Source organism: Arachis stenosperma, chromosome 4 (genome assembly GCF_014773155.1).
Source record: "Arachis stenosperma cultivar V10309 chromosome 4, arast.V10309.gnm1.PFL2, whole genome shotgun sequence".
In the NCBI taxonomy this organism is placed as follows: Eukaryota; Viridiplantae; Streptophyta; class Magnoliopsida; order Fabales; family Fabaceae; genus Arachis; species Arachis stenosperma.
Window position 1 is genome coordinate 13,042,207 of NC_080380.1, and position 71,832 is coordinate 13,114,038.

The 71,832-nt window shown below is 37.2% G+C and overlaps 7 protein-coding genes across 7 annotated transcripts in view; 4 read left to right on the forward strand and 3 right to left on the reverse strand.

The window, feature by feature from the left end:
- The first annotated feature begins 5,485 nt into the window (after positions 1-5,485).
- LOC130974383 (berberine bridge enzyme-like 8) lies at positions 5,486-21,096 on the forward strand. Its single transcript, XM_057899250.1, has 3 exons — positions 5,486-5,963; positions 19,687-19,839; positions 20,016-21,096. The coding sequence occupies exons 1-3, from the start codon at positions 5,486-5,488 to the stop codon at positions 21,020-21,022; spliced, it is 1,638 nt and encodes a 545-aa protein (XP_057755233.1). The 3' UTR covers positions 21,023-21,096.
- Positions 21,097-21,246: 150 nt separating this feature from the next.
- Positions 21,247-23,202, forward strand: LOC130974382 (berberine bridge enzyme-like 8). The gene is made up of 2 exons (XM_057899248.1): positions 21,247-21,920; positions 22,039-23,202. The coding sequence occupies exons 1-2, from the start codon at positions 21,251-21,253 to the stop codon at positions 23,157-23,159; spliced, it is 1,791 nt and encodes a 596-aa protein (XP_057755231.1). The 5' UTR covers positions 21,247-21,250; the 3' UTR covers positions 23,160-23,202.
- A 997-nt stretch (positions 23,203-24,199) lies between these two features.
- LOC130976830 (uncharacterized) lies at positions 24,200-26,921 on the reverse strand. The gene is made up of 3 exons (XM_057901761.1): positions 26,275-26,921; positions 26,097-26,169; positions 24,200-24,375 (listed from the first exon to the last, which is right to left on the reverse strand). The coding sequence occupies exons 1-2, from the start codon at positions 26,636-26,638 to the stop codon at positions 26,141-26,143; spliced, it is 393 nt and encodes a 130-aa protein (XP_057757744.1). The 5' UTR covers positions 26,639-26,921; the 3' UTR covers positions 24,200-24,375; positions 26,097-26,140.
- A 4,138-nt stretch (positions 26,922-31,059) lies between these two features.
- Positions 31,060-33,450, reverse strand: LOC130974640 (uncharacterized). Its single transcript, XM_057899502.1, has one exon. It carries the CDS (start codon positions 33,448-33,450, stop codon positions 31,060-31,062), a length of 2,391 nt encoding a protein of 796 aa, XP_057755485.1.
- Positions 33,451-54,398: 20,948 nt separating this feature from the next.
- Positions 54,399-55,919, reverse strand: LOC130974641 (uncharacterized). The gene is made up of 2 exons (XM_057899503.1): positions 54,696-55,919; positions 54,399-54,404 (listed from the first exon to the last, which is right to left on the reverse strand). Exons 1-2 carry the CDS (start codon positions 55,917-55,919, stop codon positions 54,399-54,401), a joined length of 1,230 nt encoding a protein of 409 aa, XP_057755486.1.
- Positions 55,920-61,186: 5,267 nt separating this feature from the next.
- LOC130974642 (protein FAR1-RELATED SEQUENCE 5-like) lies at positions 61,187-64,151 on the forward strand. Its single transcript, XM_057899504.1, has 9 exons — positions 61,187-61,539; positions 61,636-61,666; positions 61,757-62,036; positions 62,258-63,219; positions 63,316-63,398; positions 63,484-63,525; positions 63,648-63,704; positions 63,868-63,924; positions 64,058-64,151. The coding sequence occupies exons 1-9, from the start codon at positions 61,187-61,189 to the stop codon at positions 64,149-64,151; spliced, it is 1,959 nt and encodes a 652-aa protein (XP_057755487.1).
- A 6,065-nt stretch (positions 64,152-70,216) lies between these two features.
- The window catches only part of LOC130977066 (stilbene synthase 3-like), a 1,959-nt gene continuing 343 nt past the window's right edge, over positions 70,217-71,832 (forward strand). Inside the window, exons 1-2 of the mRNA XM_057902065.1 lie at positions 70,217-70,488; positions 70,977-71,832. The exon at positions 70,977-71,832 is cut by the window's right edge and continues 343 nt beyond it. Coding sequence (XP_057758048.1) covers positions 70,308-70,488; positions 70,977-71,832 — 1,037 coding nt within the window. The 5' untranslated portion in view covers positions 70,217-70,307. The remainder of the gene's footprint in view (positions 70,489-70,976) is intronic.

Consider the following 71,832-nt stretch of genomic DNA (forward strand, 5'->3'; position numbering starts at 1 on the left):
TATTAAAGTTGGACCAGTTAAAAATAAATATGCATGAGATCATTTTTGCATGTAATTTATGAAGTTTCTCATCTAAATTTAATCTGTGTCGTTGAGTATATTAGTATGGTGATTATCGTGGTTTCATTGTGATACTAATGTGATAAAATATGTGGTAATTCCATAACTAATATATGAGATGGACCAAATTGTGAAAATAATAAGAAAAATAACATTCAGATGCGCGTATAAAGTTTATTAGATGTTATTATCTCAGAATATATATATATATATATATATATATATATATATATATATATATATATATATATATATATATATAGTGGGAGATTGTTAGTAAATTGTTATTTTCTAATCCATTTATGAACAATATATATATATATATATATATATATATATATATATATATATATATATATTAATTATAATCACAAATTATGTTATTTCACATTAAATAATTTTTATAACGGTGATCTCATTTATTGTTATAAATTCTAATGAAATAAGTTATTATTACCTTTGATTTGGAATTAAATAAGAATAAAATTAGAGATACTATTATATTTAAGTTTTAGGGTTTAATCATTTAATGAGTACCATACTCAAATATAAATAGTGATTTCAGAATTTTGGTCCCTAGTATATTAAAACAGTCTCCATAGCTCTTTTTCTATTAAAGACTTGTGATTCAGTCCTACTAGAGATATAGAAGACTTTGATTGAAAAAGATCAAAGAACTAAACTCTTTCAATCATGCTCACGAATTAAGATAACTTCCACATTCAAGTATTTATTTTTTAATGATTTAACGTAGATGATATTAAGGTTAAAAAATTCTAAAAATTTTCAATGCAATATTATATACTCACTCAATTGACATTTGACAATAAATTAAATAAAAATTTTGTCAGCTTAGGTTGGTTAAGTAATCAACTCACTCGTTCGCTTAAATAAGTATCGGGAGTTTGAATCTCATCTTGTATATACAGCAATCCATTAGACAACAACAAACTCCTTAAATAAAACTCAAATTTACAATAGATTAATTTTTAACCTATCGAATTAGAAGATATCGTAAACAACAACAAATTTTTTTTAAAGCATTCTCTGCACTACTGTTGCAATTTTACGTTATTACATTCCTTCGTTTCAAGTTTCAACACCTTCATATAAGAAAATTAAACCATTCCTTAATTATAACAATAATAGAATTAAACACACCACTTGAATATCTGAGCAAGAAGAATGAAAATTATATACAGAAAGTCCTGGGATTAATATTTTTTTAATTAATTTTGATCAACATTTAACCATCATAAATAATTAAATATCAAATTATTTTTAATAAATAAATTATATTAATTTATATATGTAAATTCTATTAAATATAAATATAAATTGAGTTAATAGTCAAAATAATCTCTAAAAAATACCTCAATCTCTATTTTCGTTTCCAAAAGAATAAATTAATCGGATTCATCTCCAAAAAGTAACCAACTTAGTCACGTTCGTCCTTCCGTTATTTTCTTTACTAACGCTGCTCACAGAAAATGACGTGGTTACATTTTTTTTGTTTGGTTAAAGCCTGAAACTAAGCAAGCCCAAACCCGAAAAAACGAACCCTAATCACTACCAACCCGATTTTCTACTAAAACTCCCTCACTGATTGTCTTCTCCTACTCCTTCATGATAGAATACTGTGCGAATCCTCCATGGCAATGGCTCTGCCGCCACTGCTTCGGTTACGGTTGGTTCTGTCGCCGCCGATGACTCTACTTTCGTTGCCTCCACCTATGCCTCTATTCCCGCTACTGACGCCTCTGCTCGCGCTGTTGCTGTTGACGCCTCTGTTACCTCCGCTGACTCCGCTTCTGCCTCCGATGACGCCGGTATGACCTCCGAAGTTGGCCCCCCATCTCCGCTTAACTTCTGTTGTCGCACTCACACAGTAGCTATGCTTCGAGCTCCTCCATGCGAAGAAGGAAGAACGATGAGGCAAGTGTCTTGTGAAATACCCCAGATAGAGATGACACTATTGTCCTGGCCGAAGACGACGAATTCGAATTGAAGCTACCTAATGGGGTGGTGTGAGCCAATTCGAGAAGCCAGATTTATTATTACTGCTTGTCTTGTTCTCTTCTGGTTCTACCTAACCCCACTTTTTCATCCATATATCCACTTCCCATTGATAAATCAAGAGAAGAGAGGGACAACTTCCCAATTGATGAAACATAATTTTTGTTGTTGGCATCATTAATTTCACGATCCATTGCTGTGTTTGACCAAGCATCCATGAAAACCTTTGGTTTATCAGATTGGAAAATTTTCATAAGAATCAGAACAGGGTTAATGGAAGTTTGAGAGACGCTTGTTGTGTTGTTGATCTAAGCACATTCCAAATTCCAGAACGGACACACTAACGATGCTCTTGATTACTCTAATGGTTGCAGATGATATAGTGATCTTTTTTGTCTTCGTGATGGTAAGTCATGGGTTAGGAAAACAGAGAGTGAGAGTGAGAGTGAAGAAGAATCTCAGACTGTTCTAAGGGTAAAACAATGTCATTTAGTAAGCTGTGCTATCACTTCACGTTTTCAGGTTAGCAAACTGTTACGGTAGTGTCAAGAAACTAATGGAAGGATGAACGTGACCAAGTTGGTTATCTTTTGGAGATGAATTCGATTAATTTATTCTTTCGGGGACGAAATGGAAATAGAGGTATCTTTCAGGGACTGTTTTAACTATTAACTCAATATAAATTATATTAATTTATGTGTATAAATTTTAATAAATATAAGTATAAATTATGTATTTTATGTGTAAAATTAAAATTTTTGTAAATATAAATACAAATTATTACTAACTAAATATTAGTATAATATAATATTTTTTGTTTTCAACGGTATTTTTTAGCTCGGTAGGTTAAGAACTAATCCATCACAGTACTGAGATCTATTTAAGAGTTTACCAGTAATTAATAAATTGAGATTTAAATTCAGACAGTTATTTAAGCGAACTAGTAAATTAATCACTAGACCAATTTAGTTTAATTATATAATATAATATTTATTGATCCTATAATACTACTAAATTATATATAAAACCATAAATTAATAAGTTTTAAGAATGTGGTAGAATTATTTATAATAATATATTTATTATATTTTAACACTAATAAATAAATAAATAAATAACAACTTATGGCTTCCACCTGCAAATTTTGATAAAAAAAATGTTCGAATTAAATTAGCCCACGTTTGTTCGAATTAAATTAGCCCACGTTTCTTGAATACTTTTTTGTGTACCATATTTTCAGCACATGTATACTAAATGTTGAAAGTTGCAAGTTAAGTTGCTGGGTTCGTCTTGATTCGAATTTAACTTTATATAATAATTTTACCAAAAAAAAAAAACTTTATATAATAATTGGATCTAGTTTTAAAATTCTTATTCGATTTTAAACCCAATAAAATTATACTATTTTTAAGTCATACTAAAACTGAATTTTAATGGAGATGAACTCCAGATCTTAATAAATTTTATGTCAAAAAATTATAATGTATTTATTTATAAAAACAAAATTTGTTACAGAAAAGTTGATAATCATACTTAAATTAGTCCATAAATTCTAATTTTATATTTTTTTAATCTATTTCTTAATTCAGTAAATGTGATAAAAAATAAAATAATAAATTTATAATTAATATAACATAATATTAAAATTAATTTAAAAAATATATATCTTTTTTAGTTTTTTTAAAATACACATAAGTCAGATGAAATTGAATTTATCTTAATATAAATTCGACTCTAAATAATGACCGAGATTATTTTTAAAATTCTTACACAATCTTAAATCTAATAAAATCATATCAAATTAACCCCAAATATTCAGGTCCGAATCAGATTTTCGAATCAAATTGAATCATGTACACCCGTATGCAACCATAGATGAGTAAAGAAGATCTTTTTAACAACGGATCCATTTTATAAGGTGATGATTCACCTTGGCTGTTATCAATGTTCTTTACACACGACACGACAACAGCATTTAAGAATAGAATAATATCATACATTTAAATTTTATAAATTAAATTTAATTAAATTAAATAATAAAATTTAAAATAATACTAATTAAATTTAATCAAATTAAATAATAAAATTTAAAATAATATTAATCATAACTAATTTTTATTATATTAAATTAATTTAATTAAATTTAATTAACAAAAAAAATTTAGATATATAACTTTATTTTTAATAATAAACAGTATGATAGTAAGATAAGAAAAAATTTGACAGTATCTAACATATTAGTGTCTAAATTATTTAAAAAATAAGAGAAGTCACGGTGAATCCTATTTTTTATTTATGTATAAAATAATTAAAAAATTAAGTACCATAACAAACAGCTAAGATAAAATGAAAAACGTTTAAGTGTACTATAAAATGAGGTATTTTAATAAATTTAGCCATTAATTTCAAGAGTAAATTATCAAAAATGTCTAATAATTTTATCGCTAAAAAATGCATTTGAATTTTGTTATCGACAAAAATACCATCAAATAATTTAAAAGCGTGACAAAAATATTCACCATTAAATATATATTTCTCAAAAAATATTTTAAAGATTGAATTTTAATGCGATTTTTTGCAAGTATAATTAAAAAGATAAGATATTATTATTGTTAAAAATTGGTGATTTCTCGCTAAGTATATATTTTTTGTGATTTTTAAAATGTATTGTTGGTTTTTGACCTAAAAAATCACAAAAAAATATATGCTTAGCGAAAACACCAAATTTTAAGAATAAAAATATCTCATTTTTTTAATCATACTTACAAAAAATTGCATCAAAATTTAATCTCTAAAATATTTTTTAAAAATACATATTTAATATTAGATTTTTTTGTCGCGTTTTAAAATTATTTAAAAGTATTTTTGTCGATAACAAAATTCGAATATATTTTTGTCAATAACAAATTAAAATTATTCAAGTATATTTTGTGTGGTTTATCACAAATTTCAATCATAAAATTAATTTATAATCGAGGTAGATGGTTAATACTTAAATTAAAATTATTAAATCACATGATTTCATGCTCCACTTGAAATATATCTAATAAGATATATTGCTGAGTATTTTTTAAAAATATTTTAAATTATATATTTTATAAATATTTTTTTATTATTTTTATGATTTGAATATAAATTTTTTTAGTTAAATTATGAGTCATTTTCTATTTTAAATTTTTAATTAATTTATTTTGACAAACCATTTTCTACTTGATTTGTACATCTAGCCTTCAATAAGGGAAAATTTGTCGGTGCTTTTAAATTTGATGTCCAATTTACCGAACTTGTTTCTTATAATAATTATTAAATATTAATTTTATTTTTTTAATAGATTAAGCAACTATATATAGACACCATAATAAGTACTTGATAATAATTGTCGTGCCAAATAAGAACGAAGAGAAGAAAAATGGAACTGCTCACAGCAACTATTTTATTGCTTCTTTCATCATCACTTCCGTTTTCTTTTTCTTCTGCTCACAAAACTTTCATTCACTGCCTTGTAAACCATTCTTCTTCTTTTTCGTCTTCTTCTCACCCCATAACAGAATCAATCTTCACACCGAACAATCCATCATTCTCTTATGTGTTGCAATCGAACATTAGGAACCTTCGTTTCAACACCTCCACGATAAGGAAACCATTCCTTATAATCACTGCATTGCATGCATCTCACGTGCAAGCAGCCGTTGTTTGCGCTCAGAGGCACCAGATGCTTATGAAGATTCGTAGCGGCGGCCATGATTATGAAGGAGTGTCTTACGTGGCAGAGAGCCCATTCTTCATTCTTGACATGTTCAACCTCAGATCCATTCACGTTGATATTGAAACTGAAACAGCTTGGGTCCAATCTGGTGCAACACTTGGTGAACTCTACTACACAATTGGTGAGAAACAATTATGCAATTTATTTTACTTTTCAAATAATTAACTAAGTATTAAACTATTTATGTGTATATACAGATGTTTTTGAGGCCATTTGTTAAAAATAAAAATAAAATTTAACACTGGAAAAATAGACTTGGACATTGTCTACTATTAAGCCTAAGAAAACTCTCAATCGAGAGGGTTGTGTTAGATATTAAAATAACAAATTCTAGAGGTCTAACAAATTTATAAATCAAAAGTATTTATATATTAGTTTTCACAATAAAATCATTATAATGTTACTCATAAAAATAGTAAATTACATGTGCGTGCAACATGCTTTGTTTATATAATAATGATAACATTTATTCAATATACTTTTGTAATAAAATAGTAAATCATTACTCTTTTGTCACTTTCATGAATAACAGCGTCAAAATTTATTAATGTAATAGTATACGCATAGTAATTTTAATTAAAAATTAATATGATAACAACGTCAATATAACATTATTCAATATACTTTTGTCATTATAATGTTACTCATAAAAATAGTAAATTACATGTGCGTGGAAGATGCTTTGGTTATATAATAATAAATAACATTATTCAATACACTTTTGTCATTATAATGTTACTCATAAAAATAGTAAATTACATGTGCGTGCAAGATGCTTTGGTTATATAATAATAATAACATTATTCAATATACTTTTGTGATATTTTCTTACCGATATCTATTAATAAATGATCAAATTAATCTCGAAAAGATTTATCATTTTTTAAATTAGTTTTTGAAAATTTTTTTAAATTAAATTTGTTTCTCAAAAATTTTAAGTTAGTTTTATTAGTTTTTTTGTATTAACAGCATTAAAATTTGTTGATGTAACACGTTAAATGATACCATAATATACGCATAGTAGTCCTAATTAGCGGCTAACATAATAAGTTTATGAAAGGGTAAACCACAAAAAATGTACTCGAATAATTTTTTTGTTGATAAAAATGCACTTGAATTTTGTTATCAATAAAAAAGGCCCTCAAATAATTTTAAAAATGTGACGAAAATGCCCAATATTAAATATGTATTCTCAAAAAATATTTTAGAAATTAAATTTTGATGTGATTTTTTTGTAAGTATAATTAGACAAATAAAATATTTTTATTCTTAAAGTTTGGAGATTTTTTGCTAAATATATATTTTGTGATTTTTTGTCAACAACTAATAATATTTTTAAAAAATAAAATAAAAATATAGAGATCAAAATTTTTTTTGTATGTATTTTTAAATAGTTATGTAAATATTTCTATAAAATTTTGGATTAAATGTATAAATAGTTTGTTAAATATAAAAGTCGTTTGTCACTTACAAAAATAATATTTTTTGGGCATTTTTGTCACGCTATTAAATTACTTGAGGGTATTTTTGTCGACATTAAAATTTGGGTGTATTTTTGCCCGTGATAAAATTATTCGAGTGTATTTTTGGTAGTTTATTCTTTGTGAAATTAGATCAAATCAACTCCAAATTAAGGGACTTTAATATCTCAAGCTAAGTTCTACCCTCAATTAGGTTTTGATTTGATCTAATTTCATAAACTTATCATAATAATAGTTAATTAAGACTCTTATATATGTGTTGTAGTATTACTTACTGTACCACATTAACAAATGTTGGTTCCGTCAACAAAAAAAATAACAAAAGGACTGTTTCGGTGGGTAACCGGAAATTAATTGAACGGACGGCGTTGGCTGGCCCAAACGTGTGAAGGAGGAAGTTTCCACCAGAGAATGCAACTCGGGAGACTCCGTCCGACTTGTGTTCGCGAGTGAATGGGGGGTGGTACCTGCAAAGACACTCCGATGCCAAAGTTAGCAAGGGTGTGAGCAGGTCTAGAGAGTATTGGGCTTAGAGATACCTAAGGAGTGTCAGTGTACTTATAGTGGTGAGCCAATAACCACCGTTGGAGTAGTGCCGTATCTTTAGGATGTTAACCGTCCCATTATCTTAGGGAGGTTAAGATATGGCTTTATGAAGCGGTTAGAGAGATTTTAGGGGCGGTTACTCATTTGAATGAGTGCTTATCTGCCAGCTAATCTCATGTCCGACTTCTTCAGAGCAAGTCGTGGTGAACACCGACTTCTTATGTGAAGGTCGGTGCTTAGCAAGGCTTAATCTATTGGATTAGGCCTTTTAGTTGGACCTGGGCCCTGAACATTGGGCCAGGGTATGAACAGTGCCCCTACTTGAGCCCAAGATCTTTTTAAGGCTTGGGTTCAAGTATTTAACTTGGGTTCGTAGCCGACTTTCACGGGTTTTGAAACCGACGTGATTTTCGCGACCTTTTGTTTCTGACGGTTACGTCAATTCAAGCGTCGTGTCCATTGGGGAAGCGTCTAGGGATTGAGGGCTTTGGTAACGGTGCAATCTCATTAATGACCGCTCCGCTTTTATCATTATGCCCCTTAGTATGTTTATAAATACTTTCCCTCTCTTTCTTTTTTCCGTTTCTGCAATCTTTCGAACTTCTTCTCTCCTTGTTCGTGCTGTATTCTTGTGCTTGAAGATTTCTGCTTTTCCCAACCTTCATTTCTCAGATAAAGGTTAGTGTTCACTTCATGTCATGCCTTACGTTTGCATGCTTTTGGTTTTTGTGGGTGGATAGGTTGGTCTGTAGATTTTTGGTTTCGCATCTCTCCCCTTTAGGGACCGTGTTTTTTTATTTTCTTTTTTTTTTCTTTTTGTAGGTTTCTGTCACCTTTCATTATATAAAGAAAAATGGCCTCTGTAGATGTTCTTTCTCAGTGGGTTGATGTCACTATCCTTGGGGAGGAGCCGTTGGTTGATGCGGAGTTTATTACTCACCTTCGCACCCATCACCGGCTCTGTACTTCGGATGAGGATGAGCCTAAATATGAGTTGCTTGTTCCCGGTTCAGAGGACCGAGTCTGTCATGGGAGAGCCAACGAAACGGCTCCCCATTTCTTCTTTATGTATGAGTGCATGATCACCCGTCTGGGCGTCTTTCTGCCCTTTTCATATTTTGAGATGTCGGTTTTGCAGCATTGTCGGGTTGCCCCTACCCAGCTTCACCCCAACTCCTGGGGTTTCTTGAAAATTTATCAATTTATTAGCCATGCTCTGGATTTCCCGACTTCTCTGAAAATCTTTTTTCATCTTTTTCATATGACCAAGCCTTTTAGTGGGCTGAATAATAAACAACAATGGGTTTCCTTCCGAGCCATACAAGGTCGGAGGATTTTTACCCTTTTTGATGAATCTTTTCATGACTTTAAAAATTTCTTTTTCAAAGTGCAAGCTGTAGAGGGTCATCACCCCTTTTTTCTGGATGATAATTCTTTTCCTTGCTTTCCTTTATACTGGCTGGAGGCCTCCCCTTGTGAGAAATACGGTCTGGATGACCTGGATGAGGTAGAGGCTGCCGTCGTGGGGTTCCTCCGAGAAGTGTGGGGGAGGGCCCCATATTTGGATACTAAAAAATTTCTCCAAGGGTCTCCGACCTTTGTCCAATCACAGCTAGGTAGTTTTTTCTGGTCTGCTAAATTTCTGACTTGTTGACTGATCATTCCGACTTGTTTGATTCTTTAACTATTGTTTTCTTTTTTCAGAAATGGCAAAGACAAACGCTCAAGAATCTTTTCAGAGGGTCCAGGAGGCTAAAGCTAAGTCTCGCGCTCAGTCTGGTGGCGCCAGGGTTATCTCTCCTCCTCCTCCACCTCGCAATATTGGGACTCTTTCCAAGCCTATTGTAATTTCTTCTTCAGCTCCCTCTCAGTCGCTCCCCGTCGTCCGACCTTCCCCTGATCCAAAGAAGCGCAAGACTTTAGAGTCTGGTGCTTCTGAGGTTAAGGCGGATGCCATTGAGTTTGTCCGAAAGAATATCTATCCCAATGTTCGTATAGGCATGGATGATATGTCTGTTCGGGGTCATCTTATCACCATGGTCGAGGAGAGTCTCAAGGCGGCGGGGGTTTGCGGTAAGCTCTTGGATATCTTTGAGAAGGCTCCCCTCAGCTCTTTAGGGACGACCTCGAAGGTCGAGGAGCTAGAGGGGAGGCTTCGCTCATATCAGGAGCATGAGGGAGAGTTGAAGAAAGAAATTGCCAAGCTGAGGGAGGAGAGAGATACCTTTCGGGAGAAGGGGAAGGCTTTGCAGGCCCAGTACAACATGGAGGTGGAGCTGAGGAAAACGGCGCAGGCCAGTTATCAAAGCTTATTCAAGGACCTTGTGTCTGTGAAGAACGATCTGCTGAACTCTCAGAAGGCATATGATGAGTTGGAGGACTCAATTGCTGATGGCGCCGAGGAGTCTTGGAGGATTTTCTTGGAGCAAGTCAGGGTCATTGCTCCTGACTTGGATCTTTCTCCTTTACATCCTGACAAAGTTGTTATTGATGGTGCCATCGTGGATCCTCCTGCCCCCGTAGTTGTTTCCGAGTCAGAATTGAAGACTCGTGGGCAGAGGATTATTGAGTCCCCTCCACGATCTAAGGACGCTCCGAGTTCTTCAGATGTTCCTCCGATCCCTTCATCTCCCATGGATGCTTCTGGTGCTCCTCCCGATTCTGGTGGTGGTGACCCGTCTGCTGTGAAAAAATGATCTTTGGCTATTTGGGGGTCCGGCCTGTGGGCCCCCCATTTTTAAACTCTTTATTTATTTTGTTCTTGGTTGTGTAGTTTGAACAATTTCTTTTGGCCTTTCAAGGCCGTTAACAAAATATTTTGGCGAGTGCCCTTTTTGAATAAGGGTTTAGATTAACAAAATAAATACCCTTTTTTGGATAAGGGTTTAAGTTACCTTGTGCGTGTATGCTTTTCTAATTTTCTGAATTCCCCTTGACTTTTTCTTGAAAACCTTTCTTTTTGGCTTGTTTGTTTTTCGGAGCTTTTTGTTTAAGGATTTTCGGATCATCCTTTAAACTTCTTCCTAGGTTTTTCTATCTCTTTTTGTTTTCCCTCATACTCAACTTTTGTTTTAGCGAGTTCCTGTGACTTAGGTTATTTTTGCGATGCATTTTTCTTCTACTCGGTTCTACACTCCGATTTATGGATCGTAGTGTTCCCGAGCTTTCCTACTCGGAATATTGTTCCGACTTAAGAGTCGGATTTGTTTCCGAGTTTTTACGATCGACTCATATAACCTCTTTACACCGACTTGTACCTCGTCGTTTTATCCTGACGACCATCTAGGTTGGTTCATGGGATTTTTACGCTTTGTCGAGCTTAAGTCGGCGCGTTTCGTAGAAAGACTTAGAAAAATAAAGAAGGATATTATAAGAGATATTATGAATGAAAAAGATCTTTATTACTTGGGGAGGTACCTTCTTTTGCTACTAAGGGTCTTGATAGCCTATTTTCCCTTAGTCTCTACTATGATGCCTCGTTAAAAACCCTTCTCCAGAAAAAACCCTTTTGGGAAAAAATCATGAAGTTGGGAAAAGAGTACATCAGGGAGTAGAGTTCGCTTTTAACTGTAGTACCTTTTCATATTACAAGCATGCCACGACCTTGGTAGCTCAGTGCCGTTCAGGTCGGTTACTTTATAATAACCTTTTCCTAAAACTTCATTGACTTTGTATGGTCCTTTCCAATTTGCGGCGAGCTTTCCTTCTCCCGATTTGTTGACTCCAATGTCATTTCTGATTAAGACCAAATCATCTGTAGCAAATGTTCTTCGAATGACTTTTTTGTTGTACCTTGTAGTCATTCTTTGCTTCAGCGCAGCTTCTCTTATCTGGGCATCTTCTCGGACTTCGGGGAGCAAGTCGAGCTCTTCTTTGTGTCCCTGTACATTTCCGACCTCGTCATGGAGAATTACCCTTGGGCTTTGCTCATTGATTTCTATTGGAATCATGGCTTCCACGCCGTAGACTAGTCGGAAAGGTGTTTCTCCCGTGGCGGATTGGGGTGTTGTCCTGTAGGCCCATAGCACTTGAGGGAGCTCTTCAGCCCAAGCTCCTTTTGCTTCTTGCAATCTCTTCTTTAGTCCTGCCAGTATGACTTTGTTAGCTGCCTCAGCTTGCCCATTGGCTTGTGGGTGCTCTACTGAGGTAAACTGATGCTTGATTTTCATACTGGCTACTAAGCTTCTGAAGGTAGCATCGGTGAATTGGGTTCCATTATCCGTGGTGATGGAGTAAGGTATCCCATATCTTGTGATGATATTTTTGTAGAGGAATTTCCGACTTCTTTGAGCGGTGATGGTGGCCAGCGGTTCTGCTTCTATCCATTTCGTGAAGTAATCTATTCCCACGATCAAGTATTTGACTTGTCCTGGTGCTTGGGGAAAAGGACCTAACAAATCCATTCCCCATTTTGCAAAGGGCCATGGAGAAGTGATACTAATGAGCTCTTCTGGTGGAGCCACGTGGAAATTTGCATGCCTCTGACACGGTTGACATTTTTTCACAAATTCTGTGGCATCTTTCTGCAAGGTCGGCCAGTAGAATCCAGCTCGGATTACCTTTCTGGCTAGTGACCTTGCTCCGAGATGATTTTCGCAGATCCCGCTATGTACTTCCTCCAACACCTCAGTGGTTCTTGAGGTCGGTACGCATTTTAACAATGGTGTCGATATCCCTCTTCGGTAAAGGACATTTCTCACCAAGGTGTAATGCTGTGCTTCCCTTCGGATTTTTTTGGCTTCTTTTTCCTCCTTAGGGAGGATGTCGAATTTCAAGTATTCGACTAAGGGATTCATCCATCCGAGGTTTAAACCGACTACTTCAAGTACCTCTTGCTTATCTTTTATTACTGAGGGTTCCTGGAGGGTTTCTTGGATCAGGCTTCTATTGTTCCCTCTTGGTTTGGTACTTGCTAACTTGGATAGGGCATCTGCTCTACTGTTTAGATCCCGAGTTATGTGTTTGACCTCGGTTTCTGCAAAGCGTCTAAGGTGTTCCAAAGTTTTTTCCAAGTACCTCTTCATGTTTGGGTCCTTTGCCTGATACTCTCCACTTATTTGGGAGGTCACCACTTGCGAGTCGCTGTATATCATCACCTTTGTAGCACCGACTTCTTCTGCTAATTTTAACCCAGCAATCAAGGCTTCATATTCTGCCTGATTATATGAGGCTGGGAATTCAAATTTTAGAGAAACCTCAATCTGGGTTCCTCTTTCATCTACCAATATTATGCCTGCGCCGCTTCCCGTTTTGTTGGAGGATCCGTCTACATAGAGTTTCCATGTAGTCGGCTTTTCCTCTTGGTCTCCTGCGTATTCTGCTACGAAGTCGGCGAGGCATTGAGCTTTAATTGCTGTCCGAGTTTCATATTTTAGATCGAATTCGGAGAGCTCTATTGCCCATTGAACCATTCTCCCTGCAACATCCGTTTTTTGGAGGATTTGCTTTATGGGTTGGTTTGTGCGGACTCTTATTGTATGAGCCTGAAAGTAAGGTCGTAGCCTTCGTGAGGCTATCACTAAGGAGTAGGCAAACTTTTCAAGTTTGTGGTACCTTAGTTCAGGGCCTTGTAAGACCTTACTGATAAAGTAGACTGGGTGCTGTCCGACCTCGTCTTCTTTTATCAGGGCTGACGAGACAGTCCTGTTTGCTACGGATAAGTACAAAACGAGGTCTTTCCCTGGTACTGGTCGGGTTAAGATAGGAGGTTGGCTTAAAAATTTTTTGAACTCCTGGAATGCCTCCTCGCATTCAGGAGTCCATTCGAACTGGCATCCCTTTCTTAATAAGGAGAATAATGGAAGGGATTTTAGTGCCGATCCTGCCAAGAACCTGGAGAGGGCTGCAAGTCGGCCATTGAGCTGCTGGACTTCTCTCAAACAAGTCGGACTTTTCATTTCTAGGATAGCTCTGCATTTATCGGGATTGGCCTCAATCCCTCTTTGCGTTAGCATAAATCCTAGAAATTTTCCTGCCTCCACCGCGAAGGCGCATTTTGCCGGATTTAGTCTCATCCCATGCAGCATTATGGTGTCAAAGACTTGTGAGAGGTCGGATAAGAGGTCGACTTCTTTCTTGGTTTTTACTAGCATGTCGTCGACGTATACTTCCATCAGGGTCCCCAGGTGAGAGGAAAACACTTTATTCATCAACCTTTGATATGTGGCTCCTGCATTCTTTAATCCGAATGGCATGACCACGTAGCAATAGTTAGCTCGGGGCGTGATGAATGATGCTTTCTCCTGGTCGGGTTCATACATCGGGATTTGATTATATCCCGAGTAGGCGTCCATGAATGACAAGTATTGGTACCCCGAGCTGGAGTCCACTAGGGTATCAATACTTGGTAGGGGATAAGGGTCCTTAGGACATGCCTTATTTAGGTCGGTATAGTCGACGCACATTCTCCATTTACCATTCTGTTTTTTGACTAGCACTACATTGGCTAGCCATGTTGGGTACTTGACCTCTCTAATAAAGCCGGCTTCCAGGAGCGCCTGTACTTGCTCTTCTACTATTAGGGCTCGTTCTGGGCCGAGCTTACGTCTTCTTTGCTGTACAGGTCGGGATCCTGGATAAACCGAGAGTTTGTGGGACATGAGCTCGGGGTCAATCCCGGGCATGTCGGAGGCCTTCCAAGCGAAGAGGTCGGAGTTATCTCTTAGAAGCTTAGTCAACCCTCGTTTTAGAGTTTCCCCTAGGTTGGCTCCTATATGAGTGTTTTTCCCTTCCTCTTCACCAACCTGTATCTCCTCGGTTTTTCCTCCCGGTTGTGGTCGCAGCTCTTCTCTGGCCTTTGCCCCGCCGAGCTCTACTGTGTTAACTTCTCTGCCTCTTCCCCTTAGGTTTAGGCTTTCATTGTAGCACTTCCTTGCTAGCTTTTGATCTCCCCTTACCGTTGCTATTCCCGCTGAGGTCGGGAATTTCATGCAGAGGTGAGGGGTAGATACCACTGCTCCGAGCCGATTTAGGGTAGTTCTGCCGATTAAGGCATTGTATGCTGACCCCACATCGATGACTATGAAGTCTATACTCAGAGTTTTTGATTTTTCCCCTTTTCCAAAAGTAGTGTGAAGGGGTAAAAATCCCAGTGGTTTTATCGGCGTGTCCCCTAATCCATATAGGGTGTCGGGGTAGGCTCTTAATTCTTTCTCATCTAACCCTAGCTTGTCGAAAGCAGGCTTGAAGAGAATGTCCGCCGAGCTTCCCTGGTCTACTAGGGTTCTGTGGAGATGGGCATTTGCTAGGATCATAGTTATTACCACTGGATCATCGTGTCCAGGGATTATTCCTTGCCCATCTTCTTTTGTGAATGAAATGGTGGGAAGGTCGGGTGACTCTTCCCCGACCTGGTAGACTCTTTTGAGATGTCTTTTGCGAGAAGATTTGGTGAGTCTCCCTCCCGCAAATCCTCCTGAGATCATATGGATATGTCTCTCTGGGGTCTGCGGTGGTGGGTCTCTTCTATCCATATCATCTCGCTTTCTCTTTCCATGACCGTCCGACCTTTCTATGAGATATCTATCAAGCCGACCTTCTCTAGCCAGCTTTTCTATCACATTCTTGAGGTCGTAACAGTCGTTAGTGGAGTGACCATATATTTTATGGTACTCGCAGTAGTCGCTGCGGCTCCCCCCTTTTTTATTTTTAATGGATCTAGGGGGTGGCAGCCTTTCAGTGTTGCAAATCTCTCTGTATACATCCACTATAGAAACTTTCAGGGGAGTATAAGAGTGATATTTTCTTGGCCTTTCGAGACTGAGCTCTTCTCTTTTCTTGGTTTCCCTTTCTCTCTCTTTTGCTGAGGGAGGGGGCCCAGGTCGTCCGCTCAGGTCTCTTAACTTGGCATTTTCTTCCATATTGATGTACTTTTCAGCTCTCTCTTGTACATCACTTAGAGAAACGGGGTGCCTTTTAGATATGGACTGTGAGAAGGGACCTTCTCTGAGCCCATTGACTAGCCCCATTATGACTGCCTCTGTGGGCAAGTTTTGGATCTCCAAACATGCTTTGTTGAACCTTTCCATATAGGCTCGCAAAGACTCTCCGATCTCCTGTTTTATTCCCAGGAGGCTCGGCGCATGTTTTACCTTGTCTTTCTGAATTGAGAACCTCATCAAAAATTTCCTTGAGAGGTCTTCAAAGCTGGTGATCGATCTTGGGGGAAGGCTGTCGAACCACTTCATCGTTGCTTTTGATAAAGTGGTCGGGAAGGCCTTGCATCGCGTAGCGTCGGAAGCATCAGCTAGGTACATCCGACTTTTGAAGTTGCTTAGGTGATGCTTTGGATCCGTGGTTCCGTCGTAGAGGTCCATATCCGGGCTTTTGAAGTTTCTCGGAACTTTTGCCCTCATTATGTCCTCGCTGAAAGGATCCTCTTCACCCAAGAGCGACTCTTCTTGTTCGTCGCGGGAGTTGTGATTCTTGAGGGAGGATTCCAGCTTTGAGAGTTTTCTTTCTAACTCTTTTCGCCGTTCCATCTCCTCTTTTAGGTGCCTCTCCATTTCCTTTTGTCGCTCCCGCTCTTGTTCTAATTGCTTCAGGCGGCTGTGGACTAACCCCATTAGTTCAGTTATGTGGGATGGTCCGCCTTTTTCTGATTCTCGCTCGTCTGAGGGGTTTGCCTTCGGGTTTTTTACCCCGGAGGTGCCCTCTCTCTGCTGATCGTTAACCTCTTGGTGGAGGGTTAAGTCCATATTGTTATTACCTGCGTCTAGATTCTCTTGTTCGGAATCTGTTTCCGCATGGCCTTCTTCGTGGGATCTGTCCGCCATCAATGGATGATCTCTCGGGTCTCCAGCAACGGCGCCAATGTTACGGTGGGTAACCGGAGATTAATTGAACGGACGGCGTTGGCTGGCCCAAACGTGTGAAGGAGGAAGTTTCCACCAGAGAATGCAACTCGGGAGACTCCGTCCGACTTGTGTTCGCGAGTGAATGGGGGGTGGTACCTGCAAAGACACTCCGATGCCAAAGTTAGCAAGGGTGTGAGCAGGTCTAGAGAGTATTGGGCTTAGAGATACCTGAGGAGTGTCAGTGTACTTATAGTAGTGAGCCAATAACCACCGTTGGAGTAGTGCCGTATCTTTAGGATGTTAACCGTCCCATTATCTTAGGGAGGTTAAGATATGGCTTTATGAAGCGGTTAGAGAGATTTTAGGGGCGGTTACTCATTTGAATGAGTGCTTATCTGCCAGCTAATCTCATGTCCGACTTCTTCAGAGCAAGTCGTGGTGAACACCGACTTCTTATGTGAAGGTCGGTGCTTAGCAAGGCTTAATCTATTGGATTAGGCCTTTTAGTTGGACCTGGGCCCTGAACATTGGGCCAGGGTATGAACAAGGACTAAAGCAAATATTTAAAATCTGTAAATGATGAATTTGATTAAAAAAAATTTTGAGAACTAATTTAAAGAACGAAGGACGAATTTAACAATTTTCTCAATATCTTATTTTTTTTTCTTTTAATATACAATTATCATTATTTATTTGCCATAGAGAAACCACATTAATTTTTTTCAATATATATTGTCTGTACTCTATACTCTATACTAATATTTTACGAGTTAATACTCAAAATAACTCCTGCAATTTGACTCCGATTCAATTTAGCACTTAAGGTTTCAATTAATTCTAATTGTACCTTGAAATTTTGACTCACGTCTCAATTTGACCCTTTCGTCGTTTTCCATCACCGGAGAGCTAACCTGACAAATTTAGTTGACACTTGGCACTATCAGAACGACGTGGTTTAACTCTTGGCACCCAAATTATTTAGAAACGACATCGTTTGACATGAGAAAGGGGTTAATGCAAAAATCTAAATGTTAACTACTTGAAAATGAAACCCCCAACTAACCCTCCTTCTTCCTCTTCCTCCCCTCGTATACGTACCCTCAGAGAAGAATCATTGGTGTCACTATAACTAAAGTTTGAAACTTTTCTTACTTGTTTTGCCCCCATTGTAAAGACTAATTGCCTTCTCATCTCTTTAAAAACAGGTTAGTAACAAAATTGTTGCTCTCAACATACGATGCTCTGTTTTTTGTAAAATGTTGTATAAAGTTTGTTCATTTTTTTCGCTCTATTTCATCAATGAAACTTTGGGAGACTTTGCTTGATTACGGTTGTTGATGGTGGTAGAGTTTTTGTATGCTAAGGTTTAATTTTTTATATGTATATAGTGGTGAACATCTAAATTCTATAATTTTTTGTAACGCAATTATTGATTCTTCATATTCCATTTTAAAATGACAAGCTTACTCTTTCGTATCCTATTTTAATTGAGAATTGATTCTATTATTTGTTGTAAAATATTAGCTTTTAATTTGACATTTTAGCTGTGTAGCTCTGGTTAGTTTGTTTATTTGTAATTGATTTTTCATTGAAAAACTATGTAATTTTAATGGTAGAGTCATGCTGTGTGTCATTCAATACGTTCTTGTTACTTTTTGATCATTTTAAATTTAATAGACACAATAATCTATGTGGTGAAATTTATGAGATGTGGTATAGAACAATCGAACAATTTTTGTATATCTTTAAAAAATTGCATTGATCTTTGAAATTGCATTGATCTATGAAAATTAGGGGTGGCAATGGGTAGGGTAGGGTAGGGTTTGAACTCAACCCTAACCCTACCCGCGGGTTGAGTTTTTAACCAACACTCAACCCTACCCTACCCGCAGGTTGAGAAATACCCAACCCTAACCCTACCCGCAGTCAACCCGCGGGTATCCGACCTTACCCGTGGGTTGACAAAAAAAAAACATTATAATGACACAAGCATTTTATAAATAACACAAGTATCTCATACACAACATAATCATCAAATAACACAAGTTACCCCATGAGCATTCAAATAACACAAGTATTCAAATAACACAAATTGAGAAATACGTTTTATAAAAATAAATGAGTAAAATTTACAAATTTATAAATTTGGTTTAGTGGCTAGAAACTTTTTGCACATGCGAAAAGTCTGAGATTGAGAGACAGAGACTAAGAGACAAAAATTGAAATAAATCTCAGTATTCTGTTTGGTCCAAAATGGAAAATAGAAATTGAAACAAGAATGAAATTCTAATTTAATTTACACAAAGGATAAAATTGGAATTAATTAATTGAAATGAGGGTATTTTAGATATAAAATGTTATTAAAGTTTCAGTCTCCATCTCTAAAAATTTTAGTCTCCTGTGTTCCTACTTTTTTGAGGTATTGAAATACTGAAATTTTGGAGACAGAGATAGAAATTTTAGTACCAGTCTCTGAACCAACAAATATGATACTAAGTCTCAGTCACTGTCTCAGTACCTCAAAACAAACGCTACCGTAGTGATTGGTTTCTAATATTTGATGAATTGTTGACTAGTTTGTAACTGTTTATCATACACGGTTAAATATTTTTTGGATCCAATTGATTGATATTATTTAGTTATCTTCGAGAGACTCTTGCGATTTGGAAAAATTGGGGCTGCTAGATTTTATTTGAAATTTTTAGGGATTAAATTTATGCCTTCAAACATTTTGCCACGTCATCTAACTGCTTTGCTGCTAGGTGTCAACTAAAATTGCCAGGTCAGCTTTCCGGTGACGGAAAACGACAGAAAAGCTAACTTGAGGCACGATTCAAAATTTTAGGGTATAATTAGAATCAATTGAGATTTTGGGGGCTAAATTGAATCGGAGGTCAAATTTTAGGGGCCATTTTGAGTATTAAGTCAATATTTTACTTACTTTCTTTTTAGAAAAAATTAAATTGTGGTTATTTATGTACCATAAGTTGTGAGATATTTTATACGGATGCAACACTTACAGGCGAGAAAAGTAAAACCCATGGCTTTCCAGCTGGAGTTTGTCCCACTGTTGGCGTTGGAGGACACTTAGGTGGGGGAGGCTATGGCAACATGTTGAGAAAGTTTGGTCTTGCTGTGGACCATGTTATTGATGCACAAGTAGTTGATGTTCAAGGTACTCTTGTCCTTTCAAATGTCAATAGCTTTACTAAACCAAGTAAAAGTTGTCTTACACTTATAAAATATATGTAGATTTTATTCATGATATATTGATATGTATAAAATTTGTAATGTTGTATTTAGCTTTATTCTAATTTATCACTTAATCTACTAATTTGAATCTAAATGCAGGTAGATTGCTTGATAGAGAATCCATGGGTGAAGATCTCTTTTGGGCTATTAGAGGTGGTGGTGGTGCTAGCTTTTGTGTTGTCATTGCCTACAAAATCAAGCTTGTTAGAGTTCCAGAAATAGTGACGGTTTTTCATGTTAAAAAAACACTAGAGCAAAATGCCACAGATATAATTTATACATGGCAACATGTTGCACCAAACATTGACAATAACCTCTTCATTAGGCTTATCATGGATGTTGTAAATAGCACACAAAATGTAACAAAGACAGTGAGGGCTAACTTCTTGTCCTTATTCCTTGGTGATTCCAAAAGCCTTGTCTCTCTTATGAATGTGAATTTCCCTCAATTGGGTTTGAAGCAACAAGATTGCATTGAAACAACTTGGCTTCAATCCACAGTGATTTATTGGAGTGATATCAACCCTTCAACTCCTCTTGAGGTTTTGCTTCATAGAGACCTTCCATCTGATTACTTTAAAATGAAATCAGATTATGTAAACAAACCAATTTCCAAAGTGGGTTTAGAAGGGATTTGGAAGAAGATGATTGAATTGAAGGATACTAAACTATATTTCACTCCTTATGGTGGAAGAATGAATGAGATTCCATCAAATGCAACACCTTTTCCTTATAGGGGTGGGACCCTGTGGATGGTTGAATACATAGCAAATTGGTTTGAGCCAGGGAAGGATGTTGCTGATTACTACATGAATTTGGCAAGGAAACTTCATAAGCATATGACTCCTTTTGTGTCCATGAATCCAAGAGGGGCTTACTACAATTACAAGGATTTTGATTTGGGCATTAACCATTATGGTAAGAGGAGCTATGTTGAAGGCAGGGTTTATGGTTATCAGTATTTCAATGATAATTTTAATAGGTTGGTTCAAATTAAGACCATGGTTGATCCTGCCAACTTCTTTAGGAACGAACAGAGCATCCCTGTTGTCCCATATGAGATGATTTTGGATAATGGTGGTTACTCAAGAATAATGATCAATTAATTTGTAGTTTTTTAATTGGTTTGTTTGGGGGAAAGATTGTGGAAATATAAGATTGGCTCTTGCCATAAAGTGCCAAAAAACTAATGTAAATAATTGATTGGTTCAAAGCATTTCAAATGTTTCAATGTTTCGGGTGTTATATGAATCCACGTGATAAACGTTCATAGCTTATCAAATAATCTCAAAACTTCGATATAAGATTTATTACAACCTAAAGTACAAAACAAAATGGAACCAATCTTTTCTCCAAAACCAATGCTATGGTTTCTTTCTACTCTTGTGCTCCATTCATCACTTCCTTGCTCTTCTGCTACATATTCAGCATCAGAGTTCAACACTACTTTCATTCACTGCCTTATAAACACTACTTCTGATTCTTCTTCTTCTCACCCCATAACAGAATCAATCTTCACACCAAACAATGCTTCGTTCTCTTCAGTGTTGCAATCCTACATTAGAAACCTTCGTTTCAACACCTCCACAACAAAGAAACCACTCCTTATAATCACTGCTTTGCATGTATCCCATGTACGAGCATCCATCCTTTGTGCTCAGAAACACAACATGCTGATGAAGATTCGTAGCGGAGGCCATGATTACGAGGGTGTTTCTTATGTGACTCATAACCATGTTCCATTCTTCATCTTGGACATGTTCAATCTGAGATCCATTGAGATTGACATAGAAACTGAAACAGCTTGGGTCCAGGTTGGTGCAACACTTGGTGAGCTCTACTATAATATTGCTCATGAGAGTAAAATTCATGGCTTCCCAGCAGGGGTGGGTCCCAACGTTGGTGTTGGAGGACACCTAAGTGGTGGTGGCTATGGCAATATGATGAGAAAATATGGCCTTTCAGTGGACAATGTTCTTGATGCACAAATACTTGATGTTCAAGGTACTCATGAAAATTAAACTCTAAATAATTTTGTTAGTTTAAACTTTAAATAAAGTAAATAGTATATATTTAAAAAACCACATAGATTTATATACTGTCTGAAAAATTCTTGATGCAGGTAGATTGCTTGATAGAGATTCCATGGGTGAAGATCTCTTTTGGGCTATTAGAGGTGGTGGTGGTGCTAGCTTTGGTGTTGTCCTTTCCTACAAAATCAAGCTTGTTAGAGTTCCGGAGACAGTTACCGTTTTCCAAGTTCCAAGGACCTTGGAGCAAAATGCAACAGAACTAGTTTATAATTGGCAATATTTTGCACCAAATACTGATCCTAATCTTTTCATTAGGCTGATTTTGGAAGTTGAAAATGGTGCTGAAACTTTGACAAAGACAATAAGGGCTACCTTTGTAGCAATGTTCCTTGGTGACTCAAAAAGCCTTGTGTCTCTCATGAATGAGACATTTCCTCAAATGGGTTTAAGGCAACAAGATTGTATTGAAACATCATGGCTCAAATCTGTGTTGTTTTGGGACAACATGGACATTTCCACAACTCCAGTTGAGATCTTGCTTGAAAGAACTCCACAGTATACACTCAAACACCTCAAGAGGAAATCTGATTATGTTCGAAAACCGATTTCGAAAGCGGGTTGGGAAGGGATTTGGAAGAAGATGATTGAGTTGGAGAATGGTGCAATGTACTTCAACCCTTATGGTGGAAGAATGGCTGAGATCCCTTCAAATGCAACACCTATACCTCATAGAGCTGGGAATCTTTGGAAGATTCAGTACCATGCAAATTGGAATCAAAAAGGAAAAGAGGTTGAAGATCAGTACATAAACATGATTAGGGAACTTCATAGGTACATGGCTGCTTTTGTGTCCAAGAATCCTAGACAAGCTTATTTCAATTACAAGGATCTTGATTTGGGTATAAACTACCATGGTAAAAACAGTTACTATCAAGGTAGGGTTTATGGTTATGAGTATTTTAAGGATAATTTCAATAGGTTGGTTCAAATTAAGACTAAGGTTGATCCCAACAATTTCTTTAGGAATGAACAGAGCGTCCCTGTGATCAGTTACATGGGAAGTGTTAGAATGGAGAGTGAAAAATCATTACCTTATACTTTGTTATTTTTGTTAGTATTAAGCTTGGTTTTTGAAAGTAAGAATTATATATTTAGATCCATTTCTTGTTGTCTGAATTCATTAGTCAAGTTCTGTACCAAAAATAATTAATCCATTGGTTGTGTGATGTGAAATTGAGTATGAATTTATGATTGTGGGGCACATTCGTTTTATGTACATCAATATTGAGTTGAAAAAAAGAAACATTTGAGTTGTCTTGGTGTGACCTTAAGGTTACCGGTCAAGTCGAAATCAATTATTGATATAATTATTAACTATTGTTTATCTAACACTTTCCAATTATTATTTAAAAAAGTCGAGAGGACAGAAATTTGAAAACATTTCAAGTGTACCGGAAAGCACTGGTGCACCAGTTGTTTTAACCGTTGATTTTAATTAATATATATTATATATATTTTTTATAATTCAGATTGACGGTTAAAACAACTGGTGCATCGATACTCTCGGTGCACTTGAAATGTTTCTCAAAAATTTATTAAATTCTGACCAGGATGTAACTAGTAAAAAAAGTGAATAATTCTACATTATTTGATGAAAATTCACATCATTAAAAACATCATTAATAACTACTTAATAGTTACAAATAACAAAATTTGATGACCTCTTAACACTTTTCTTATTATTTATCTGTTTAAGTTACTTATGTTACATTTTTTGAGTGCCATTTTTTAATGCGAAATGCTTATACACCAATTGCCCTTTTAATATTGGGATGAAAAAGTGTTTCTCTTATTTATTTTTGTGTATGTGGTGATGTGTTTTTACCTTTTAACCAATGATAACATAGTTATTTACCTTTTACTCGTTGTAAGTATAACATTCACACTGTCGGCTTAATAGTTAAATTAATTTCGGAAAGATAAAATATTTTTTAAATTTATTCTTAAATTTTTTTTTAATTCAATTGATCCTTCAAAGACAGTAAATTAATCATATTTATCGTTCAGATGTAACACCCTCACTACCAGAATGTCACGTTTCCGGCTGCGCCATTCTGATAGCAAAAAGTATTACGACTACTTTACATACTAAACATTAAAATAGGAGCCTGTGACTTCACATCGTATCGCTGATTTCTTTGAAAACCGAAAATAAATTTTTTATCTTAAAAATAAACAAGCAAACATAGATTCATATATAAGACTTCTTACATAATATATTTTAATATAATATATATAAATCATACAACTCTTATCCCTCTTGCAAAAATTGTAATAACAAAGACGAGGGAAGAAAATAATCTAATTAATACAACATATAGAACTAAACGGAGTTTAACTCTTCTTAATGCTTTTTCATCCGATTCCTGAAAAGGTAAAGCTGTAGGGGGTGAGAACCTAACCACACGGTCTCACTACGAAGTTTCAAAGTTGTCATAAGAAGATATTTCAATAAGAAAACTGCTTTCAAATTCAGTGATTATCTTTGCCTTATGAATCCTTTTAAAATCCAATAGCTAATCGTTCAAACCTTTTCAAAGAAACAATGTTCAATATTTTCAGAAATTCAAGGTCTTTCTTTTCTCATAAACAAATCTCAATCAGAAACCAACCACGCAATCAAACCACACAATCATTAATTTAGCACCAAAGTCCATTCTCAAATGTAGCACGTCAGGACAAACACAGGCAAGACAGACAAGTAAAACACAAGTAGGAAGCAGAGTTCAAGTAGCAGTTAGGAACAGTTTAGCAATTAAGCAAACCAAAACAAGTTCAAACCCAAGCAAAGCATACAAATGCATATGATGCATGCCTGTCCTATGGCTGATGAGGCTCATCTGTCGGTTATCCAGCCAACCCGACAAGTCTGAATTGTCCTTAGACTGTCCCCCGACGTGCATCCCCAAGAGTCTATGCATAGCTTTTTCTCAAATAATCAATATTGCTCAATGGGGGTAATATTCTCGGGAATTTATATAGTGCCCGATCACACTTACGTCGTAGGGTCAACAGAGTATCGAGTTTTCAACCTGGTACACATGGTGGCAAGCCACGGTACTTAATCCAGGGAACCTCGTATCTCAGATATTTCAAATTCATAAGCCACATATCTCAACATTCTCAACATCATAATCATTCATCAATCCAAACCTCATTTCCAAATTCATTCAAAAACTATATTTCAAAGAAAATCCTCATCAATCCTCTTTCCATTCCGTTCATTAACAATCTCAATTCCAAAACATAATTCTTTCTTTGATAAATAGATTATTCTTAAAACATATAATGTTTAAAAACAAATATTTAGTTAATTACATCAAATAAAACTTCCAATTTTATAAAATTTCGACAACATCTCCTTTAAAACTCGGACTTTGCCACCCTGTTCGGGTCCCATCCAAACATTTCTCAAACCTTTTCCAAACCTCAATCATTTTCCAAGATTCAGCTAGTTCCAATATCAAACTATTTTCAAATCGAATCAGTGCCCATAATAAATCTCTTTTTAAAATCAAACCAGCTCAAATACTAAATCATTTATAAAGTCACTAACACAAAATTAAATCATTTCCAAAGTTAATCCAGTTTCATATTCCAAATCATTCCCAGAGCCAATTCCTTTACATTATCAAAAATAGCTTCAAAACCAAGAAAAGCCATTTTCATAATAATCAACTAAATAACCTTTCAAACTAATTTCTTTTCAGCAATCACAAACTACTCAAGCAATCAAGCAATCAGTCATTCAGTCCAGCAAACAACCACATTTAGAAGACAATCATAATCACAAACATATGTTCTCTCACATTAATATCTAGTTATCACAACTCTGTAATATAAATTATATTTTAAGAAAAACCCCTACCTCATTTACGACTTAGCTACGCGATAAACTGAGTTTTTCTCTCGGCCCACAACGCGGCAGTCTCATCCTCAACTCTAAACTACTTTTGCAGCAACCACAGCTGCTTTAATCGTAATAAGAAATAACCGAAACTCAATCATATAGCAAATAGTATCGCAAAACCTCAGCCACATATAACATAACAGCAATTAAAAGAGTTTCAGAACAAGAGCGACTTACTGTGCCAACAAGAACTAAGTACAGCACAGCCACAGCTCCAGCGGTTAACTCCGGCAAGCTCCAACAGCGGCGACTTCAACCAGCAGCGAAAAAACTCAAACATATATGACTTAAGCGACGACTCTTACGGTAACAAGGATTTCAATGGACAAGAATCTGAAACAAGGCTAAAACTTACCAAGAAAATGGCGGCTCCGACACTCGGGAGAACAAAACCCAACATAAACGAACCAGAGCCGGAACCCAAACTGGAGTGGGATGGGGTTTGGCAGCTGCAGGGGCGTCCTCTGGCGGCTGCAGCCGCGGTTTTCCAGCGCCAGCAGCGGCGGCGAGGAGCTCCGGCAACGCAGCAGCCGCGCGAGCAGAACGACGGCGAGCCCATCAACACGGCGGCGATGGCAGCTCCGCGGTGGTTTCCTTCGCTCGCGTTCTCCTGTTCGCGACTTAAACGGCGGCGGATCTAAAGATGATAACACGCGGTGGTTGCAGCGGCGTGTAGTTCTGGCGGCGATAGAGGCCCGAATGGCGGCGACGGGCTTCATCACCGACAGCGGCAGCGACTGGCGCAAGGATGGCGGCGCTACGACGACGACGTGAACGCGGACCGCAGTGGCAGCGGCTTCTTCCTCTCAACTCACCTTTCTTCCTCTTCTCCCTCTCCGCTTCTCTTTCTCTCGCCACTCGCTTTCCCTTTCTTCCTTTCTCAGTTCCCCACTTCTCGAGCTCCCCGCTGCCTTCCTTATTTCTCTTTCTTTCCTTATTTCCCCTTTCTTCCGTAGGTTAGGTTTAAGAAACAAGAAAGAAAGTGAATAACCGTAGGGTTAAGTTTGGGGGGTTCGGGTTTGATTTAATTAAAGTTAGGATTAAGGTAGTTTAGGTAATTTTAATAAAATTAGCGGTATAGAGTATTAATTAAAAATTTAATTTAATTCTTTAAAATAATTTGAGAATGTTATTTGATTATTAATTTATTAATTAATTTTTAATCAAATATTTTAATTTAAAATTAAATTTAATATAATTAATTTTTTTTATAAAATTAGAGTATTAAATTCTAGAATTTCTATTATTTAACTAAAGTGTATAAAATTTTTATTCTTTTATAACGGTTAAGCTGCTTAATTTAAATATAAAAAATTACTCAATAATTATAATATTAAGTCAAATTTTTAATTTAATTGTCAAAACTTGATTTAATTACTTTTAATAAAATAATTTCTAAAAATAAAGTCTTTAATGAATAAATAAATTGAAATTAACTTATGATAATATTTTTTTGAAAATTATGGGTCTTACATCAGTCACTTCATTAATAATTTTCTTCAAAGATTGATGTTGTAAAACGTTAATTGATAACATATATAATATATTATATGTCTAATTGGATATTGACCAAATATGTTTATGAAAATTTATTAATTTAGTCATTTTTTTCGATTACAAAAGTTATATTCCTAATATGACCTAATGACTAAATCGATAGATTTTCATAAACATATTTAGTCAATGTCTAATTAAACATGTTATGTGTCATGTATGCTATTGGTTAACATTTCACATCATCAATCGTTAACGAAAATTGTGAGTAGAGTAACTGAAAGATAGATATGATTAATTCGTAATCTTTGAAGGACTAATTTGATTGAAAAAAATTTTCGGAAACAAATTTAAAAAATATCTTATCTTTTATGATTAATTTGACTATTAATCCATAATTTGTCTAAAAATCACTGGCTCGGATAAACACTTAAATAACAATACACTATAACTTTAAAATAATTTTCTCTCAATAATAACATAATAATATATTAAGAAGAAGAATAACCTACTCTATACTAATAATAATATATATCTATTTTCTATTAATTTTCCAAATAGAAAAAAAAAGTGAAAATTCTCAATCTAGATTCATATTCCTCATACTTGAATAATACTACTATTACATATAATGTCTATTTATAGACTTGAATATACCAATTTTAGCATAGTATTAGCATGTTAACACCTTATTTTACTACTTGATAAGCATGCCAATATATGATAACATAATTGTGATATATTTTAGTCACAAACTTTGGTTATTCTTTTTAAAATTTAACCAATTTTAAATTATGGATTTTGATAAAACTTTTATAATCTTCTTACTCTTATCAAAATATTAATGAGTTTAATTTTTATTTTTTTAAGACACTTAAATATAAATTGTCATATTAAAATTCCTATAATTTTCTAGCCATAATCTCTAATGATTGTAGTCCAATTCTCACCAAGTGGCATTGAAGCTAAGACACTAAACCAAGAAAACACATTCCATTCTCGTGAATATCAACTCTTCCCTTTTCCACTTCTATTCATCTCCTATTGATTAATATTTTTATTTATTTATTTATTTTTAACTGGTAATAATGAGTATGTGGACCAATTTTTTATATGTGGTAATGCATTATGCAATCATTAAAGTATCAAGAAAAAGACTGAACTACCGTGTTTTTCCTTCAACATTAGAAGCATTCAAGGAATGCATTGGCATAACTGTAATTAATTTCTCTTTAATATTAATTATAAAACTTAAAAGAACTTAACATTTTTAGACATAACATTTTGTTGGGAGCCACTCAAATAAAGACGCTTAAAACGTCTTTTTTTTAAAGATGTTTTTCAATAATTAAAATTTAACACATAAAATCGACTAAATCGTGTTATTTTTTGTCAAAATTAAGCTAGACAAATTGATTTGACCGAAAAAATAGTGAATCAAATCTTGAATTGGTCTAAATTAATATTTTTTATAAAAAATAATTACAATACCCTTATTATAGAAAATGATTAAAATACTCTTATTATATATATATATATATTAATTTTAAAAATTCTAAATTCTAACCCTATGATAAAAAAATAAAGGACTAAAATTTAAGATTCTCAAAATTAATATATATAATAAAAGTAGGGCAATTTACCAAATTAAAATGATTGGATGAAAGCTTTACCAAATTACAACATATGGAATTTGGTTACCATTTTGCGTTGAATCCATTTTTATAGAAACCGTGGGAGCCAACCACGGATTCCAAATGCACATAAACCGTGGGAGGTAGGGAGGTTTTATGATCAAATCTTGTTGTATGTAAACCGTGGTAGGCAGCCACGGTTTACGTGAAGAGAATCTGAAGCATAAACCGTGGTAGGCAGCCACGGTTTATGAGTAAATGCTTTCAAACATAAACCCTTAGAGGCAGCCACGGTTTATGAGTGAGTAGTATAAATAGCAAAGCCGTGGCTGGTGAGGGCGGATCATTTGTGAGTTTTGTGAGTGAGGGGAAGGTTGGTGGGTGAGAGAGGAAAAAAAAATTTTTTTGTTAAGTTGCTGGTTTGAGAAGTTGAACCGGTTTATGGGAGAACCGATGGAGGAAGAAGACCGGCTGTACCGGTTAAACCGCGTTGCTCATGTGGCTGGATTTATCGACCAAGAGGTTGGTTAAACCGGCTTTTTATTATTATTTTTTGTTTAATGTTCTTATCATTAATGGTAAATGTTAAATTAATATTTTAACAGTTATAATAGAATTTTTTGCTGTTATCATGATAGTGAGTATTTTATATTTATTGAATTTGTAATTTATATTGTTGGCAGAAATAATTTTTTAGGTTTACGTGTTAGTAATATTGTTAGTGTTATTTTCTCTATTGTTGTTATGCTTAGGGTTTTTTATTGATATTACTGTAAATTGTTGCTGTTGTTGTCTGTTGAGAGTTCGCTATCTTTCTTTTTACAGCCTGCTAGGGTTATTAGTGGTGTGAGAAGACAACAGAATATGCCTTTACACGAGCGTATCATACCGTATCTAGAGACGGCGGGCTTATATCACTTGGCTAGGCTGAACAGTCAGTGGTTCTGGGTTGATGAGCCTCTACTTAGCGCATTCATTGAGAGGTGGCGTCCTGAGACCCACACATTTCACATGCCCTTTGGGGAGTGTACGGTCACCTTGGAGGACGTGGCCTATCAGCTGGGTTTACCGATTGATGGTGAGCCTGTGAGTGGGTGCCTTAGTGAGTTTGAGAATTTCATGGAAAATGGAAGACCGGCATGGGTGTGGTTCCGTGAGCTGTTTGGGGAGTTACCTCCGCAGAATAAAGTGAAGCAGATGACAGTGTGCTACACATGGTTCCACGAGCGGTTTCGGGTTTTGCCAGCAGATGCTACTGAGGACATCGTGCGTATATACGCGAGGGCCTATATTATGATGCTGTTGTCATCTCAGCTGTTTGCGGACAAGAACGCCAACCGTGTCCACCTTCGCTGGTTGTCATATGTGGCGTCGTTGGATGACTTGGGTAGATATAGCTGGGGCTCGGCCGCGCTGGCGTGGTTGTACAGATGTCTTTGTCGTGGAACAAACAGAAATGTTGTCAACTTGGCTGGGCCACTTCAGCTTCTACAGTCTTGGATCTTCTGGAGATTTCCTTGTCTGAGGCCAAGTGATTTCAACAGATTCGGGTTTCCACTTGCATCCAGGTAAAGAAATATGATGCTAGAGTTTGAAATTGTTCATTTACATGTCCCATTAGATGTTATGACATTCTTTTATTTGAACTTGTAGGTGGGCTCAGTATCTACCGAGGAACGATGCAGTAGATCAGCGAGTGGTGGCTGCACGCCTCTCTTTGGATAGATTGCGTGTGCATGATGTGAGTAATTTACTTGTAGTTCATTCAGTTATGTTTTGCCTGTTATAGAATTTGTTTTACGTAAAGTTTCATTACGTGATGTAGATCGTGTGGGAGCCCTATTCCACTCCGGATGTCGCAGCTATTGTTCATCCAGAGATACTACTAGACCAGCACCGCAGGCTATGGACGGCAGTTACGAGCCTCATTTATTTTGCTGCGATTGAGTGGCACCAGGTGGATAGGGTTATGCCTCAGTTCGGCGGGGTTCAGCATCTCCCTCGTTTGGCTCTTAACATAGACTGGCTTCATGCGAAGGACGGCAGGGGTGGAGATAGGTGGTTCCCCTCATATTATCGGGAGTGGCATGAGCATTGGCAGGATCGGCATGCCTCAGTTTTACCCGTTTACAATGGAGGGCCTGAAAGTACCCACAATCACATGTGTGATCCTTCAGCGAGACCCTGTAGCTACCTAAGGAGAAGTTTCCAGTCGGTGTAGTCTCAGCAACCGTGTACTCCGACTGGTGCCTGTCGTACAACGTGACGGTGAAGCACCTTGACTCCCTTATGTTCCTTTCAATACCCTTGACCAACGCCTGACAAAACTCTTGTCCAGCTCCAAGTTGCGCCTCTGCTGTTTGTCCCCGGATAACGAATAGCTCAGCAAGCCTTCCGTATGTGGACTTAACCAACGACGTGACCGGGAGGTTTCGAGTTCCCTTCAAGACGGAGTTCACACATTCACTGATGTTTGTTGTCATGTGCCCGAACCGTCTACCGCTATCCTGGTGTTGCGTCCACTTCTCATACTCCATCCGGTTCGCCCAATCACACATTGCCGGATTCTCTGTACGCATGATGTCGAACCAGTAATAGAACTCCGCCTCAGTTTTTGCGTACGCAGCATTAACCAGCATTCTTCTCGCATCTTTACCTTTGAAAGAAAGGCTGAAATTTGCTGCCACATGGCGGATACAGTACGCCCGATAAGCACGTGGGGGCAGCCAACCATTCACGGGATCCTCTAGTGCAGACTTGATACCGTTATGCCTATCCGAGATAACAAGGATACCCTCCTGTGGAGTCACGTGCCTTCTCAAGTTGGACAAGAAAAATGCCCATGACTCGGCATTTTCTCCCTCCACAAGGGCGAATGCTATGGGGAGGATGTTTGAGTTCCCATCCTGTGCAATCGCCAGCAGTAAGGTGCCTCCATATTTGCCGTACAAGTGGGTACCATCAATACTCACAAGCGGCTTGCAATGTTGGAAGGCCTCAACGCAAGGTGGAAATGTCCAGAACAGACGGTGAAAGTACACTGTTGACTCATCAATCTGGTCCCCAATTATAACAGGAGACGTCTGCAACACAGTAACTGTCCCGGGCATCGTCAACTCCACGCCTAGCATCCAACGTGGCAATTCGGCATAAGACTCTTCCCAGTCTCCATATATTTGTGCAACTGCCTTCTGTTTTGCTTTCCAAACCTTCCGGTAACTGGGCTTGAAGCCGTAATCAGCTTCAGTCGCTTGTTGCAAGACCTTAATCGGTACTGCAGCATCCGCACTAACCAACGGAAAAATCCTCGCACAGATAACGTGGTAATCAAGCTGACGGTGATCACTGGAAACAGATGTTGCTAAGCAAGTGTGCGGACCGTTGTACCTCCTAACCTCCCAAGTTCCCTTCCGTGCACGGAGCGAAATCCGAATCATCCAACTACAACTTTTGCCGAAATCCTTGCACCTTCCATGATACTTCAAATGGTCCGATTCCATCACTCGGTACTCAACACCTCGACGGATGCTGTAGTCCTTCACACTAAGAACAACTTCTTCTTTACTCTGGAAGGATTGCCCAATCTGAAATTCGGTTGACGAACCACCTACTGTAGCAACTCCGGCCGTATGTTCACCCAGAGCCTCCAAGTTTAACGTCGAGAAGTGTGGAGGGTAATGCTGTGTGCCGGAACTTGAAGGACCTTGTTGTGCTTGTGGATTGGCACCGGTGTCATCGTCGCTGTCCCCAAATATATTTACAGGCTCCTCATCAGAGTCATCGTCCCGCATTGCATTCTCTACTCGATCAGGCACCCCGATTTCTTGATGTTCATCATCTGTGGCACGACCTGATTCCCCCAGAAATGCCTGTTGCAGTACCCCTTCATTAGGGGAGCGTGCAGTTGGAACTGCAACCGCTGGCACCAGATCAGCCGCAAAAGAAGGAGAGGCAACCTGCGGAACAGAAAACCGGTTTGCTGGCGCCGAGCAAGACGCACCGCCAGCGGCAGTCGAGCTATGAACAGGAGCCGATGCCCCAGAACTATCCAGAGTTACCTCCAACTTCGCATACAACTCGTGTATTCTGACCTCAGGAAAACTCCTCACGCAATGAAATAGAACCCTAATATCTTCGTCAGCCCCTAACACGAATGTATCATACATCACACCGCTAGAAACTACAGCAATGGGAATCTTGTAGAAGATCTTCTTCACAACCTTGCTCCCGAAAACTCCAAGCTTCTGCAAGATGGTGCTCTTCAAATCTGACAAACTGTTTGACGAACTAACAAATACACTCAACGGTTCTCTATCAGTGAACTTCACACCATATTTTTTGCTTTTTTTAATTTTTCCAGAGCAGTGCACTAACACAAGAACACTCTCTCCCTCACTTGACATTGTGATAATGATCTCCTCAGCAACTACATTCTCACTCGAATATATATAGATTTTCATTATACATAAACCGTGGTAGGTTACAGGGTTTTATGATCATCTGAATGCCTTTCATAAACCGTGGTTGCCAGCCACGGTTTATGCTTTTTCTTCTTCATAAACCGTGGCTACCACCAGCGGTTTCTGCTTTTCATTTATAAAGTGTAAACCGTGGCTGCCTACCACGGTTTACATTGTGCATTTCCAACTCATAAAACCCTGCTGCCTCCCACGGTTTATGTGCATTTGGAATCCGTGGTTGGCTCCCACGGTTTCTATATAAATGGATTCAACGCAAAATGGTAACCAAATTCCAAATGTTGTAATTTGGTAAAGCTTTCATTCAATCATTTTATTTTGGAAAATTGCCCATAAAAGTATTTTAGTCATTTTCTATAATAGAGTATTGTAGTTATTTTCTATAAAAAAAATAATATTAATTTAGATCAGTTTAAGATTTGATTCACCATTTTTTCGGTCAAATCAATTTGTCTAGCCTAATTTTTACAAAAATAACACGATTTAATCGATTATATATGTTAAATTTTAATTATTGCAAAAAATCTTAAAAAAAAAAACGTTTTAAACGTCTTTATCTAAGTGGCTCCCAACATTTTTTTTTTCTGCACATAAAATCTGAAATTTTTATCTCTTAGAATTTGTCACATGTTGAGAATATTTTATTCTAGAGCTGGACAATTGAACCTGGTTGAGTGAGTGTTGGAACAAATAATTGTCTTACTATCTGCCACTGCCAGTCAAATTGATAGGCCCCACAATCCTCCGTAGCTTCCAAGATGAATGCATATAAATTGATAGGCCATCATTTTCTATCCAAAACCGTTCAACACAATGAAAAAGAACAAAGCCTCTCTTCTCCAAATCTGCACTTTCCTCATCTTTTTCTCATCAAGTTCTTATGTTGCATCACACAGAGAAGGTGAAGGAGGAGGAGGAGTTGTTGGTTATGGCTACACCATATCTAGTGTCAATAACAATGCTCTCTCAGCTAAAACATCTTTGACTGCTAACCTTAAACTCATCAAGTCTTCCACACTTTATGGACCTGATGTTCCACGCCTCAGCCTTCATGCCAGGTAACAATAAATATTAAGTACTATTGTTATATTGAATCAAATTTATACATACATGTATTAGTAACCGAAGATGTTCACATATGCCGGTATCTTTCTTGAAATATGATATTTCAATAACTTTAACCATTTAGATATAATAATAATAAAAATACAAGATCTAGATTTGATCAATGAAACACACATGAACATGAAGGCAGGACAGTGCATGTAAGCATGCAACTGATTTTTTCTTTAACAAGTCTTTTATATGATTGAAGTTGTCAGTTTGTCCCTGTAGAGACAAATTTTAAAAGTCATTTTTTTCAGCCACCATATGTGATATATCTTAGACTCTTAGCTGAGCTGCACTAAATACTAAATAGTGTTATTTTTATTTTTATATTTATTTTTTTTTTGTGTTTGAACGAGTCTCACAACAATAAGTCAATAATCATGCGATTCGTTAGAGATATATCCATTAATATTGCCTTCTCCCATTAATTTAAGCTGTTGGGATGAGTGATTTCATAACATGACATCAGAGATCTATATCTGAATATAAACCTAAAAAGAGGATGTTGTTTGAGGAAGAATGTTGCATTCTCCCGTTAACTTAAGTTTTTGAATTAGTGATTTTATAACACAATTTATATAAAAAAATTAGTTACAGTGTATAAAAATATCATTTGATTTTCATTAAAATTTTTATTATAGTACTATAAAATATTTAAATTATTTGTTTATTATATATTTGATTATTCTATTAGGTTAAGTTTAATTATTTTAATAGTTTGATTATTGTTCTTGCCTGAGTCTCCCGATGTGTAGCACGTCTACCACTGAAGTCGGCAGACTCCCAATATGAAGCGAAGTATACGTCGGTGGCGAGTGATCGGCGGGGGAGGGTACCTGCAAAGGCACTCCGACGCTCAAGTCAGAATTGGGCGAGTAATAAAATGTACTTTTGGAAAAGTGACGTACCTCTTTCTGGTTTTTCGTCTGCCTTATATTAACGGAAAAGGTCGGCCGTTTTTCTTAGGATATAACGTCTAGGAAGAGGATTAATTGTAAATCTGCCGTTATTGATCTGGGACGTTTCATGGCTTATAATAAAACCGTCGGTTATGATCGGGTCATAAATGTAGCCAAGCTATAATGTGTAACCGAGCTATAACGTGTAACCGAGCTTTAATGTGTAACCGAGCTATAACGTGTGACTGATGTTTACTGGTCATATCACAGCCCCCAAGCTTGACCTGACTTTTAAAGAGATAGGTTGAGCTTTTATAATGAGTGAGTAATAACTCGGTACACTTATGCCCCCAGGTCAACATAGCTCTCTTCAAAGTTAGTGGTAGGTAACTGAATAGATTAGACATTGTAATTATTACCCACGTCTTGATAGATGTAAAGCCTTTAATTATTACTTTATTAATTTTTCTAGATAGGTTCAACTTCCAAAGCTTCGTTTTATCCGTTAGTATTGTGCTTCATTTAATGTTTTTGATTTTTATTATAAACTGAAGAGGCTTTGACGGTTCAACCTTTTGGCTATTGTCATTTCTTTGGAGGTTTTATATTTTCAGAGGCTTTTAAACACCATGACTACCCAAGGTTAGTAGCAAGATCTCTTCTCTGCGTTTTAATCTCTTTTTTCACTTTCTTGAGTTCATCAGATACCATGAGTGAAAAGAAAGGAAAATCTTTACCCAAGTTTGATAATGGTGGACCGTATGAATGGGTTGATGATGATGTGAAAATAAGAGCGTCTTTGTTTGTCGATAGAGAGAGTGTTGGTAAGGTTACTGTAGCTAGGATAGTGAAATCTGGTTTCCGTGTAGAATTACTGCCATGCAACGGTTCTGATCGTGTTTTTCATAGGAGAGATGATTTTGAAAGCTTTTTTATGTACAGTTGTGTGTTAGAGGAATTGGGGGTAAAAATTCCCTTTAGCCAGTTCGAGTGCGATGTTTTGAATCAACTGAACTGTGCCCCCTCTCAGATTCATCCTAATGGTTGGGCGTTCATAAGGTGTTTTCAAATTTTGATGGATTTTCTGGAGGTTGAACCAGATTTGGAGCTTTTCTTTTCGTTGTTCCAAGCAAAAGGGGTATGGAAGGGATTGTGGGTAAACTTGAACAGTACACCTGGCTTTTCTATTTTCAAATTGTACAAATCTTCCTTCAAACATTTCAAAGAAATGTTTCTGAAAGTTAAGTCAGTGGATGAGGATTTTCCTTTCTATTTGGACGAAAATCTTGGTGAAAAATTTCCCTTATACTGGTGTTGTCAACCTCAACAAATTCTGGGTCCTGAAATGATATCTGAGCGGAATGAGTGTATCATCTCTTTTCTGATTGAAATGGTATCCAAGGGGGGATTGATATCTGTGTCGGAGTTGCTCTCTTGGGAGGAGAATAAATCTGCTGTGTTAGATTATTTTGGTGAGGTCATTAGGGTATGGCTTTGTTTTGGTTTCTCTGAAATTTTTATTTTTCTGACAATGTCTCTTTATTGTAATAGGTGGGAGGTTTCCTGGAGTTACCGCTTCCACTCTTAGGGCTCGTTTCAAGTCCAAGAATCTTGAAGGTTCTTCCTCGAATACAGAAAAAATGGATGTTGGGGGAGAAGTTGACCAGCCCCCTCCGAGAAAGAAAGGGATTGTGTTTAAAAAGAGAAAGACGGAGGCGACTGTAACTGCAGGAGAACGGGGTAAGGGAAGTGTGATTCAACTCGATGAACTGTCCGGTTTTGGTACAAAACAGGAGAAGCTTCATCTTTTTGACGACAATGGAGATGGTTCATCTCTTTGGGACCGAATTTTTCCATTTAATGTTATTGCAGATGAAGTTGTTCAAAGTGTTTCTGACGTAGCTCGGGTAGAAGAGATCGGTGATGTCGGGATTGATCAGTTTCTTCAGGTGAACTGACACTAATTACTTTTCTTGGTTAAAATAATGATATTACAACTTTTTTAATGGTTGATTTGTGCTAAATCTCAGGTTTTGGGATTTTGTTTGGCATGTATTGGCCGTAGTCAGGAGAAAAGGCATAAGAAAAATTGTTATTGAGGCTGAAGAGGTTGGTGCTCTTAAGGAGCAACTATCTGCTAAGGAAACGGCTTTAGCAGAATTACAGAAGAATTTTTCTGATTTGCAAAATGAATTGAAAGTTGAAAAAGACGGTCGTGAAAAGGATGCTGAATTGCTAAAAAAGAAGAATAGCGATGTTGAAGGCATAAGCAAGCGAGTTATCGAGCTTACCGGGCAATTGAAGGATTTGGAAGCTAGTAGAGAGGTTGATATTCTTGACGCGTTTGCTGAGGGTTTCGATCGTGCTGTGATACAGGCAAAGTTTTTGATGCCTGATGCTGATTTCTCGGAGTTGGATCCGGGTAAAGTCGTTCGTAACGGCCAGCTTGTCGATGACGAAGAAGTGATTGAAGAAGGTGGTGATAATTTGGCTAAATAGCCATTCTGTGTGGTATTTTGTGCTGTTGCTTTTGTTTAGAAGGATCAATGTCCTTTTTGTTTGGTGTTCTGTGTAATTAGGTTTTAGATGATCCTAATTACTTTGTCTGGTACCCATTAATGGGTTTTGAATTGTATTTTGGTCTGGTCTGTAAAGGGAGTCATTTGATGATAAACTCCTCGTAATATTAGTTATAAATTTGTTTAAACAGAATGTGTTAAAAATGTTTGCATTTAATATTTTTCATAGCAGTACCTTACATTTTCAATCCTGGTAGGTTGGCCTCGTTAAAACCTCCTTGAGCAAAACCCTTCTGGGAAAAATCTCAAGTGAGGAAAAAGAGTACCAACGCTCTGCTTTGTTCTAACTGAAGTATTGCTTTAAAGAACTGACATTCCATGTATTTGGTATCTTAGTGCCATCCAGCTGCTCTAGCCTATAAGCTCCTCTTCCGAGGACTTCTACTATTCGATAGGGGCCGTCCCATGTCGCTGCTAATTTTCCATGGGCTGATGGTCGGCGAGCTTCTTCAGTTTTCCTTAATACCAAATCGCCGATGTTGAATGTTCTTGGTAGCACCTTTTTTGCATATCTTCGGCCCAGTTGTAGCTGTAAAGCTCGGTGCTGGAGGGCTGCTGTGCTTCAGATTTCTTCTACTAAGTCTAGTTCGGTTTGACGAGCTTGATCATGATTCTCTACTTGTGTTCTCAAAGACTATTGTGAGATCTCCAAAGGAATCATTGCTTCTGACCCATATACCAAGCGGAATGGTGTCTCCTTAGTTGACGTTTGTGTCGTTGTGTTGTATGACCATAGTATTTCTGGAATCAGCTCGGCCCACAGTCCTTTTGCTTCGTCGAGCTTTTTTCTGAGGGCGTGCAAGAGAACTTTGTTGGCAGCCTCAGCCAAGCCATTAGACTGTGGATGCTCCACGGATGAGAAGTGTTGTCTTATCTTTAGGTTCTGAAGAAAAAGTTTAAAATTATGGTCGGTAAACTGCCGACCATTGTCAGTGACGACATGTCTCGGAATTCCATATCGGCATATGATATGTTTCCAGACAAAAGATATCATTTGGGAGGATGTTATTCTTGCCAATGGCTCTGCTTCGATCCATTTGCTGAAATAATCAATAGCTACCACCAAATACTTCAGTTGCTTGGGTGCAGTGGGGAAAGGGCCTAGGATGTCAATCCCCCATTGATTGAATGGCCAGCTTATTACTGACTGATGAAGTTGTTCGGCCGGAATGTTGATTGATGGTGCATGCTTTTGACATTTATCACAAGTTCGGACTTTTTCCTTGCTATCTTTCCATATGGTCGGCCAGTAAAAACCGGCTCGCAGTATTTTTTGTGCCAGGCTTCTAGCCCCCGAATGTATCCCACATATTCCTTCATGAGCCTCGGCCAACGCAATATCGGCTTCTTTCCTGTCTAAGCATTTCAGAAGTGGTCGGGAAAATCCCCGCCTATATAAAACGTTATTGATTAGTGTGAAAAAAGAGATTTGTCGCCGAAATCTTTTCTTATCTAAAACCTCATCTGGGACAGAACCATATTTTAAGTATTGTATATAAGGTATCTGCCAACTGTCTGTACACAAAGTGTTTGAAATACTCAGAGTATGTATGCTCGGTTTATTCAAGGTTGATTGGAGTAATGTTGCTGTGTGTGCTTGTGTAGTAGCTAACTTTGATAAGATGTCAGCTCTATTATTCCGTTCCCTAGGAATGTGGTGAATTTCTATTTTTGAAAAGTTGTTCTTTAGGTTTTGAATGATGTCTAAGTATTTTGACAAAATTTGATCTTTAGTTTGGAAAACCTGATTCACTTGTTGAACTACTAATAGGGAATCGCAATAAACTTTTAAGCTGGTGATTTGTAGATCAATTGCTAACCTGAGCCCGGCGATTAGGGCCTCGTACTCGGCCTGGTTATTGCTTGCTTTGAAGGAGAACCGAAGAGAATGTTCGAGGTTGATACCTTCAGGACCCTCTAATAGTATTCCTGCTCCTGATCCTTGGGGGTTTGATGCTCCATCAACAAACAAGTTCCAGTCCGAATCCTTTTCTTCTTGCAACGGTTGGGTAAGTTCGGCTACAAAATCAGCTAGATATTGAGATCTGACGGATCCTCTTGGCTGGTATTGAATATCAAATTCTGAAAGCTCAATGGCCCATTTGATAAGCCGGCCTGCTAATTCTGGCTTTGAGAGGATCTGCCGAAGAGGTTGTTCAGTTCTGACAATAATGGTGTGTCCTTGGAAGTAAGGTCGGAGTCGTCTTGAAGAGAAGACCAGGGCCAAGGCGAGTTTTTCCAATTTTGGGTAACGAAGCTCGGCACCTTGTAAGGACTTGCTCACAAAATAGATCGGCTGCTGACCCTTCTCTGTATCTGTTAAAAGAACCGAACTAATTGCCACATCAGTAATAGATAAGTATATAGACAATGGTTCATTGGGTTTTGGTTTTTGTAAAACAGGAGGTTTTGAAAGAAACTGTTTTAAATTTTGAAATTCAGCTTCACAGTTTTCTGTCCATTGAAAATGTTTTGGGCTCTTCTTTAAACATTGGAAAAAATGATAAGATTTTACTGCCAAACAGGGTAGGAATCTTGATAAAGCCGCGAGGCATCCTGTTAGTCGTTGGACTTCCTTTAGTGTTGTTGGACTTTTCATGTCAATTATGGCCCGACATTTGTCGGGATTTGCTTCTATTCCTCGGCTGGTGAGTATGAATCCGAGGAATTTGCCTCCGCGAACACCGAAAGCACATTTCTCAGGGTTTAGTCTCATATTATATCGTCGGATTTGTGCAAAAATCTCCGCTAAGTCATTGATGTGAGACTTTCCGACCATTGTCTTTGCGACCATGTCGTCTACGTAGACCTCTATATTCCGACCAATTTGGTTCTGAAAGACCTTGTTCATCAGTCGTTGATACGTCGCCCCTGCATTCTTTAAACCGAAAGGCATAACATTATAGCAATGATTCCCATATTCAGTTATAAAAGCGGTTTTCTCTTGATCAGATGGGTGCATAAGAATTTGGTTATAACCAGTATGCATCCATGAAACTTAAGGAATCGAAACCACAGGAGTTATCCACCAAATTATCAATGCAAGGTAAAGGATAAGTATCTTTAGGGCATGCTTTGTTTAGATCAGTGAAATCGACGCACATGCGCCACTTACCGTTGTTCTTTTTTACCATTACCACGTTAGCGAGCCATGTTGTGAATCTGATCTCGTGGATGAAATTGGCTGCAATGAGCTTTGTAACCTCGGCAACGCATGCCAAGCGCTTTTCTGTTCCGAGATTTCTTTTCTTTTGTGAGATTGGGCGGGCCCCTGGATTAATTGCTAATTTATGTGTGATAACGGAGGGATGTATTCCGGGCATATCTGCAGGGGTCCAAGCAAATAAATCGGCGTTTTCTCGCAGAAATGTTATGAGTGCTTCTCTCTCTTCGGCGTTTGTTGACGTCCCGACGAAGGTGAATTTCATGGGATCTTCTGTTAGGGGGACCTTTGTCAGGTCCTCGTTCGGCATAGGTCGGTCTTCAAAATCGGCTCTTGGATCAATTTCTGCTAGTCTCGGTAGGTCGGGCTGTATAGAGTTGACCTGCGGCATGTTGCTCCTTCTGATAGGCTTCAAGCTTGTGTTGTAGCATTGGCGAGCTTCATGGAGGTCTCCGTGGATAGTTGCTACTAAATTATCCTGCACAGGGAACTTTACACAGAGATGAACTGTAGATACAATTGCTGCAAATCGATTTAAAAATGGTCTACCTAAGATGAGATTATAAGGACTAAAACAGTCGACAACAAGATATTGAATGTCTTGTGTCTTAAATAATGGTTGCTCACCGAGTGTGGTTTGTAACCACACTGAACCGAGGACGGGAACACGTTCTCCGGAAAATCCGACCAAGTCTCCATGATATGGCTGCAAGATGTTGTTACTCAGCTTCATTCTCTCAAATGTAGTAAAGAATAGTACATCTGCGCTGCTCCCGGGGTCAAGGAGTACTTTGCGGACTATTAGATCTCCTAACTGAACAGAAATTACCACCGGGTCATCGTAATTCAAATCTTTCTGGTGAAAGTCGGTTGAATAGAAAGTCATCTCTGGAACATCGTCGGTCGGTTGAGGCACTTTAGGGGCATCTGTTACGGCCAACATGGCTCTATAGGTTCTTTTTCGAGCCGAGCTTGTATGTCCACTGATGAGCGGATATTTTATACGCTTTTTGGGGGTAATTTCATGTAGATTTTAGCATGTTTCAGTTAGTTTTTAGTAAAATAATATTAGTTTTTAGGCAAAAATCATATTTCTGGACTTTACTATGAGTTTGTGTGTTTTTCTGTGATTTCAGGTATTTTCTGGCTGAAATTGAGGGAGCTGAGCAAAAATCTGACTTAGGCTGAAAAAGGACTGCTGATGCTGTTGGATCCTGACCTCCCTGCACTCGAAATGGATTTTCTGGAGCTACAGGAGTCCAATTGGCGCGCTCTCAACGGCGTTGGAAAGTAGACATCCAGGGCTTTCCAGCAATATATAATAGTCCATACTTTGCGCAAGGATAGACGACGTAACTTGGCGTTAAACGCCAAGTTCATGCTGCTGTCTGGAGTTAAACGCCAGAAAAACGTCATGATCCGGAGTTGAACGCCCAAAACACGTCAAAACCTGGAGTTTGACGCCAAGAAAGGCCTTTACACGTGGAAAGCTTTAGTCTCAGCCCCAGCACACACCAAGTGGGCCCCAGAAGTGGATTTCTGCACCAATTATCTTAGTTTATTCATTTTTCTGTAAACCTAGGTTACTAGTTACTATTTAAACAACTTTTACAGACTTATCTTGTACCTCATGACATTTTCAGATCTGAATTACATACTTTGTGACGGCATGAGTCTCTAAACTCCATTGTTGGGGGTGAGGAGCTCTGCAGCGTCTCGATGATTTAATACAATTCCTTTGTTTTCCATTCAAACACGCTTGTTCTTATCTAAGATGTTTATTCGCGCTTAACTGTGGAGAAGGTGATGATCCGTGACACTCATCACCTTCCTCAACCCATGAACGTGTGCCTGACAACCACCTCCGTTCTACATCAGACTGAATGAATATCTCTTAGATTCCCCAACAGAATCTTCGTGGTATAAGCTAGATAGATGGCGGTATTCATGAGAATCCGGAAAGTCTAAACCTTGTCTGTGGTATTCCGAGTAGGATTCCATGATTGAATGGCTGTGACGTGCTTCAAACTTTAACCTGCTGGGCGTTAGTGACAGACGCAAAAGAGTGATTCTATTCCAGTAGGAGCGGGAACCAACCGGTGATTAGCCGTACTGTGACAGAGTGCGTGAGCATAGTTTTCACTGCAAGGATGGGAAGTAGCCACTGACAACGGTGACACCCTACAAAGAGCTTGCCATGGATAGAACCTGCGTGTGAGAAGAGGATTCCAAGGAAGAGTTGAAGTCAAAGGACAAAGCATCTCCAAAACTCCAACATATTCTCCATTACTGCACAACAAGTAACTCTATTGTTCTCTTTTACTCCTCTAATCAAATCTGGTAATTTCACTTTTAATCCAAATAATCCTATTGACATCCTGACTAAGATTAATAAAATAAATATTGATTGCTTCAAACCAATAATCTCTGTGGATTCGACCCTTACTCACGTAAGGTATTACTTGGACGACCCAGTACACTTGCTGGTTAGTTGAACGGAGTTGTGTTCACTAGTGCCAATTTCTAAAATCCAATTACAAGAAAAAAGGACCACAATTTCGTCCACCAAGTTTTTGGCGCCGTTGCCGGGGATTATTGAGTTTGGACAATTGAAGGCTTATTTTATTTCTTAGATTAGGAATAATTTATTTTATTTTGTTCTTATTTTTATAGAGTCATTAAATCAATATTGATAGGATAGTTTCTTTTCAAAAATTTCTTTTCAAAATTTATTAATTTTCTTTTAATTAATTGCTAATTTTCGTGAGTTTAGTGTCTTGTTCTAAGTTTGGTGTTAATTGCATATTTTATATTTTCTCTAAAATTTTCGTGTTTTTGCTCTTGGTTCTTCATTGATCTTCAAGTTGTTCTTGTTTATTTTTCTTGTTAGATCTTGAATTTTTCTTGTTTTGTGTCTTTTCTTGTTTCACTTTTGTTCTTTCTAAAGCATTAATTGGAATATTTAGAACAAGTGTTATATTTAATCCAATTGGGTTTACGCTTTGGAACCTTTTTCAAAAATAATTTTTCTTGATTTAATCTTGTGCCAAACTCTAAGTTTGGTGTTTTATTGTTAATCTTTTTATAAATTTTCGAAAATTTATTAAAGTTTTCTAAAAATTTTAAGTTTGGTGTTCTTTCTTGTGTTCTTGGTGTTCTTGTGAATCTTCAAAGTGTTCTTGAGTTTTTCTTGTATCTTGATCTTAAATTTTTTAAGTTTGGTGCTCCTTGGTGTTTTCCCTCCAAAAATTTTCGAAAAATAAGGAGCATTAGATCTAAAAATTTTAAGTCTTGTGTCTTTTGTGTGTTTTTCTCTTTCATCATAAAATTCAAAATTCAAAAAAAAAATTTATTTTTCTAACTAATTTTGAACTAATTTTTTCGAAAATCTTTCATAAAAATTCAATTTTCAATTTCAAAATATTTCTACTTTCTTTCATTTATTTTGTTTCTATTTTAATATATTTTTATATATTCCACTTTTATTTATTCCATAACTATAAATTCTCAACTTGTATTCAATATGGAAGCAAGTGGGAATGAACAGTCCAAGAGGACTCTGGGGTCATATGCCAACCCCACTACTGCTTCATATGGGAGTAGTATCTGTATACCTTCCATTGGAGTTAGTAGCTTTGAGCTGAATCCTCAGCTCATTATCATGGTGCAGCAAAACTGCCAGTATTCTGGTCTTCCACATGAAGAACCTACAGAGTTTCTGGCACAATTTCTGCAAATTGCTGATACAGTACATGATAAAGAAGTAGATCAGGATGTCTACAGACTATTACTGTTTCCATTTGCTGTAAAAGATCAAGCTAAGAGGTGGTTAAATAACCAGCCTAAGAACAGCATAAAAACATGGAAACAGCTGTCAGAAAAATTCCTGAATCACTATTTCCCTCCAAAACGGATGACACAGCTAAGGCTAAGCATCCAAGGCTTCAAACAAGGAGATAATGAATCCCTTTATGATGCCTGGGAGAGATACAGAGAGATGCTAAGAAAATGCCCCTCTGAAATGTTTTCAGAATGGGTGCAATTAGACATCTTCTACTATGGGCTTACAGAAAAAGCTCAGATTTCTCTAGACCACTCAGCTGGTGGATCTATCCACATGAGAAAAACAATTGAAGAAGCTCAAGAGCTTATTGATACAGTTGCCAGAAATCAGCATCTGTACCTAAGCAGTGAATCCTCTATGAAAGAAGAAGCTAAAACAATAACTGCAGAACTCAGTCCAGTGGATCAGGCTAATGAATTCAATCAGCAATTAGATTTTCTAACTCAGCAACTAGCCGAATTCAAGGAAATATTACAGGAAACAAGAATGGCTAACAGGAACATGGAAGTGCAATTAAAGCAGACAGAAAAGCAACTGTCAAAGCAAATAACAGAAGAATGCCAAGCAGTTCAATTAAGAAGTGGGAAAACATTAAATACCTCACTTCAAAGCAGCAGGAAACCAAGAAATGAACAAGAGGATACTCAAAATCCCTCTGAGGACAAGCAAAGCCCAGAGAGGAACAAAGCTGGCGCTGAACGCCCAGATCATGCTCATTCCTGGCGTTCAACGCCAGAAACAAGCATGGATCTGGCGTTGAACGCCCAAAGGGAGCATGGTTCTGGCGTTCAAACGCCAGTAACAAACAAGGAAGTGGCGTTTGACGCCACTCCAGCTCCCACCACTGGCATTCAAATGCCAGTGGGGAATCAGTCACATACAAGTGCTGACCTTCCTAAAAAGGCTTCCCAACCCACTTCTGTAGGCAATAAACCTGCAGCAACCAAGGTTGAGGAATACAAAGCCAAAATGCCTTATCCGCAAAAACTCCGCCAAGCGGAACAGGATAAGCAATTTGCTCGCTTTGCAGACTATCTCAGGACTCTTGAAATAAAGATCCCGTTTGCAGAAGCACTTGAGCAAATACCATCTTATGCTAAGTTCATGAAAGAAATCTTAAGTCATAAGAAGGATTGGAGGGAAGCTGAAAAAGTCTACCTCACTGAAGAATGCAGTGCAGTCATTCTGAAAAGCTTACCTGAGAAGCTTAAAGATCCTGGGAGCTTTATGATACCATGCACATTAGAGGGTAATTGTACCAAGCAAGCTTTATGTGATCTTGGGGCAAGTATCAACCTAATACCTGCATCTACTATCAGAAAGCTTGGTTTAACTGAAGAAATTAAACCAACCAGGATATGTCTTCAACTTGCTGATGGCTCCATTAAGTATCCATCAGGCGTGATTGAAGACATGATTGTCAAGGTTGGGCCATTCGCCTTTCCTACTGACTTTGTGGTGCTGGAAATGGAGGAGCACAAAAGTGCAACTCTCATTCTAGGAAGACCTTTCCTAGCAACTGGCCGAACCTTCATTGATGTCCAAAAAGGGGAAGTAACCTTGAGAGTCAATGAGGAGGAGTTCAAGTTAAATGTTGTCAAAGCAATGCAACATCCAGACACCCCAAATGACTGCATGAGTGTTGATATTATTGATTCTCTGGTAAGAGAGGTCAATATGGCTGAGAGTTTGGAATCAGAACTAGAGGACATCTTTAAAGATGTTCAGCCTGATTTGGAGGAGTCAGAGAAGATAATAGAACCTCTGAAAATCCCTCAAGAAGAGGAGAAACCTCCAAAACCTGAACTCAAACCATTACCACCATCCCTGAAATATGCATTTCTGGGAGAAGGTGATACCTTTCCTGTAATTATAAGCGCTACCTTAGAGCCACAGGAAGAGGAAGCACTAATTCAAGTGCTAAGGACACACAAGACAGCTCTTGGGTGGTCCATCAGTGATCTTAAGGGCATTAGCCCAGCCAGATGCATGCATAAGATCCTATTGGAAGGTGACGCCAAGCCTGTGGTCCAACCACAGAGGAGGCTGAACCCAGCCATGAAGGAAGTGGTGCAGAAGGAGGTCACTAAATTACTAGAGGCTGGGATTATTTATCCTATTTCTGACAGCCCCTGGGTGAGCCCTGTCCAAGTTGTCCCAAAGAAAGGAGGCATGACAGTGGTTCATAATGAAAAAAATGAACTGGTTCCTACAAGAACAGTTACAGGGTGGCGTATGTGCATTGATTATAGAAGGCTCAATACAGCCACCAGAAAGGATCATTTTCCTTTACCATTCATAGACCAGATGCTAGAAAGACTAGCAGGTCATGAATACTACTGCTTCCTGGATGGATATTCAGGTTATAATCAAATTGCAGTAGACCCCAGGATCAGGAGAAAACGGCATTCACATGCCCATCCGGAGTATTTGCATACAGAAGGATGCCATTTGGCCTGTGCAATGCACCTGCAACTTTTCAAAGGTGCATGCTCTCAATTTTCTCTGATATGGTGGAAAAATTCCTGGAAGTCTTCATGGATGACTTTTCAGTATTTGGAGACTCATTCAGCTCCTGCCTAAACCATTTAGCACTTGTTCTGAAAAGATGCCAAGAGACTAATCTGGTTTTAAACTGGGAAAAATGTCACTTTATGGTGACTGAAGGAATTGTCCTTGGGCACAAAATTTCAAACAAAGGGATAGAGGTGGATCAAGCTAAGGTAGAAGTAATTGAAAAATTACCACCACCTGCTAATGTTAAGGCAATCAGAAGCTTTCTGGGGCATGCAGGATTCTATAGGAGGTTTATAAAGGATTTTTCAAAAATCGCCAAACCTCTGAGCAACCTGCTAGCTGCTGACACGCCATTTATCTTTGATAAAGAGTGTCTGCAAGCATTTGAGACCCTGAAAGCTAAATTGGTCTCAGCACCAATCATCTCTGCACCAGACTGGACATTACCATTTGAATTAATGTGTGATGCCAGTGACCATGCCATTGGTGCAGTATTGGGACAAAGGCATGACAAGCTTCTGCACGTCATTTATTATGCCAGCCGTGTTTTAAATGACGCACAGAAGAATTACACAACCACAGAAAAGAACTACTTGCAGTAGTTTACGCCATTGATAAGTTCAGATCCTATTTAGTAGGATCAAAGGTGATTGTGTACACTGATCATGCTGCTCTTAAATATCTACTCACAAAGCAGGATTCAAAACCCAGACTCATCAGATGGGTCCTGCTTCTGCAAGAGTTTGATATAGAAATAAGAGACAGAAAAGGGACAGAAAATCAAGTAGCAGATCACCTGTCCCGAATAGAACCAGTAGAAGGGGCGTCCCTACCTCTCACTGAGATCTCTGAAACCTTTCCGGATGAGCAACTGTTTGCCATCCAGGAAGTGCCATGGTTTGCAGACATTGCAAACTACAAGGCAGTGAGATTCATACCCAAAGAGTACAGTAGGATGCAATCAAAGAAATTAATCACAGATGCAAAGTACTATCTTTGGGATGAACCATATCTCTTTAAGAGATGTGCAGACGGAATAATCCGTAGATGTGTGCCTAAAGAGGAAGCACAGAAGATCCTTTGGCATTGCCATGGATCACAGTATGGAGGACATTTTGGAAGTGAGCGAACAGCCACAAGAGTCCTCCAAAGTGGCTTCTACTGGCCTACTCTCTATAAAGATTCCCGAGCATTTGTGCTTAATTGTGACAGTTGCCAAAGATCAGGCAACCTACCTCACAGTTATGCCATGCCTCAGCAAGGAATCTTGGAGATTGAGTTGTTTGATGTATGGGGTATTGACTTCATGGGACCTTTCCCACCATCATACTCAAACACTTATATTCTGGTGGCAGTGGATTACGTATCCAAATGGGTGGAGGCTATTGCAACACCCACCAATGACACTAAAACAGTGTTAAAATTCCTCCAGAAACACATCTTCAGCAGATTTGGTGTCCCTAGAGTGTTAATCAGTGATGGGGGCACTCATTTCTGTAATAAACAGCTTTACTCTGCTCTGGTACGTTATGGAGTCAACCACAGGGTGGCTACTCCATATCATCCGCAAACTAATGGGCAAGCTGAAGTCTCAAATAGAGAACTCAAAAGAATCCTGGAACGGACTGTAATTAACCGTAGAAAGGATTGGGCAAGAAGCTTGGATGATGCTCTGTGGGCATACAGAACAGCATTTAAGACCCCTATAGGGACCTCTCCATACCAGCTTGTGTATGGAAAGGCATGTCACTTGCCAGTGGAACTGGAACACAAGGCCTACTGGGCAACCAGATTCCTGAACCTTGATGCCAAGTTAGCTGGAGAAAGACGATTACTCCAGTTAAATGAGCTAGAGGAATTTAGACTCAATGCTTTCAAAAATGCAAAAATTTACAAAGAGAAAGCAAAAAGATGGCATGATAAGAAATTGTCATCCAGAGTCTTTGAGCCAGGACAGAAAGTTCTGTTATTTAATTCAAGGCTCAAATTATTCCCTGGGAAATTAAAATCCCGGTGGAGAGGTCCATATGTCATTACAAACGTATCACCATATGGATACATAGAGCTTCAGGATAGTGACTCTAATAAAAAATTCATTGTTAATGGACAAAGAGTCAAACATTATCTTGAAGGCAATTTTGAGCAAGAGTGCTCAAGACTGAGACTTAATTAAAAACTCAGTAACAGTCCAGCTAATGACATTAAAGAAGCGCTTGCTGGGAGGCAACCCAGCCATTTCCTAAGTTATTTACTAATTAAATAAATTTTCTTTCTTTACAGGTTTAAGTTCAAGTATCTTCAAAGGTGAAATAACATATGGTTGAAGTCACAAGAGTTACAGGGAAATTCGGAAGCTCACTGGCGTGAAAAAGGCAGTAAGAAATACTTTGGGCGTTAAACGCCCAAAAGAAGCTCCCACTGGGCGTTTAACGCCAGTAAGGGTAGCCATCTGGGCGTTAAACGCCAGAAAGGAGCATCTTCTGGGCGTTAAACGCCAGAAAGATGCACCTTCTGGGCGTTTAACGCCAATCTGCTAGCATTCTGGGCGTTTAGAAAAACGCCCAGTAAAGAAGGACTTCCTGGCGTTCAACGCCAGAAAGAAGCATCACATGGGCGTTGAACCCCCAGGAGAAGCATCACATGGGCGTTAAACGCCCAAACCATGCACCATGTGGGCGTTTAACGCCAGGATGGTGGGAGGAGGTACATTTTCATTTTTTTTACAATTTTTCAAATTTTTTTTATGTTTCAATTCATGATTTCTTGCATGAATTTTTTTTTAAATTATTTCTTTCAATTCCAAAAGTTTTTATCCTAATTTCTAAAATCCCTTTTTCAAAAATATTACATATATCTTAATCCAGAAGGCCAAATGGCTTTCCAATTCAAGCCATCATCTTTTCAAATTTGTTTCCAACACATCAATAATCCCTTTTAAAAATCCTCTTCAAAATTAAATTTCAAATTTATCTTTTAAATTATGATTCATATCTTCTCCTTTTTAAAATTATATCTTTTTCTGATTATATCTTTTAAAATTATATCTTCTATCTTATCTCTTTCTTATTTTTCGAAAAAATTCCCCACCCCCCTCCCTATATCTTGTGTTCGGCGCCCTCCTCATCATCACCACTCCACACTGCTCTCCTCCTATCCCTCTTCTTTCTTCTCTTTTTGCTTGAGGACAAGCAAAGCTCTAAGTTTGGTGTGGATATCCGTGATCATCAAATTCATGGCCCCAAGAGGAAAGCAACCCACCCAAAAGGGCAAGAAAGAAAGCACTCCAAAGCCACTTTGGAATCAAGGGAAGTTCTTATCTAAAGAACATTCAGATCATTATTATAAAATAATGAGTCACAGATCAGTGATCCCGGAAGTCAGATTTGATTTGAAAGAAGATGAATATCCGGAGATCCAAGAGCAAATCAGAAACAGGCATTGGGAAATTCTGGCCAATCCTGAAACAAAAGTGGGAAGAAACATGGTTCAAGAGTTCTATGCTAATCTATGGCAGACAGAAAGGCAAAGAATCGTTGGAGCTGCTGTCTTTGATCATAAAACTGTGGTCAGAGGAAAGATCATTCATACCAATCCTGACAGGATCAGGGAGATATTCAAGATTCCTCAACTAAAAGACGACCCAGACTCCTTTAATAGGAGAATGATGAGGGTCAATAAAGGGTTGGACAAGATTCTGGAGGATATATGCATCCCTGGAGCCAAGTGGACTACCAGCACAACTGGCGACCCAGTTCAACTAAAAAGGGAGGATCTAAAACCAGTAGCCAGAGGCTGGCTGGATTTCGTAGGGCGTTCCATATTGCCCACCAGCAACCGTTCTGAAGTAACCATCAAAAGAGCTGTCATGATTCACTGCATCATGTTGGGAAAAGAGGTAGAAGTCCATCAGCTGATCTCATGTGAGCTATACAAAGTAGCAAACAGGAACTCTAAAGACGCCAGATTGGCCTATCCAAGCTTAATTTCTATGCTCTGCAAAGATGCCGGAGTGAAGATGGGAATAACAGAGTACATCCCAGTTGAAAAGCCAATTACGGGAATATCAATGGTCAGGCAACAACAAGATGATCCACATAAGAGGAGAGCACAGGAAGCCCTCCCAGAGCTACCTCAATTCGAATTTTGGGAACATCTTGAAGCATCTATCTCTAACTTGCAAGAAGCTATGGATCAAATAAAGGAAGAACAGAATAATCAAAGTAGCATGCTTTGCAAACTGCTCAAAGAACAGGAGGAGCAAGGGCGTGATCTAAGGGAGCTGAAGCGCCAAAAATTAATCCTTGAACAACACCCCAGAGATTAGAGGAACACTTCCTTCCTCAAAACAAAAGGTTGCTGAGTTCCAATTTTCCTGCTTTAATTTAGTGATAGCGTTTTTTTTATTTGAAATTCACCTTAGGAGATATTTAGTAGTAATTAGTATGTCTATTTTGATTTTATTTCCAATTAAGCTATAGTTTATTTTTCTCATCATCATCAGGCATGAATAAAGTAGTAGATTTTATTTTAGAATAAAGAAGTAATTTATATTTTTCGAGTTCTTAATAATAAAATTTATAATTAATTATATGTGGTGGCAATACTTTTTGTTCTCTGAATGAATGCTTGAACAGTGCATAAATTGTATTTTGAATTTGATGAATATTGGCTCCTGAAAGGATGAGGAACACGAAAAATATTATTGATGATCTGAAAAATCATGAAATTGATTCTTGAAGCAAGAAAAAGCAGTCAAAAAAAAAAATTTTACAATCAAAAGGAATAAAAGCCAAGCAGCCCTTAAAACCAAAAGGCAAGGGTAAAAAGGATCCAAGGCTTTGAGCATCTATGGATAGGAGGGCCCAAGGAAATAAAATCCAGGCCTAAGCGGCTAAATCAAGCTGTCCCTAACCATGTGCTTGTGTCATGAAGGTCCAAGTGAAAAGCTTGAGACTGAGTGGTTAAAGTCGTGATCCAAAGCAAAAGAGTGTGCTTAAGAGCTCTGGACACCACTGACTGGGGACTCTAGCAAAGCTGAGTCACAATCTGAAAAGGTTCACCCAGTTATGTGTCTGTGGCATTTATGTATCCGGTGGTAATACTGGAAAACAAAGTGCTTAGGGCCACAGCCAAGACTCATAAAATAACTGTGTTCAAGAATCAACATACTACACTAGGAGAGTCAATAATACTATCTGAATTCTGAGTTCCTAAGGATGCCAATTATTCTGAAAATTTAAAGATACAGGGGGATGCCAAAACTGTTCAGAGACAAAAAGCTACAAGCCCCGCTCATCTAATAAATCTGAGCCTCATTTAAAACTCAGAAATATTATTACTTCTTAATTTCTGTTAGAACCTATTTTATTCATCTAGTTGCCTGAGGACAAGCAACAGTTTAAGTTTGGTGTTGTGATGAGCGGATATTTTATACGCTTTTTGGGGGTAATTTCATGTAGATTTTAGCATGTTTCAGTTAGTTTTTAGTAAAATAATATTAGTTTTTAGGCAAAAATCATATTTCTGGACTTTACTATGAGTTTGTGTGTTTTTCTGTAATTTCAGATATTTTCTGGCTGAAATTGAGGGAGCTGAGCAAAAATCTGACTTAGGCTGAAAAAGGACTGCTGATGCTGTTGGATCCTGACCTCCCTGCACTCGAAATGGATTTTCTGGAGCTACAGGAGTCCAATTGGCGCGCTCTCAACGGCGTTGGAAAGTAGACATCCAGGGCTTTCCAGCAATATATAATAGTCCATACTTTGCGCAAGGATAGACGACGTAACTTGGCGTTAAACGCCAAGTTCATGCTGCTGTCTGGAGTTAAACGCCAGAAAAACGTCATTATCCGGAGTTGAACGCCCAAAACACGTCAAAACCTGGAGTTTGACGCCAAGAAAGGCCTTTACACGTGGAAAGCTTTAGTCTCAGCCCCAGCACACACCAAGTGGGCCCCAGAAGTGGATTTCTGCACCAATTATCTTAGTTTATTCATTTTTCTGTAAACCTAGGTTACTAGTTTACTATTTAAACAACTTTTACAGACTTATCTTGTACCTCATGACATTTTCAGATCTGAATTACATACTTTGTGACGGCATGAGTCTCTAAACTCCATTGTTGGGGGTGAGGAGCTCTGCAGCGTCTCGATGATTTAATACAATTCCTTTGTTTTCCATTCAAACACGCTTGTTCTTATCTAAGATGTTTATTCGCGCTTAACTGTGGAGAAGGTGATGATCCGTGACACTCATCACCTTCCTCAACCCATGAACGTGTGCCTGACAACCACCTCCGTTCTACATCAGACTGAATGAATATCTCTTAGATTCCCCAACAGAATCTTCGTGGTATAAGCTAGATAGATGGCGGTATTCATGAGAATCCGGAAAGTCTAAACCTTGTCTGTGGTATTCCGAGTAGGATTCCAGGATTGAATGGCTGTGACGTGCTTCAAACTTTAACCTGCTGGGCGTTAGTGACAGACGCAAAAGAGTGATTCTATTCCAGTAGGAGCGGGAACCAACCGGTGATTAGCCGTACTGTGACAGAGTGCGTGAGCATAGTTTTCACTGCAAGGATGGGAAGTAGCCACTGACAACGGTGACACCCTACAAAGAGCTTGCCATGGATAGAACCTGCGTGTGAGAAGAGGATTCCAAGGAAGAGTTGAAGTCAAAGGACAAAGCATCTCCAAAACTCCAATATATTCTCCATTACTGCACAACAAGTAACTCTATTGTTCTCTTTTACTCCTCTAATCAAATCTGGTAATTTCACTTTTAATCCAAATAATCCTATTGACATCCTGACTAAGATTAATAAAATAAATATTGATTGCTTCAAACCAATAATCTCTGTGGATTCGACCCTTACTCACGTAAGGTATTACTTGGACGACCCAGTACACTTGCTGGTTAGTTGAACGGAGTTGTGTTCACTAGTGCCAATTTCTAAAATCCAATTACAAGAAAAAAGGACCACAATTTCGTCCACCATCCACCTCCTGCATATCCTCCTGAGATACAATTGATGACTCCTCTTGGTTGAATGGGCGCCTTATCCTTTTCCTTCGAGGATGGGCTTGCTGTGGAGGGGTCGAAAGCCGAGGTAATATTCTTCTGCATTCTTCCTGCGATAAACTTGTCAAGGTGACCTTGTCTTGCGAGACGTTCCAGGAGGTCTTTGGCTATCACACATTCATCGGTTGTGTGACCGTGCTTTTGATGAAAGGTACAGAATTTGGATTTATCCACAGTTTTGGATTCTGGGTAGGTGCCGGCTTTATGAGGGGGTTTGATTAATTTGGAGTTAAGTATTTCCTTGATAATGTCATCCCGCTTTGTGTTGAAGGCTGTGTATGACTCATACCGAGGAACGGGTTTGAAGGTTTTTTTGTTATCCCGAGGTTTATCATCATCCTTGGCAGCAGTTGACCTTTCTGTTTTGCGGGCTTGCCGAAGCTCTTCGACATCTATCTGCCCCTTTGCCTTTTCACGGAATTCTGCCAAAGTTTTCGGTTTGCTCACAGCTATGGTCTCCTGAAATTTGCCCGGACGAAGGCCGCTCTTGATTGCGTGTAGATGGACTTCAGGATGAAGATCGGGAATCCTCATGGCGACCTTTGTGAAACGAGTTATATAGTCCTTCAAGCTCTCTTGTGGGCCCTGTTTTATGGTCGTCAGGTAGTCGGAATCGTGCAGGTATATAGCAGAGGCCGCAAAGTGATCTTCGAATTGCTTTGCCAATTCCTGAAAACGCGATATCGAATCTGTAGGCAAAGAGCAAAACCAGTCAAGTGCAGGACCATCTAAAAATGATGGGAAACAACGACATAGTATAGGATTAGATGCACCGTTAACAATCATAATAGATCGGAATTTTTTAATATGTTGCTTTGGATCTCCTAATCCATCGTACGGGGTCAGAGTTGTCGGCAGGGTGAACTGCCTGGGAAGTTGGAAATTCATAATGTCGGCCGTAAATGGGCCGGCAGAATTGTCGCGTTCTTCTTCCTCAGCTTCTGGCTGGGCCTCTTCTGTTTGGTGGGCCTCCTCTTCTTCCCCTTGTGGTGTTTCAGAAACATGAGTCGGTATTGATCGACGTTCATGATTTTCTTCCCGGTTATGGTGATCATTGTTGTGCTCCAGACGAGCATTAACTAATTGCGCAATTTGATCTTGCATTCTTCGATTTTCCTCCACCATTTGTTGATTTGCTTGCTGAAGCTCGGTCACCATCCGCAGGAGCTCGGATGGGGTAGGCGGGGGAACATCAGCCATGGTTGTATTTTAAGGGTCTTTTTGGGGCCTTTTTGAGTAGAATTTCGAATTTATTGAGCCCCACGGTGGGCGCCAAATGTTCTTGCCTGAGTCTCCCGATGTGTAGCACGTCTACCACTGAAGTCGGCAGACTCCCAATATGAAGCGAAGTATACGTCGGTGGCGAGTGATCCGCGGGGGAGGGTACCTGCAAAGGCACTCCGACGCTCAAGTCAGAATTGGGCGATTAATAAAATGTACTTTTGGAAAAGTGACGTACCTCTTTCTGGTTTTTCGTCTGCCTTATATTAACGGAAAAGGTCGGCCGTTTTTCTTGGGATATAACGTCTAGGAAGAGGATTAATTGTAAATCTGCCGTTATTGATCTGGGACGTTTCATGGCTTATAATGAAACCGTCGGTTATGATCGGGTCATAAATGTAGCCAAGCTATAATGTGTAACCGAGCTATAACGTGTAACCGAGCTTTAATGTGTAACCGAGCTATAACGTGTGACTGATGTTTACTGGTCATATCAATTATAATACTATAAAATAATTTATCATTTTAATACTTTAAATTAAGCCCAATAGGGTTCTTCTTTTAATGATTAATGATTATCTAAAAGTTTAACTTGATATCATCAATATGATTGGATAATCAATCATATTTTTAAATTTTTATATTTATGAATTGTATTTTTCTAACCAATTTATGATTTGATTAAAATATATATATATATATATATATATATATATATATATATATATATATATATATATATAGTTAGTTAGTTAGTTAGTTTTAGTCAATGATGTATGTAGTACTTATTATCACAAACTGATTTTTATTTACTAAAATTATTATATAAATTATTCATGGTTACATAAATAGGATAGAATATAACTATCATGAAAGAAAAAATGAATGGAACAAGTGATGGATTATGCAATAATATTAGTTAGGATTTAAATATTATACTATCAATTCATTTATATTATCGTATAAATTTCATGACTATCATATTTTCAAAAAATAAAATAAGTATCCAATATATAAGATTATGAGTAAAAGAAAATATAAAAAAATACCTCAATTGCTAATTAAAATAAGAAGATGACACACTTGTATATTTTTAATTTCATTCTAATCAAATATGGAATTTATGCTATTTTACACTTATTATGATTGAAAGCACCTTTACCTTGTTTCAACTTTGTATTACTTATAATAAGAATCACACGAACATTATTCACACTAATCTTGTAGAAATTTGTTGTTGATTTTTAGTGGATTAATAACCAATAGTTTTTTTTTTTAACTAAAGATAAAATATTCGAATTTACGACCTCTTAAGTGAATATTAAGTGAATATTGAGAGATTTTATCATTTGAGGTATAATTTATTGACAATAACCAATAGTTAATGACTAATAACCTGTAATGGTACCCTAAATTGTCACTTACATATAGCGGTACTAAGTTAAGGTATTATTACTAATAGTTCAGTTTGTTATGTCATATGGTATTAATGTTTTTAGATGTATAACTAAAATAACTCGATAAAATTTAAATGAGGAGTGCTAGGTGGTCAGTAATTTTTGTGATTTGCAGTCATTAAATAGTTATCAATGATGATTTTAACGGTATAAGATTAGTGTGAGATTTTATCCAATAGTTCATTTTTCTTTATTGATTATATGTTGGCCAAAATTTAATAAAATTACTCACACCTAGACTTTTCCAATTCGAATATATCTAAAACATGAGAGAATATACCATTATAAAACTAATAATAAAGAACACACAATGAAAATATTTAAAAGCAAAAAAGATTCACTCTTAATTATTTTTTATAGAAAAATAAAATAAACTTCCAATTTACAAAAAAGAAAAATTAATCTTTGTTAGAGTTTAGATTTAAGAACTATATATAAAATGAATGAAATTTAATTCAACTATATTTTTAAGGTTTAATTATTCTATTAGTTCTTATAATTTATCAAATTTATAATTAAATTTTTATACTTTATTTTCTTTCAGTTGTTTCTATATTATTTTTAATTTTATAATTTGGTTCTTTTCATATAAGAATATTGGAGTTAACAAAATATTTTTATGCAAATTAAATATACCCACAATTAAGAACTTAATTAAAACTTTGACTACAGATTTTTTGAAAAGAATATTTTATTAATTTTAATATTTTTTTGACACAAAAAGATCTGATTGTAAAATTAAAAATAGTGTAAAAACGTGATTTAAAAAATATAGAAACCTAATTGTAAATTTAATAAAATTATAGAGATCAACAAAATAATTAAACCTATTCTTAATACATTTATTATAACCTAGACAAAATTATGCAAATGATTATAATTTAAATAATATTTTTTTCAAATTAAATAAAAACTGCATTTACAAAAGAGTTAAAAGAAAAATTGTTCATAATAATTATTATTATTGATTGATTAATTAATTAATTAAATAGAATTTGTTCACGATTAACCAATAATAATAACAATAATGACCACGAAAACAACAATTATAGTGACAATTATAATAGCAATAGATAGTGATAATGATAGAATAATAATAAAGATGATTATGATGATAAAAAATTATAAATAAATAAATAGAAAAAAAATTAATTTATAAAAAAATTAGTTCGACAAATGTGTTTTTATATTCTCAAATTTAATAAATAAGCTAAAATCAATGTAATTTTTTTATACGATATTATATTAAAAAATAAAAAGAATTAGATAAAAAATTAAAGAGAATATATAATAGAAATTTTTAAAATTAAAAATAAAAAAATTTTAATTTTAATTATATTATGCATATTCGTATTATGACATTATATTTTTATTTATAATGTAATTATTTAATTAAGTTATAGACTCAATATTAATCTTAGTATTTTTTTAAAAATAAAAAAATTAAGTATTAATGAATTTACACGTGTCTTTTAATTGGATCTCCTTTTCTCTACTAGGTATTGCTAATCCTCTGACATATAACATATGCCTTTAACTTAGACCCGAAATAAGAGAAATAAATAAAGAGCAGCAGCCTTTAAAGCCAAAACATTTAGCGGCTTATTTTCGTCTTTTTCATCAATAAGATGGACATTTTAAGAATTTAATTCTTCACTAAATAACAAAAGAAAAAGTATGAGGAAACAATAGACTAGTTGTACAATGCATACAATGGGGTTTAAATGAAATTTAAATTAAATAATGGGTTATCAATTAATTTTGTATTATTTCTTATTTGAAATTTAAAACCATTTAGTAATTATAGATTCTAATCAATTAATTAGGTTAAAACACTCTCATCAACGATCACACGGCTGCCCCATGCAGGATCGTTCCAACGCAGCTGCCCTCTTATCTACGATCGACAGCGCCGCCCTCTCATCTGCACACAACACAGCACGGCTGCCCCATGCAGGATCTTTCCAACGCAGCCGCCCTCTCATCTACGATCGATAGCACCGCCCTCTCATCTGCACACAACACAGCCGGTGTTCACTCCTTCAGAATGGCAGAATCGCAAGAAGAACGTGCTGCAAGCGAGGGTCCTCATTTATGCACATCACCTAGCCGAAATTCATTAATGGAGGTTGATATAGTTGAACCGTTAGTTTGTGTTGCCTCTGAAGTTTCTGAAAATTTATCAAACGAACAAGAAAACTTAGCCGCCAATGTCGCAGAGCATGGTCACAAGTCAAACAAGGTGAGCAATTAGGATCCTCAAATTCTGCCATGGATGTTTATTTCGCGTTTAATTCTACCATAAATGAGTTTTTTGATTGTATGCTTATTGAAACATGCACTTGTAATCGATGAGTTGAGATGTAATTAAAGTTATGTTTGTTTTATTTTTAATAGTATGATTATATGCATTGAGGATTAGCTGAAATTAAGTAATCATTTTATGGTTATATGATTATATCCAGGAAGTATATTTTCTTACGTGTTTTTGTATGTGAATTTATGCTCTCATCATGTTAAATGGCATCTTCATTTGCTAATCATCCTATTATGGACTTATGTGCCTATATGCATGATGGGATAGCATAATTTAATTTTTTGGGATGCTTATATGAATTTATTTTTATCTACAGTGTGTATATTATATCTACATGATGACCATGCAAGTATGTAAAATAGATAACTATAGTGTGATGCAGAGGCTGAACTTGTTTACTGAATTGAAGGAAATGTTATTTGTATTTGCAACATGTTAACCATGATATGCTTATATGAGTGTTTTAATCATGTAATGATATGCTTATATGCTCACTGCATATTTGTAACGTTATATGCTCATATGCTTCCGGCATATTATTTTAATATTTTTCATGCTTATAGGAATAAATAATGTTAAAATTTTAATATTTTTTTTCCTGCACATGAAGAAAAGAGTGTGTGTATCTAAATATACAGGAAAAGAATTTTTTTTATGGAGTGAAAAAAGAAGCCACTAAAGATAGATTAAGGCCCTTAAATAATAGCCCAAATAAAAGAAATAATTTTACATAATTTTCATAATATTAAAAAAAAACAACTAAAGGGTTGAATTTAATTAAATAATACATGAAATGGAAAAAATAATTCTCATGGTTTGATTTTGTAGCTGTTGATGTGTTTTCGGTGATTGTTTTTGAGATTTTATTTAAATGAGTTTTGATAAGGTTCTTCCTCCTTTTGGTTACTCTGTTTGTTTTGAAATTATCGGGTATGCAGTTGTCGGATGTTATGGATGTTGGAAGTGAAGAGATGGAGCCTGGTGATGAGGTACTGGAGTCTAGCTTACTTTTGTTTAGTCATAATGTTCATGTTTTATTTGAAGACTAATGGTAATTAATTTTTCTTTCGGATTAATATAAAATACAGTTACCAGATCATAGTAACCTACAAGAAGATGAGATACCAAGAGTTGGAATGCGATTTCCTCAGCTACAGATAGCGCATGACTTTTATGTGTCCTATGCAAAGAAAGCTGGATTTGCAACTAAGATAAGGACGACAACATTTGACAAGATCACGAAGGCTCCCATTAACCAGGCTATACACTGTAATCGCGATGGGATCCGCGAGTCTCGTGTTAAAGCACCAACGCGGAAGAATACGATTTCAGCTGCTGGGTGCAAGGCAAGGATATATGTAAAGTTTGATAAAGACGTGCAAGACTAGGTTCTGCTCAAGGCTGACTTGACGCACTCTCACCCTTGTTCACCGAAAAAGGCAGTGCACTATCATGAGTATAGGCAGTTGACCATGCATGCGAAGTGCGTGATCGAGGATAATGATGAGGCTGGGATTCGACCAAACAAGACATTCCTTGCTTTGTCAAATGAGGCTGGTGGCCCCTCTAACTTGGGATTCTCAGAGAAGGATTTAAGAAACTATATAACAGCAAGGCTCCGAAGTAGCAACGTTAATGCGGATGTCAGGGAGATGATGAGCTACTTTAGGAGAATGAAGGACATCAATCCGAACTTCTTTTACGCGGTGAAGTTGGACGATGAGTGTAAATTTAAGAGTGCAATATGGGTTGATGCAAGGTGTAGGGCGTCGTATGAATACTATGGAGACGTCGTGTCAGTTGATAGCACGTACAGTACAAATAGGTACGCATTAGTTAAGTTGGTGTTTTTACCTTTTCTTGATAATACGAATTTTGATCTTGATTGGCATTTCTTACATCTGGTTGGTTTTTCTGGTAGGCATGGATTACCGTTTGTGTCGTTCGTTGGGGTCAACCACCATGGTAGGTCGACCCTCCTCGGTTGTGCTTTGTTGGGGAATGAAAAAATCGGAAGTTATGAGTGGGTTTTTCTCCAATAGGTGAAGTGCATGGGAACTGCTCCAAAGTGTATCATAACCGATCAATGTCGATCCCTTTACCGTGCGATCAAAAATACTTTACCCGACACACGCCACTGGTGGTGCATTTGGCATATTATGAATAAGCTACCTTCGAAGCTTGGGGGTTACCGCCGGTACGGAGCTTTGTATGGTGACCTAAACGACATTGTGTGGAACTCTCGGACGGAGGAGTCATTTGAAGATGATTGGGCTGATTTTATAGATGAGTACAACTTACATAACAACACATGGCTGTCAGGTTTGTTTCTGTAAGATTACTTCTCGCGCTTTAATTGCAATTGGTCGGCATCTGAATGTTTAGTTTATCAGTAAGTTTGGATGACAATTAGCTAGATGTTCATTATAGTAAATATTTGGATGGTTAATATATCAGTGATTGTGGATGTTCATTTCTCAGGTTTAGTAATATGTTTGGTGTAAGCTTTATATGCTTAATTTGGTATTATTTATTTCGTGTAGTTCTGTATGATGACCGACGCATGTGGGTCCCAATATACTTCAAGGGTGAATTTTGGGCAGGAATGCGGAGTACGCAGAGGAGTGAGAGCATGCACGCATTCTACGGTGGATACTTACACAGTAAAACTAGCTTGGTCCAATTTGTTCATGAATATGACAATGTGCTTGGAGTCAAGGAGCAGAGGGAACTGGAGGATGATGCTGCAGACTCGAGGGGGGTTATCCCTTGTGCAACTACCTCGCCTATAGAGAAACAGTTTCAGCAAGAGTATACCACGAGCATTTTTAGGGATGTTCAAATTGAGTTTGTGAGGAAGGATAACTGCAGAGTTTCTGCAGTTGATGAACAGGGTCCAGTGGTCTGCGTGAAGGTGGAAGAGGAGAAACTACTCAACGATACTATTCTATGCGTTCCGTATGATGTTCACTTTGACCGTTCCACACATGAGCTTCGTTGTGAATGCAATCTTTTTGAGAGTTCAGGTGTGTTATGCTGTCACTGCCTTGAAGTTTTCCATTCGTATAAAGTGTACAAAGTACCGTCCTGTTATATTCTTCCTCGATGGAGCAAGAAGATAAAGCGCAAGCATACGTATGTCAAAAGTAGCCATGATGTCAGTCGGTCAGATGAGAGTCATGTTGCATTTAGGGAACTGTGTGCACACTTCTATAATGTTGCTCAAGAGTTCCTCGGTGATGATGAAGAAACAGCATTGCTGCATGTTGCTTTGGAAGAAACAAGGACCAAGTTGGCTACGCACCGTGCCAAAAAGAGGTCCGAGAGCATGGCAGAGACTCAGACCAACATTGGCTCTCAGAGTTCGAATGATGTCGGTGTTGATGACATCCAAGGCCCATCGAAGGTCACCACAAAGGGCAGGCCAAAGAGTAAGAGGCTTGGCTCTGCCCTTGAGAAGTCCATCAAGAATTCAAGACGGAGAAAACAAAAGAATTCACATCCGGTATATGTTTTGCTTAATCCCAACTTTGTATGTTTATTTGGTATAGTACTATCCTATAACATAACTATTGGACTTTTTCTTTTTAATTTTTGGCAGGTGGTTCGTCCGCACACATTTCAAGATATAAACCATTGTGATGTTTCTAGCCTGGATGTTCCCAAACAAGACGGTGGTTTCATGTCTTTGTTAAGCTCCTTCAACCAAAAATGGGATTAGTGGTACGAGGTTGTGATAGTGTATATTTTCTCATTTTTGTGTTTATAGGATTCATGTTAGTTTCAAGGTTCTAAGGCAGCTGTTGCAAAGGTCCACATGCTATTGATTGCAAGAACCATTTTTTCATTTGTTAAAACGAAGCATTTTACTATTTTTATTTCTTGTAGACTTAAAGCATAACATGTATATTTGATGATTATTCTATAACTTAGTATACAGTTTAATAAAGTTGTTTCTGATTTCTACACGCTTGACTATATAGTTTTTCGGTACGTAGCTATTCCTCATAGACATTGTTTTCACGTATTTTCTATGAACTAAAGTAGATGTTCATTTCTATAGGTGTTCAGATGTTCATTTTTACTATAAACAAAGATGGTTATCCGTTAAATTTTGTGATCACTTGGTTATTTTTGGATTTGTCCTTGTTAGACTGGATGTTCATTTTAGTAAGTTATTGGATGTTCAGATTAGCTATATTGGCGGATGGTTAGTGGTCACCAGTTTTGATAAGCACAAATATGGCAGCTTTACCAAACAACCTTTACAAATCTGGGAGTCTCAAATCTAAAAGACATGGATAATTTTTAGTTAACATAACCAATATGTCATTGTACTGTAGGAAAAAAAATGTCATGGAATCAAGTCTTTCTAATGTGAAAAATAACAAAGCACTAAGCATGTCAACAGTAAGTAAACTCAGTATAACAAAGTAGTTGAATTCAGTGTAACTAATACTAAGTAAGCAACTTCTTCCTCCCTCTGCGCATTGCCCCCTTCGGTAATCCCTCCGCACGTTCAATCAATGACCGTGTACTAGGTGCAGTGTATGGTGAACAAACGTCCTTCTTCTTGTTCCGTGGTTCATTGCGACGAACAGGTATAGCCTTTTGTTCCAATAACGAAATGAGCTGGTGTACCAATGTATTGTGCGGGCCACAAATAATATCTAGCATCAACTCCATCCTGTCTGATTGGAGTGAATCCTGTGGGTAGATTTATCAGTTGGTTTAGTATATTGAACCTTTACATTAATAATTATACAAGATCAATCATGACACTTGCGCAAATGTGAAATTTACAAACCTCATCCCATTCACAAAGTTGACGTTCTTCGGTCCAGCTCTCCATCAACTTAATGACACACATGCCACAGTCAAAGCTACAGGACAATAAAACGCTATTGCAATTAAGTTGAGGAAAACCAAGTTACATGGTACGAAAAATTTTCAAATGATATCTAACAAAGCCTTAAATTTGGGTTAAAATTTCATCTCACTTGTTCGGTTGCTTTGGAACCATCGCGTACGAACGAGCTGGGCCGTGCGTTGTCCGAACAAATGCAGGAATAGAAATGCTTGCCATATCCTCACATAGTCTCCCCTGAAAATCATGCAACGAACATACGCGAGCAAAATTTAAAGTGGGCTGAACTGTGCGGATGAATATTGATTAAAAGAATTATGGTATCTTACCACATATGCATCGAGCTTTATTCGCTTATCATCTTCTGGACCATAATGCAAACTGTCGAGAATAATTAAACGTTTTGTAACCACATCAAATGCATATACCCACCAATGGCCCCTCCAACAATAAGGAATTAACCACTGCAGCAAGCAATACATATGAAGAAATTATCCATGTGAGGAAAAAAAAAAGGAACAACACAAAAACTATTGATCTCATTCGACCATTCAAGAACCTTAACATTCTCAAATCATGTGACAAGCTATTTCCAACAGCTATTTAAATATAAAACAGCAACTCACCCATTTTCTCTTTGCAGCTTCTACCTTGTCAAAGAACCTAGTGTCATCACCAAAGCTTGGACTAAGACCATCATAAATTGGTGCCACACCGTCCATAAATGTTTCCAGAGTATGATTTTTTATCACTGATTCCTGCATATCCACACATAGTAAGAATCCCAAGAAAAAGCTCTCTCCACATTGTAATATGAATGTAATTACCAATATGCCTGGACACACGCAATAGAACTCTCGCTTGAACCTAGATGATTGAGTGTCGTTGTAAGAATAACACATCCATTGAATTACCTACACAGAGTATTCAGCATGTATAATTTAAACACCGATACAAGTATAGAGAATTAAAACCCATGCTTAAGTTCATATACTTACACAGCTGTTTACCCAATTGCGGGGTTTCAAGGTCCAGAAATCCTTCCTTTGTAGTACCATGTAGCCTCGCCCTTCGTAGGAAGCTAAATCTTGATTTTTATCCAATGATGGGTTAACTATCCATGTTTTTATTTGTTCCTCTTTAGTCTCTCCCATCTTTATTTCTCTTAATCTTGGATGAATTGAATGTAGTGGGGACGGGGTTGGAGTCATTTCAAGCTGAGTTAAACCCAGTGAAAATTACCTTTTCTGCCTTCCTATAGGTTGGATGAGGTGAAGTTTTCCCTTTGGTAGATTGTGATTCGTCAGTGCCGCTGCGGGTCCTTTTACACCTCCCCCCTCGTTAACAGCTTTACTCGAACATTGTTTCTTCTGCTTTCTCTTGGTCCTTACATTTGTTACTATGGAACCCTGTGTGTTCAACATTTGGTCAAAAGCAAGATTTCAATCACTCAATGTGGACCGCCAATTGCATTTCTTTTATCAACTAGAATTTATAAAATGCATTAGTAGAAGTTGAACCTGTGAGATGACGTAGTCGGCCTTCTTATCAAGCTCATTAGTCGTCCACTCAACAATACAGGGTTCGGGAACTCGACATGCATGCAATGGACCATGTTTCAAGCGCTGAAAGTACAAAAGCTATAGAAAAATAACTTAAATTTTAGGAATTACACATACGGTGGTACATTGGCTTCAAATTAACTTAATTTATTGCATTACCAGCAGCACGAACATGCACCCGCCGCATGTTTCCCTGTTCTCATCTTGGAATTTACTTATCGCATCCCGCAGCCACTTTAATATGTGATAAGGCCAATGAAACCTTCTAGGGTTCGACACATCTAATATTGGAGGGAGGTGCCACGGAGAAATAGTTTGCTGGCTTGTGGGGTTCAGAAACATCTTCAAAACCACCAAGATAAAGTATCTTCTGAACCTCATCCTCTGTTGCTCAGTCTCCATTGGACAAGCAAAGACAAACTCACGGATTTGGCTTGTTGTTTTCTTCTGAAACTCCGCCTTAATTGCAAGATGCGATGGATTTTTCTTCTGCAATTCTGGTATTGGTTCGCCTGCGAGGAACGGAACATTTTGCCACAATTACTAAGTGTCAAAAACAGATAAAGTAAACCACTCAGAGAAATTTTTACAACCTATATAACTAACACTAACCATGAGAAGGTATGCCGAATACACTGCCAATAAGTTCGGCACTAATGTGAATGTTCCCTGCGTCCACCATGAGCGTGTCTGTGTCAACGTCATAAGCCTTGGCTAGTTGGAGCATGATGCTCTGTTTCACATGCCATTGTGGTACGCGACGGAGGAAACCGAATCCTATGGCCTCAATCTCGTCCAACTTAGCTCGTTCATGATGTCGTTCCGGGTGGGTAAATAAGTTATTGATGTAGCAAGGTGAGCACCGGGTCTCTACTAGTTTCTGTTGAGCAAAACCAAAGAGGATCAGAATAACGTTTTAAAAAAAATATGTTGATTTAGTGATGTAATTTGTTCGATACCTTTTTACCCATCTGAGTTTCAGGTCAGCCGGTATACAGATTGATTCGTTCGAGCAGCGTGGTAATCTGCTTACGCAATAGTCCCCCTGAAACCTTTCAGTGTATCTTATATGTTATGAAAGATAAACAAATATCAAGGCTCAAAACTTCTCATTAGTAACCATCTATAATTAGGATGAAAAACTAATCCATGAACACATGAATCAGTAATTACACGCTATCAACCACACCAACGGTAATGCTTAGCTCTAACAAACAATGAAACAATACAATTAAATAATTCGGTAGCTTATCTAAATTTTAAAATAGGTTCTTATAACTTCGCAAATATCGTATCACCGATTATGTATGAATACTTGAGTAGTGATTTATGTTTTTTCGGAAAACAAAGAGTTTAAACTTTCAAGTATTAATTATGAATTCTTAAACTATGGAGAAGTAGAAGCTAAGTCTTTGGACTTTTATGCCTGTTGCTTATTAAAAAGAAAATTTCATTTTAACTTGTTTTCATATAGAAAAATCTTAATTTGATAATAAATACTATAACATATTATAGAATTTAGCTAAAACATATTTTTAGAGAACTTAACGGAGATAATGATAATTTCCTTTTACTTTTTTATATATAATGTATTAAACTTATAAAAAAATTTATTTTTTCAATAATTTTTTGCGCTTTACGGTGTTATAAAACAAAACCTACATTATATATTATGTTATTTTCCAAGAGGAAAAAAATAGAAAATTTAAACATAATTACTTTGATCCTTAAACTTTGATCCTTTAAACATAATTACTAAGCATGTTATACTTATATGACAAATCAGAGTTTCTTCAACTGCAAAACATCCTCTAATTGCATGTGAAAGAAGTGAAATATTTTTCAGTTTTTCACATATATTCAGCTCATAAAAAGAACGAGATATGAAAGTAACATACCCACGAAATTCAAAATTATACGGTTGAAAAACAAGTCATTGGTATTAGTATGTAATAGATATTTCAAAAAATCAAGAGAAGCAAATCAACTTTCCCCAAACTGATTTGGATGACAGGAAAATAATTCCAAAATGCAGAGTTATGTTAAGTAACCACACATGCCCAGCACAAACCTAAGATAAATCAAGACACGCCTCACAAAATTTGAAGAACATAAAATAATATGACCATACTAAACTAACCATCCAAGATAATATCAACGCAGAGTCAAAAAAAATTTCAAGACTAACCATCCAATATCATACTAAACTAACCATCCAAAGTCATACTAAACTAACCATTCGAGATAATATCAATGCAGAGTCAACAATGGTCAAGCAACAAAACGACAAATTAGATGCACATGGTCCACACAGATACAGTCAAAAAAAGGAAAAAAATTAATTTAAAATGCTATGAAATCAAAACGAACAAACTTTTTCGGTTCTTTCCCGCGCTAAAGTTAAATCATCATGAATTAGAACAACGTAAATGAACTACCTAGCCCACAATCTCCGGGATGATACCATCGAACCCATAGCTTCCTTACCATGGTTAATCACTCATATAATCAACAATATCTATCTCTAACACGACATGCAACAGCTATAACCGTTTGGAAGATGAACAACTACAGATACTTACCGGCGACGGGGTGCCCACACGAGTGCAACGGCTCAAATGCTTCAGCTTTGGTCGGAGGCACACCGCGAACACACTCCGGGTCGGCGACGGTGGGATGTTCAGTGGCCTCACTCCCTTCGGATCTGATCAGAGGCGGAGCACGGAGTTTCTCGGACGATCACGGCGTGTTATACGCGACGTTCTCGGGCGGTCACGGCTGGGTGGTCTCGACGGCCACGTTGGGTGCAGTTCCCTAACCTTTTCGCCTACCGTGGTTGCCGTTTCCGGAGATGAGGGGTCTTCCTTCTCAGACGGCGCTGACGGGTCTTCCTTTCACCAAGCTTTGAAAGGGTTTTGGAATAGGGGGTAAAAGGGTTTCAATTTACTGTATTGGGATTTAGGAGAAAAATGTAATTTTGTAAAAATTTGGGGTATGGTTAACTAAACATCTAAAAAAGATTAGGGTTATTAATGGACTAATTTACTTTATTAAACTAATTGGGCCTTTTAAAGGATCCATTGTAGCCATTGTACACATATTCCATTGTTTCCCTAGCATTATCCCTTAATAAAATATGGTTGCCACCATCTTAGTCTTAGTAAATTCATCTACTAAACTCATCTAATATAGTCAATTAATTAAGACCACCAGAGTCATATATGGTGGTAGATTCCATTGTCATCCACCAAACTCCTCACACATGCACCCAGTAAATGATAAGATCACTTATAAATATACAATAAGTATCATTAATTATAATAACACACGAACATTTTTGGTTCGAAGATTTGATGATACCAGTGAAACACGTGACGTCCAACTATCTTTTTTTCCTGAATGGAAAGTTATATAATTGTTGGAAAAAATTAAAGTTAAGATAAGAACTTGTCTAACAGTAAAATTAAAGTATCAAAATAATTTTTTCATAATTTGGACAACTCTAATTAGCAAATACAATAATGACAGATATTAAAATATTAAACACTTGATTTTTTATTGTAGAAAAATCCATAAAAAAGAAACACTTGATTTTTTAATAAATTTATATACCAAAGAAACTTTAAGAATAAAAGATTATACACTAAATATGTTTACATTTATATTATATAATAAAAAATAGACAACAGATAATAAATAATAGATAATTGAAAGCATAAATAATATACAAATAAAATTAAAATATAAAAAATAGAAGGCAATAAAAAATTTCTCCAATAAATCACTGAATAAGAGAGTGATGTAATAGAAATTTCCTCCCCAACCTCCAAATTATTGGTCCAGAATTGCAGCGGCTTTATCCTTTCAAAGTCAGAGAACATCGTTTTCGAATACTGCACATTATCACGAGTTTACTATTCTTTCTTTGAGAACATCATTTTTGAAGTAGTTAACTAACTACATAAATAATAATCGTTGTCACTATCACAACACTTTTGAGTTGAGCACGTTTTCTATGTCCATTTAATTCCACATATGTCCCTACTCTCAAGCATATAAATATCCCCCTATCCCCTGCCTAAGTCTTCATCAAATCAAAATACATTTGTTATTCCAAAGAACATATTTGAGCTTTGCTATCCCAAAGATCTTAGCTAAGAAAACATGGTGGCTGTGAATGACATCCGCAAGATTCAACAAAGGGCAGAAGGCCCAGCAACCGTGTTGGCGATTGGTACAGCAAATCCACCAAATTGTGTTGATCAGAGTACATATGCAGATTATTATTTCAGAGTAACCAATAGCGAACACATGACCGACTTAAAGAAAAAATTCCAACGTATTTGTAAGTATTGTTATCAAATATTTTAATGTTTAATTTAATATTTATCAACCTAAAATTCATTATTTTACTTTGATATTATATTATTGATACACGACAATTAACATATTATATACCGTGTACCATAATATGATATATATCCAACTCATATATAGTAATAACAATAACTACTAAACAAGTTACTATTTCCCTATGTTTCTAAACATACACAAATTTATTTTGGTCATATATACTTTCTTGATCTTTTACATACTTATTTATTTACTCATATATAATTAGATTTAATACATTATATCTATAATTAAATTTGGATAAACTATTTAAATCAAACCTGAAAGTTTAAATTAAATCACTACATGAATAACTTGAAAGGTTTGATACGCAAAATGATCGGAATTTAAAATGTAAAAACCCATTTTTTTATATATAAGTGAATGATGTATTAAACTTGAAAAAGAGTATTGATGGATGTGAATTATATATCATTTTAGGTGAGAGGACAATGATCAAGAACAGACATATGTACTTAACAGAAGAAATATTAAAAGAAAACCCCAACATGTGTGCATACAAGGCACCATCGTTGGATGCAAGGGAAGACATGATGATCAGGGAGGTACCAAGGGTTGGAAAAGAGGCTGCAACCAAGGCCATCAAGGAATGGGGCCAGCCAATGTCTAAGATCACGCATTTGATCTTCTGTACCACCAGCGGTGTTGCGTTGCCTGGCGTTGATTACGAACTCATCGTACTCTTAGGCCTCGACCCATGCGTCAAGAGGTACATGATGTACCACCAAGGTTGCTTTGCTGGTGGCACTGTCCTTCGCTTGGCTAAGGACTTGGCTGAAAACAACAAGGATGCTCGTGTGCTTATCGTTTGTTCCGAGAATACTGCAGTCACTTTCCGTGGTCCTAGTGAGACAGACATGGATAGTCTTGTAGGGCAAGCATTATTTGCGGATGGAGCTGCTGCGATTATCATTGGTTCTGATCCTGTGCCAGAGGTTGAGAAGCCTATCTTTGAGCTTGTTTCGACCGATCAAAAACTTGTCCCTGGCAGCCATGGAGCCATCGGCGGCCTCCTTCGTGAAGTTGGGCTTACATTCTATCTTAACAAGAGTGTTCCTGATATTATTTCGCAGAACATCAACGAAGCACTGAGTAAAGCTTTTGATCCGTTGGGTATATCTGATTATAACTCAATATTTTGGATTGCACACCCTGGTGGACGTGCAATTCTGGACCAAGTTGAGCAGAAGGTGAATTTGAAGCCAGAGAAAATGAAAACCACTAGAGATGTGCTTAGTAATTATGGTAATATGTCAAGTGCATGTGTATTCTTCAT

Bases quoted from the DNA above. Each gene is read 5' to 3' on its own strand.
- LOC130976830 (XM_057901761.1), bottom strand. From the start codon at position 26,638: ATGAAGCCCGTCGCCGCCATTCGGGCCTCTATCGCCGCCAGAACTACA. The intron at 26,170-26,274 runs GTAAGTTTTAGC...TGCTGGTTGAAG, and splicing joins TCGGAGCCGCCATTTTCTTG to TCGCCGCTGTTGGAGCTTGC.
- LOC130974641 (XM_057899503.1), bottom strand. From the start codon at position 55,919: ATGGCTGATGTTCCCCCGCCTACCCCATCCGAGCTCCTGCGGATGGTG.
- LOC130974382 (XM_057899248.1), top strand. From the start codon at position 21,251: ATGGAACCAATCTTTTCTCCAAAACCAATGCTATGGTTTCTTTCTACT. The intron at 21,921-22,038 runs GTACTCATGAAA...TTCTTGATGCAG, and splicing joins ACAAATACTTGATGTTCAAG to GTAGATTGCTTGATAGAGAT.
- LOC130974642 (XM_057899504.1), top strand. From the start codon at position 61,187: ATGCATGCGAAGTGCGTGATCGAGGATAATGATGAGGCTGGGATTCGA. The intron at 61,667-61,756 runs GTCAACCACCAT...TTTCTCCAATAG, and splicing joins CGTTTGTGTCGTTCGTTGGG to GTGAAGTGCATGGGAACTGC. The intron at 63,220-63,315 runs GTATATGTTTTG...AATTTTTGGCAG, and splicing joins AACAAAAGAATTCACATCCG to GTGGTTCGTCCGCACACATT.
- LOC130974640 (XM_057899502.1), bottom strand. From the start codon at position 33,450: ATGTCAAGTGAGGGAGAGAGTGTTCTTGTGTTAGTGCACTGCTCTGGA.
- LOC130974383 (XM_057899250.1), top strand. From the start codon at position 5,486: ATGGAACTGCTCACAGCAACTATTTTATTGCTTCTTTCATCATCACTT. The intron at 5,964-19,686 runs GTGAGAAACAAT...CAACACTTACAG, and splicing joins TGAACTCTACTACACAATTG to GCGAGAAAAGTAAAACCCAT. The intron at 19,840-20,015 runs GTACTCTTGTCC...ATCTAAATGCAG, and splicing joins ACAAGTAGTTGATGTTCAAG to GTAGATTGCTTGATAGAGAA.